This window comes from Homarus americanus, unplaced genomic scaffold (genome assembly GCF_018991925.1).
Source record: "Homarus americanus isolate GMGI-L3 unplaced genomic scaffold, GMGI_Hamer_2.0 scaffold25483, whole genome shotgun sequence".
Classification (NCBI taxonomy): Eukaryota; Metazoa; Arthropoda; class Malacostraca; order Decapoda; family Nephropidae; genus Homarus; species Homarus americanus.
Genome location: NW_024726235.1, coordinates 7,833,696 through 7,895,311, shown reverse-complemented (window position 1 = coordinate 7,895,311; position 61,616 = coordinate 7,833,696). Strand labels below are relative to the sequence as shown.

At 43.9% G+C, this 61,616-nt stretch overlaps 1 protein-coding gene and 2 non-coding genes across 3 annotated transcripts; 1 reads left to right on the top strand and 2 right to left on the bottom strand.

Moving 5' to 3' along the window:
- Positions 1–28,500: 28,500 nt before the first annotated feature.
- LOC121865552 (C protein alpha-antigen-like) lies at positions 28,501–58,578 on the bottom strand. The gene is made up of 3 exons (XM_042365069.1): positions 58,445–58,578; positions 29,599–30,213; positions 28,501–29,554 (listed from the first exon to the last, which is right to left on the bottom strand). The coding sequence occupies exons 1-3, from the start codon at positions 58,576–58,578 to the stop codon at positions 28,501–28,503; spliced, it is 1,803 nt and encodes a 600-aa protein (XP_042221003.1).
- Positions 40,917–40,987, bottom strand: Trnag-gcc. The gene has a single exon. It is a non-coding gene; the product is annotated as a tRNA-Gly (tRNA).
- Trnag-gcc lies at positions 41,250–41,320 on the top strand. The gene has a single exon. It is a non-coding gene; the product is annotated as a tRNA-Gly (tRNA).
- Positions 58,579–61,616: the final 3,038 nt, after the last annotated feature.

Here is a 61,616-nt window from a genome sequence, read left to right as displayed (position 1 = left end):
CATAGCCCGTAAAACATGTGTGACTAGTAACTCTTAAGTCACCCACTAGCGATGCATTTTCTCTCGTAAAGAGGTACCGTCCATTTTTTTATTAATTGAGATGCCATCATATGTAAAATTGAATTTACGATGTAACACGTATGGCCCTTGTGCTTGCTCGCCTCTTTTGCCTTTGCCTCAAAACCCAAATTTTTTCTTCTTCTTTAAAGCATGTCTCGGTTCAGCCCATCCCTAACACGGGTGACCATTCTTATCCCTCTAACTTTTGCTCCAGTGCCCTAACGTATGCTACGTTACGTTGTAGCGTACTGTATGTGGCCAGTTGTCAATTCTCTTTAGTTGTCTATTGTCTCTTTGTATGGGCACACAAACGTACGTACATGTAGATATCTCACACTCAGGAATGAGGTAGAATAGAAACTCACAATGCGTTTTCTGTATATATATATATATATATATATATATATATATATATATATATATATATATATATATATATATATATATATATATACATATTGTTGTACAGTGCAGTGCGAAGGAGTAGCTTGCTCAGAGGTCCTGTAGGGCGAGGAGCTTTCTGAGGGAGCTGGGTGGTGAGGCGCTGTTGAGAGATCTTGCTGGTCCAGTAGGTCAGAGTAGAATGGTCTCCCTGATGATGATGATGATGATGATAGTGGAGATAAAATGGCAATGGTTTGCCATGGGAAGGGAAAGAAGAGGTAAGGTAGAAGGAAAGTTATGAAACGGGAAGTAAAGTAGTAGAAAATAAGAGCAGGTGGGCTCTCCACCTAGCTGAGACGATTTGATTGGTTGTGGTGAAGGCCGCACTAAGAGGTCGCCCGAGCTCAAAGGGGACAGGGGGGGGGGGTGTAAGCTAGCTAGCAAGGAGATGTTTGTTATTGTGTTAGTTGGAGAGGTCTACTAGGTCCTTGTGTAACTAGTAGAATACTCTCATCTTTTATTTTTAATATTATGGTCGAAAATAAGGTGTGACTGGCGTCAAGAAGTTATTTATGGTATAATGGGTCTGGCTCTAGGGTGCTTGTTGGTGTTGGTCAAAGGAGGTGTAGATAAGGATGTGTTATTTGTTTACTCTTTAGTGTACAGTAGTTCTGGCTCTTGGGGGTTATTGAGAAGGCTTTAAGGCCACCAGTTGTGTGATCTCGTGGTGTCCTCTGTTTTTAGTCGATTATATATTTCGTCTTCCATGACTTCTAGTTTGTACATTCTCCCTGTGCTTGTCTGTATGTTCTTAGGTTTAATGGTAAAATTTGGTGTCTTTCGTGAAGCTCTTTAATTTTGGTTGTGTATGGGGGACGTTTCTTGGAGGCTCTGCGGATGGCTTTGTTTTTTGTTGCCTGGAGTTTTAATTGGTTGGTAAGGCTGATCGTGTTTAATGGTATTGGCAGGTATTCAAGATGGGGGCGGACAAGTGCTTTAAATAGGTGAAGTTGTATTTTCTCTTCCATTTTACCGAATCTTCTTAATTTTGTAAGCTGTATTTGGGCTAGTCTATTACGCTCTGTTATGTGTTTATTTATTCCGGTTCTTGTTATTGTTAGCCCCAGTATTTTTCCTTCGTTTGAGTATTGTATTTCTTCGTTGTTTACTGTGATTGGTGCTGGGTTTATCCTTGAAATGTGCATGATTTTTAGTTTCTGTGTATTAGTTTTTATTTTCCATTTCTTCTCGTAATTATTAATTTGCATTATGGCGCGAGCTGTTTTTAATGTTTGGCCTTGCCTGGGTGGCGGATGATCTGGGTGACATCATCAGCATATGCAATGTATTCACCGTGAATTGGTGGCGGCATGTCTGAAGTGAAGATTGTGTAAAGAGTTGGGGATAAGTTACTTCCTTGTGGTACTCCACTATAAAGTCTGAAGCTTGGGCCTGTGTGATAGCCTATTATAATGTGTGCTTCTCTATGGTCTAAGAAATTACACAGTAAAGAGGTGAAGTTGTTAGGGAGTTCTTGATTGGTTATCTTATATTTAAGTCCCAAGTGCCAGACCTTATCGAACGCTTTTGCCACGTCCCTTAAAACTATGTTGCACTGTTCTCTATTATGCATTGCGTTTGCTATACTTTCGTATATAAGGGCTATGGCTGTGTTTGTTCCTCTGTGCTTCCTAAATCCGTGTTGTCTATGGTTGTATTTGTATTCTAGTTCCAGGTGTGTTCTTAATCGGTGGTTAATTATTTTTTCTAAAATTTTTCCCGGAGTTTCTAAGAGAGAGATTGGTCTGTAGTTTGCTACTGCTGTGGGGGCTTTTCCTGGTTTTGGTATCAGTCTGATAATTGCTGTCTTAAATTTCTTTGGGTAGTGGCCTGAAGCTATGGATGCATTGAATATATTTCTTAGTAGAAGTACCATGTTGTTTGGTAGTTGCTGTAAAATGAGTTTATTTATTTTACTGACTCCAGGAGCCTTGTTCTTAAAACTGTTGATTGTTCTTACTATTTCGTCCATTGTGATTGGTTTGATTAGTGGGACATATCATCCAGTGTATTCAGGTCGATCGTGGGGCTCGGTTGTCAGATGTGGGTTATTTGCGACATGTGGTTGGATACTCCCCTCTCTGTGATCATGCAACAGTTTAAGTTTTCTTCATTGGTTATTTGAAAAATCTTACTCCAGAAAGATCTAAATTCCGCTTCTTGTTCGGTTGGATCTGTTAATTTGACTTGATTACTATTTACTATATAGTTTGACTCGTTGCTTGAGGTTCCCATTAAGTGCTTTATTTTCTGCCAGAACTGGTTCGGTTTATGGTAGTTTCCTTCCGTTTCTGAAATCAGCTTCTGCCAGTTCCTGTTGTATGCTTCTTTTGAGATGTTTTTTAGCTGTTCGTGTATTATGTTGTATATCCTTCTGCGTTCTGGTGTCCATCCTTGTTGTGTGATTAGTTTAATTAGGTCGCTAAATTGTGTCTGTATGATTCTTGATTGGTGTGAGTATTGAGGGTGTGGTAATGTTCGGTAAGTAGTCTTGGGTATGTTGTGTTCCATGGCCTGGCTGACGTGCTCGTACCATATATCCAGTGATCGGTCTATTAGAGAAGTGTGCCTGTTGTATAATTGTATGGGTTGCGGGTTGTTTAATTCTTGTTTGAAGTTTTCCCAGTTAGCCCGGTTAAAGTTGAATCTTAGCCTGGCCGGGATCTGTATTGGGACTGTGGAGAGTGTGGCTATGATAAGGAGATGATCACTAGTGGATATTGGGCTGGGTTCGAGTATTGTATTATGTTTAAGTGGTGGTGTTGATTTGTTAACACGATGTCTGGGTATCCTGTGTGGCCTGCTTTAATGTACGTGGGGAATTCCGGTCCGAGGTGTACTACGTTGCCGTGGCTCACAAGTGTGTTCAGCACCTGGCCTACTGCGATGTTGGTGTGGTGTCCAAGTATGCGGTGTCTAGCGTCGAGATCGCCTAGAAAGTATGCAGGTATGTTCCTCCTCATCAATCTGATCATGTACTCTATTGAAAAGATAGGTCTTCTTGGAGGGAGGTAGCAGGTGCCGATTATGATTGGTCCCGTGGTGCTGTAAATTTCAATTGCCAGAAAGTTTTCTTGAAATGTATCATGGATTTTATGTTTTATATTTCTTTTAATTGCTATGGCTATTGCATCCTGTAACGGATTTGGCTGGGTTTTTTTTTTTGGTATACTGTGTAATTGAATATCTTGATTTTATCTGAATTACCCTTGCCGTGAAAATTTAATATGATGACGTCTGGATCCAGGGTACGATATGTGTTGTATAATTCGTGAGCCCTTGGTGTGGTCCAGGTCAGTATATTATGTTGAATTATTTAAAGTCTGTTGATTATAAATGATGTCTCGAGCTTGTTTGCGGTGTTTTAGATGGTTGATGTTCTCCTGAAGACCTCCTGTCAGTCAGCAGCCCAAGGCGGATTTTCTTATATGACTGAGCAAGTCCCTCTATGCTGTTTTGTCTTGTAAGTATTCTTCTTTTCCTAATTAGTGTTTCGATGTGGGTGTCTTCTAGGTGTGTGTCTGTGTATGTGTATTTTATATTTCCTTTTCTTATTTCTGCCAGGAGTCTTTTTGTTGAGACTATGGGGGGAGCTGTAGTGGAGAAAAATTGTAGACCAGTTTCGTCTCCAAGGTCTTCATTCTCCGTGATCTTTCTGGGTGACGGTGGTGGTGCCATAGTTCCTGCTTTAATCATTTCTTGGGGTGTTGAATTTAGCGGCTTGTTCTGCTTTTGTGGCGGATTCGTCTTCATCCTCCATCGTTATCTCCTCACTTTCTGGCTCGGGATGTATGTCGGGGTTAACATTGTTCCTGGGTCGATTTTTCTTGTATTTCGGGGCTCTCTGGTTTGTATTTGATGTTAAAAATTTCGGTAGAAGGCACGTCGTTTGGGAATACCATTATCCGGTAAGTTGTTGGCGACGAACATGTCCCTTGCTGCTTTGGAAAAAGTTCCAGGTCTGGCTATATTCATGATGTGGGCGTGGATTATGGAGGTCATAATTATGATGGAGAGGTTAATTCCGAGCTGAAGCAAAATAGGTTGCTTTGCAGGGCGTGGTGTGGTGACCTTTTCGAGGACCTTCGTCGTTTCTTTGGTTAGTTTCGTCACAGCTGAATATGTCCTATTTTGCTTTTCCCGTGTCCTCTCCCTCTCCTCGTCTTTCATTTGACTAATTATTGCTTTCCGAATGGGGCAGCGGGCTGCCAGTGTTCTGTGTTCTCCACAACAGTTTAAGCATTTGGGAGTACCTTTGTCTTTGCATTCCCTGAAGGTGTGCTCCTTGTTCCCGCATTCAGAACAGTACTTCATGCCTTTATTGGGGCAGTCTGTTGCTGTGTGTGTGTGTACTGATAACAGTTCCAGCATGGAGTAAGGGGAAAGAATTCCTCCTGCTCCACCTGGCTGCTGCTGACATGGTAGTAGGAGAGGCAAAGTCCCTCCTGAATTGCTCTTTGGGCCATGGTTATTTCCGTGAACCTAATTTTGAGCGTAGATGGCAGTCTGGGCAGCTTGACCACTTCCTCCACCTTGGCCCATTGGTTCCTATGTTCTATGTCAGATACCAGTTTCTGTTCGCTTGCTTCTGTGATCGCTTTATCCAATCGTTTTACTACAATCGATTTCCTAGCTCGGAATTGTGGAGGTACTGCGACTTCAAACTTTGCAGACTTGAGATTCTTTGTGCTGTCTCCCGACAGGAGTAAATCAACATCCTTCTGGGTCAGGCACAGGGCGATGAAGGAGTCCTTGGCCGTGATTAGGTTTGAGATTTTGATTAATAGCGTTGCACTCAGGAGTCTTGCCAGTTCTTCCTTCCTTTCGTCAGACACGCCCCCATATAGATCCGAACCCGGTGTGCCCTCATTTCAGAGAGCACGTGGTGGTCAGGCCACCGTTGCGTGGGGTGAAGCAGGAGACCTACCTATTCCGGGAGAGCAACCTAACAAAGGAATTACAACACCCCACTTGTTGGTCGAGTGGTCGTAGAATGGTTCCTATGTCTCTCTCCCGGAAGCCCCGTTAAGAGAGCCTACTTCCCTAGTGTTAATAAGTGCTCACTTATAGACGTAAGCTAGTGTACCTATTCAGGGGGGGGAGATTCAGGAATGCGACCCCCTTCCTAGGTGGACCTGCACTATCACGGTTACCCAGGAAGGCTCGGCGGAAGGATGGATTCTGCTCCTGCCCCTTTTCGTGTTCACAAACTCCTGGGAGGGAGGTGAACAGGTACAGGGGGGACCCAAGGACGAATACACCTCTAGGGTGCAGGTCCCCAGAGCAGAGCGAAAACGAAAGAAGAACAAAGGAAGACTAGCCACTGGTGTAGGTTACACCAGTGGGATCGTGGCCCAAGTCCGCTGCAAGAAGCCGTTACAGAGCACCCAATCTGGGACCGCCTCTGACCAGGAGACACCCCTGATCAGTGAGGAGACATAGAATGTTTGGGTGGTGGTTAGTGGCATCAAGTAATAAGAACATAAGAAAATAAGGAGTCTGCAATAGGCCGGTTGGCCTGTGCATGGCAGCTCCTGTCGAGAGTTACTACCACCTTCTATCATCCATGAATCTATCCAGTCTCCTTTTAAAACTCTCCAGCGTTCCCGCACTTACTACAAAGTTGCTAAGCTTGTTCCACTCATCCACCACCCTATTTGTGAACCAGTTTCTTCCTATCTCCCTCCTAAACCTAAACTTATCCAACTTGAATCAGTTGCTCCGAGTCCTATCCTGCTCGGATATTATAAGAACTTTATCTATATCCCCTTTATTGATTCCTTTCACCCACTTAAATACTTCTATCATATCTCCCCGCACTCTTCGTCTTTCTAGGAATGCAAGTTAAGTTTCTTTAACCTATCCTGATATGGAAGGTTTCTAAGTCCCGGAATCATTTTTGTCATTCTTCGCTGCACCGACTCTAGTGAATTTATATCCATTCTATAATAGGGGCACCAGAACTGAACCGCATAATCGAGGTGCGGCCTGACTAGCGCAAGATATAGTTGCAATAAGACCTCTGCACTCGTGTTACTTACACTTCTAGATATAAAACCCAATACTCTGTTTGCCTTATTTCGAACATTAACGCACTGTTTTCTAGACCGTAGGTCCGGGCTTACAAGTACCCCTAGGTCTTTTTCACAAGTCGACTTCTCTAGGTTGATGTTGTTAAGGCTGTATACATTATAAGTATTTGTTCTTCCAATATTAAGTACGCTGCACTTGCTGGTGTTGAATTTCATTTGCCATTTTTCTGACCACCCCTGCAGTTTATTTAGATCCTCCTGTAATGCATTTGCATCCTGCCCCGAATTAATCTGCCGCCCTATTTTGGTGTCATCCGCAAACTTACTTATATCACTGCTGATCCCAGTATCTAGATCGTTTATGTAGATTATGAACAAGAGTGGGCCTAGTACTGACCCCTGGGAACCCCACTGGTTACACGGCCCCACTCAGATTTAACACCATCTACGCTGACCCTCCGCGTTCTATCGGTGAGCCATGATTTTATCCAATTTAAAACTTCCCCTCGATACCATGAGCCTTAATTTTTCTCAGAAGCCTCTGATGCGGTACTCTGTCAAATGCTGTGCTAAAGTCTAAGTAAATAACATCGTAATTTTCGTCATTATCTACTACCTCGAAGACTTTCCTAAAAAACGTCAGCAGATTTGTTAGACAAGATTTTCCCTTTGTAAACCCATGTTGAGAGTCGTAGATTAATTTGCTTTTCTCTAGATGCGATCAGATGCTATCTGCTATAATTGATTCAAGAAATTTCCCCACTACTGACGTAAACTGATCGGCCGGTAATTTGACGCTGATGCTCTGTCTCCCTTTTTGAATATGGGTACTATATTTGCCTGTTTCCACAAGTCTGGCACAACTCCAGTGTCTAATGACTTTGTAAATAAGTTTACGAGGGGTCCGCAAATCTGTTTCCTACACTCTTTCAAGACTCGAGGGAAAATTTCATCCGGCCCTGGGGATTTTGTTTTCAATAGTTTATTTATCTTCTTAAGAACATCCTCTTTTCTGATAGTGATATTCTTTAATTTCTCTTCTTCCTTTCCCTTAAATATCAGTTTCACCTCTGGAATTTCATCGCAAATTTCTTCTGTGAAAACTGATAAGAAGTAGCTGTTCAATGCTTTGCTTATTTCTTCACTGCCATTTATCACTTTTCCCCTCCCTGACTTTAAAGGCCCAACTTTGTCCTTGACCTTTGTCCTATATACCTGGAAAAATCCCTTGGGATTCGCCTTGGATTCTCTTGCTATTTTGATTTCATAGTCTCTCTTTGCTTTCCTTACATTTTTCTTAACATTCCTAGATAGTTCATTATACCTATTTCTGAGCTGCTCCTCCCCTCCCTTTAATTTCTTGTATATTCCTTTCTTTATTCCTATGTCATGTTTAAGTTTTCTGGTCATCCACCTTGGCTCATTCTTATTTGACCTAATTTTTCTGTATGGTATATTTTGTTCTTGTGCTTTATGTAGTATACTAGTGAATATATTATAGTCATGATCAATTGTTGTGTCATCTATGACCTCACCCCTTCCTACTGGGGACTGACGTGACTGTTCCCAGGTGACCTCACCTAGGTACCTTCTTAACCCCTGATAATCCGCCAACCGAAAGTTTGGGACTCTGACCATATTGTCATTGTTTTTTGTTTCCCAATTTAGGGTGAACCTGATTTCTCTGTGATCACTGTTACCTAGTTCTTCCCCTACTGTGATATCTCTGATAATATTTTCTTTATTTGTTAATACTAGGTCTAATATATTGTCACCTCTAGTAGGTTCTGTAATTAGTTGTTTAAAAAAATTGTCCTGTACTGCGTCTAGGAAGTCTTCAGATTCATAGTCACCTACAATGTTGTCCCAGTCAATATTTCTGAAGTTGAAATCCCCCATAATGCATAGGTTCTTATATTTTGCTGCCCTACTCATTTCCTGCCATATAGGCTGAGCTGCTTCTTTCCCAAGACTTGGGGGCCTGTAAATCACTCCCATAATTAGTTTTTCTCTTTCTTCTGTGATTTCTACCCATACAGACTCGGTTCTGTGGTGTGGTGGATGTAATCCTAGACAAGGTTCTTGAAACTCCAGGGCACGAGCAGTAGGTATATTCAATAAGTGGTACAAGGCTGGGCGTGATAGCCAACCGATACAGGAGCGATTACTAGGGACCCCGGACCGTAGGTAGGCCGAGGCCGATCTGAGGGAAATTAGCTAGCCAGGCAAGGGGAGTTGCTAGACATTCCTAGGACAATAAATGAGGTCTTCTAATTACTCGACTAGCGCGGTACAGACATAGTACATCGGGACATAGTAAATGAACATAGGCATTAGACATAAGCATGGACATCAGACATGCTATAATAATATGTAGTGATACAGACATGCGAATAAATGGTACAACGAATGGTAACAAGAGTCCTGGTGTCAGGCGTGTTCACATATCTTGGTATGTACATATCTATACACCTCCCTCCCCCTTTACGCTCGTAGTGCAATCTCGAGCGGCTACGGACTCTTTTTCCATGAGTCGGGGGGAGCGGCGAGGGACAATGGGAGGATCAACTGACGACCTTCGTTCCTGGTCTGGGCAAGGGGACACAGGGGACGGGGAGGAAGGTTCGTCACTAGAGGTGGCACTGGGCGGAGGTGGCGTCTGTTTCGCCACCACACACGACCACTGGGGAGGCGGACTTGGTACGAACGAGGCTCGCCACGGCCCATGACGACCCCAACCTTGTCCCAGCGGTGTGACGTCGGGTCCTGGATTCGTACTTGCTGGCCGACGGCCAACCTGGGAAGGGGGCGGGCTTGGGCGTCATAGTGGCTTGTCACTTGGGCCATCCGGGCAGCCTCACGGCGGTCACACTCGTCCGCCTTGATCTGCCATTCATCTAAGAAGGACTGGGGGTGGGCAGGCACACAAGTACGAAGGGGGCGGCCATACAACACCTGGGCAGGAGAGCGTCCGGCAGGGGTAGGGGTGTTACGGAGTTCCAGTAGGCCCCTGTCGAACTCCTCGCAGTCCAGGTTCCCCGTCGGTGCTGTCTTGAGGATGAGGTATTTTACGGACTTTACCGCTGCCTCGGCGTGGCCATTCGCCTGCGGGTAATGAGGGGAGGTGACGATGTGGTGGACGCCCCAGCGTTCGGCGAAGCTCTTGAACTCGTGGCTATTGAACGGGGGCCCACCGTCGGTTCGGAGGCGGAGAGGCACTCCGACTTCCCGGAAGAAGCAACAAAACATCCGGATGACCCTGGAAGAGGTGGTGTCCCGACCACAGGGAACTACCACGGGCCATCCAGAGAGCCTGTCGGCGACCACCAGGAAAGACTTTCCGGCCACATTAAAGAAGTCGGCGGACACGGACTCAAAGGGCCGCTTTGGGAGGTCATTGCACAGGTACGGCTCTTGTTGCTGGCTGGGTTGGAGTTGCTGGCAAGGCTCACAGGCCTCAACCGTGCTCTTAATATCGGCGTCAATACCAGGCCAGAAGACGGTCTGACGGGCTCTGCGCCTGGTGGCTTCAACGCCGCGGTGGCTGTCATGGAGGCGGGATAAGGTGCGCCGGCGGAGGGCAGCGGGAACGACGATCCTGGGGCCGTACAACACCAGCTCTCCGTCCGCATAGAGGCTATCCCTTAGCTTCCAGAAGGGGAGGGCGGAGGCGTGAATGTCGTAGCGGTTGGTGGGGAATCCAGCGGAGACGTAGTCGAGGAGTTGGACGTATGCCGGGTCTTGAGCGGCGGCGATGCGAAGCTCCTGGAGAGTCCTATCGTCTTCGATGGAGGGCGTCGTCGTCGTCTTGTCAGCAAGAGAAGTGGCTGTGTGTGTCACTAAAGACCGAACGTGAGCAGCGGCCGTGGTACAGTCGACTTCATCTTCAGGTGTGGGGCGACTAACAGGGGCTCGGGAGAGGGCGTCTGGTATGCACAGAAGCTTCCCGGCGCGCCACACAGCTGTAAAGACGTAAGGGGCGGTCTTCTCTTTGAGACGTTGGAGGCGAGGATTTTCGATGGCGTCCAACGTGTAGTGATTGAGGATGGGTATGAGCGGGCGATGGTCCGTCATGAGGGTGAAATGCCCAAGGCCGAACAGGTAAAGGCGGCACTTGGCCATAGCCCAGGCGACTGCCAGCATCTCTAGTTCAATGGTGGCGTATCTGGTCTCCGTGTCCGTCAAAACCTGGAGCCACACTGAACTAAGCACAGTCTACCCTGGCCGTGGTCTTGAAGGAGGGCATATCCGAGGCCGTATAGACGGGAGGCGTCGGTCTGGAGGACCACTGGTAAGGACGGGTCGAAGGGTGCCAGGACTGGTGGTGACAGCAACGCCTTCTTAACATTCCTGAACGCTAGGTCGTGGTCAGGAGTCCAGAGGAAGGAGCGCTTGGGGCTCATGAGGGGGCGTAGAGGTTGGGCTGATGTGGCGATTTTAGGGGAGAAGTCGGCCAGCTGATTTACCAGGCCCATAAATGAGCGAAGGTCGGTCAGGTTCGCTGGAGTAGGGAAGTCCCTGATGGCCTTGACCTTCTCCTCATCAGCTGAGATCCCCTCTGGCGAGATGTTGTAGCCGCAGTAGTTAACTTGGGGGGCGGCGACCACAAATTTATCTTTGTTCAGGGTGATACCATGGGCACGACATCTTGTGAGCATCAGATGAACTCGGTTCAAGTGGGCCGGGAGATCATCGTCGAAGAGCAGGATGTCATCTACGACCTTCACGCAGTTGGTGACACCCTGCAGAGCCATATCCCCACGGAGGCAGTACGCATCCCCGTTGCTGCGAAGCCCATGGGTCCGCGGCAGTGTTGGAAGCGGCCGTAGGGCGTGATGAATGTAGTGAGGTGGCGATCTTCTTCCGCCAGGTCGACTTGCCAGTACCCATGTAGTGCATCCGCCGTGGTAAAGAACTTTGCAGACGGGGTGACGCTGCGGACTGCTTGGATGGGCGTAGGCGATGGATGGGCGGGACGGGAGACCTGCGAGTTGAGATGGGTGAGGTCCACTGTGATGCGAACACCTACAGGCTTGGGTGCCAAGACCATAGGGTGGCACCACTCGGAGGGCTCCTCACCGGCGTGTCTGATGATCCCCTGCTGCACCAGAGAATCGAGCTCCGCCTTCACCTTGTCCCGTATGGCAAAGGGGATAGGCCTGGGTGTGTGGATGGCGAAAGGCGTCGCGCCAGGCTTGAGGTGGATTCTCATCGGGGGGCCTGTCATCTTCTTGAGCGGCGTCTTCTGGAGGTCGGGCTTGGAGACAAGGACGTCGCTGAACTGACGAAAAAAGAACTCCCGGGCGGCAGCAGGTGTGGTCATGGCTGAAACAGGTATCTCTGCACACCTGTTGAGGTGTGTCACAGCGAGGATGGGCTTTGGGAACTCGGATGAGACGATGGCCAAGTCCTGACAATGGCCACATGACAAGAGAGGGGTTTGGATGCCCTCATGGACGTGGACTGTGGCAAGGCAAGACTTGGGACCGAGCTGTAGTGTTGCCTTGAAGCAACCCAAAGGTGGAGACATCGGGGACCCGTCCGCTGTGAGCACGTCGTTCATGGCTGTGGGTGACAGGCTACTCCTGGGGATGTTGAGGGCGTCCAGGTGTGTTGGTCCAATCACCGTGATGTCCGCGCCCGTGTCAGGTATCATCAGGAGGTTGGAAGAGTTGGTACCGTAGGACAGACGAACATTGACGGGCTTGGGGGACCTGTCACTCGAGGTATCATCCACGCGTCGGCATCCTTTGTTATTCTTGGGAGACGGTGGTGTGGACGTTCTGTCGGGCTGTGAAGAGACGTTTTGACCTGGAGATGGAGGCTTCTTGGTGGACCTGCAACACTTGGCGAAGTGTCCTTGCTTGTTGCAAGCGTTGCATGAGGCCTTGTTGGCAGGACATCGAGGTGTGCGGGGCCAATGGCCTTGAAACCCACAGTTTCGACATGTACTATCAGCCGCAGGGCACTTTCCTGGACCATGCTGGTGCTGACAGTTTCTGCAGGATTCGGGAGAAGAAACTGGTGACTGTGACGGGGGCTGTGGAGAGGACGCCGTCTGCATCTGGCGTTGATTCCTCTTGTAGGTGGAGACGGCGTGGACTTGAGATGGCGATGAGTGTATAGCTGAGGCAGCCTCTCTTGTGGCCTCATACGACCTGCAACAGGTGACGAAGTCGGTGAGGGAAGAGGCGGCGTCGAGGGTGAGGAGTTTCTGAAGCAGGTCCTCGTCACGTACACCCATCAGCAAGATCATTTTGAGCTGGATCTCAGCACAGGTTACAGGATCGCCTGTACATAGGTCCACCTCGGCTGCTAGGTCCTTAAGTCGTGCATAGAAGTCTGAGAATGATTCCCCAGAAGCTTGTTTGCAGGATAGCAGTTCCCTACGACGCAAAGCTTCATTGCGGAGGCCACGGAAATGACTCTGCAAGGCGTTTAAAACCTCTGTCACTGACCTGGGGGAGTCAGGGGGGATGGCTAGCGTGTGCTCTAGGAGGCGTTGAACATCGAGGGAAATGCACGATCTTAATTGGATGAGTTGTTTATGAGGGGGCATTCGGTAGAGGTCAGACATAACAGCAAAGTCTTCGAAACGACGTCGCCATTGACGGTATACTTGATATGTTGCATCAGATTGAAGAGGTGGGGGGCTGGGAACTGAAGACTTGCTGTGCAGGGGTGTACTCGAGACGGCAGGCGGTGGAGGAGGCACGGAGAGGTCGACGAGAGTTGAGACTGGAACGGGTGGTTGAGAAGACACTGAGGCATACCTAGGGGAGATAGGTGACGTGTGAGGAGGCGTTGTCTGAAGGATAGATGAAGAGGCTGAAGCTGGCGAATTGGTTGTGGCAGCTGGTGAAGTCGTCCTCGTTGCCAGCAATTCCAATAGGTCCAGGAATTTGCGGTTATCAGCTTGGTGTTGTTGTTGAAGTTGAAGGCGGTAAGCTGATTCCTCTGACTGTCTTGACAATTCCTCTTGACGTCGTTTTTCCTCCTCTAATTGACGTCTTTGGGCTTCCTTCTCTTGAGAAACTTGTAGGAAGTGGATTAACTGACGTATATCCTGGCTCCCATCCTTTGAATTTGGCGCGCCCGGCGTGTGAGGCGTGAGGGGGGGTGGGAGGGTCTGTGAGGCGTCGTCTTCCTCATAATCCTCATATAAATTTCCCAGCAAATCGTCGTGGTCAGACATCTCGTGCTTGGTATTGTTGCGATGGGAAAGACAAGGAGAATAAGGTGAAGTGCTATATTTTCGCCAATGGATTTGCTTAAGTGCAGGAACTGGCTGGCAAGTAAAAGAGTACTGACTGTAATATTTGTGAAGTGAGAGGAGGCGGCTAGCGGCGGTGTATTCCTCCGCGCGCCCGGGCGAGATGCTGGTGGTAAGGGGACGCGGGCAGTGGCTTGCGAGCCTCCGTGGATGGGGGATGTATGCCGGAAGTGCTGTCTTGGAAACTGGGCTGGAGGCGTGTCTGCTACCTGTAGGGCCGCAGAAACATAGCAAAGAGACATGAAAGGCACTGCACTTCACTTAGGGCACTTCACAAGGTCACAAAGCACTTTAAATCCAGGGGCACTGTGGAGTATATCTTCTGGGCGGGAAACACGAGGCCGGGAAACAGACGGGGCCGGCTCTTGAGGCTTGTAAACTGTCGTGTTGGAGCTACTCAAACTGCGCCATGTGGTGTGGTGGATGTAATCCTAGACAAGGTTCTTGAAACTCCAGGGCACGAGCAGTAGGTATATTCAATAAGTGGTACAAGGCTGGGCGTGATAGCCAACCGATACAGGAGCGGTTACTAGGGACCCCGGACCGTAGGTAGGCCGAGGCCGATCTGAGGGAAATTAGCTAGCCAGGCAAGGGGAGTTGCTAGACATTCCTAGGACAATAAATGAGGTCTTCTAATTACTCGACTAGCGCGGTACAGACATAGTACATCGGGACATAGTAAATGAACATAGGCATTAGACATAAGCATGGACATCAGACATGCTATAATAATATGTAGTAATACAGACATGCGAATAAATGGTACAACGAATGGTAACAAGAGTCCTGGTGTCAGGCGTGTTCACACATCTTGGTATGTACATATCTATACAGGTCCTATTTCACCCTTTATTGAATTATTGACAACATTTTAATGTATCCTTGACGAAGAGTGCGACCCTCCCCCTTCCTACCTTCCCTGTCCTTGTGAAAAAGGTTGTACCCTTCTATGTGGTACTCTGATAAAAAAAAATTTGCTCGCCAGATTCATCCAAGTTTCGGTGATTGCTATGACGTCTACATTCTCGGTACATACAACCGCTCTCAGCAAGTCTATTTTATTTCTAACGCTCCTACTGTTTGTATAGTATACATTTAAACCTACCCTTCCCTGGTCCTGTTTTACCCCTTGTCCTGAGTAACTAATTTTACTTCCCAGGACCTGCTTGTTTTTTGACTCCCACTTTCCCTGACCTCTCTCTACTGGCGAAACCCCCCCTTTGGAGTGACAATTTCACGCTCCAGGGATGCAGACAACTTCTTTACCCTCTAACGAGACAAGTGTACTCCGTCGCGACTGTACAGGTAGTCGTTGCCATAGAATCGTTGCCAGCTATCAATGAATGCCCAACCATTGTTTGCACAATGTTTTTCCAGTCGGCAATTTATTGCAATTGCCCTAGACAGCCATTCACGACCAACCCCTCTTCTAGGCAAGACACGGCATACCTGTACTATCGGGATCCCTCCCCTATCTCTAATCTTCCCCAGCGCCTCCCTATACCTCTTGAAAAGTTCCTCACTCCTAACCTTTCTTATGTCGTTTCCTCCCACACTAAGACACACTACTGGATTGGTACACTCCCCTGACAAAACCCTGTCTAACCTCTCAGCTACATGCCCTATCCCAGCCCCAGGAAAACACACCCTAGTCCTACGTTTCCTATCTCTCGCACAAAAAGTCCTATCTAAAAACCTCACCTGGCTGTCCCCTACTACCACGACCTTACCTCTGGGCAGGGTTTGTACAACTGCCCTTTCCTCTACCTGCTCCACACTTTCCTGCCTCTTCTCTTCCTCGCCAGCTTCCTCCAGCACCTAGTAGGGGTTCCTACATTCCACACCCTGGTCAGCTTTCCTGAGCCTGACCCTAGTCCCCTTGGAGACAACCACTCTCCACGCCTGCTCCTCCTTCGCAGGTGTCCTGCTAGGCAGGACACCTACCTGAAGGAGTTCAGTCCTGAGGGCTTCATTTTCCCCCTTTAGAGTGTCAACCTCACTCCTCAACTGCCCCAGCTGCCTTAGCAGAGTGGCCAGAAGGTCGACTTCCCCACACTACTCTCCTCTTCCCCCAAGACACAACGATCCAAGGCGGCCATTTTCCTTGGTCACTACGGGAGAACTTGGGGGCACGTCCTTCTCCAAGCTGGGTCAGGTAATGGTCGTTTGCATTCCAACGGTCGTCAAGAGTTTAGGATAAAGGTTGGCTGACTGACTGACTTTGGCTGTGAAGGGTCTTGAGAGAGGTCCAATCACGGCGAAGGTTCTATGGCGATACCTGAATATCCCGGTGAGGCAGGTGGGTATTTATGCGATTCTGCCTACTCAAGATTTACAGATTTACACTCTCTAACTTTCTCTCACCATGAACGGTTACGAATTCGACAAGGAGGCGCGGATACGCCCGAATAAGCCGACCTGCCCCAAGAAATGAAACCTTCAAGTTCTCAAGAAGTTCTTTGAAACTAAAGGGATCGTGGGGGTTACCAAGGTGGAACGACTGAAGCTGCATGGAGACATCAAGATCACCTTCGCCGAGTATGGAACGCCCGTACAACTCGCGGAGATCCCCGACATCAACGGATTCCAGATAGAAATGATTGCCCACGATTGGGACAACCTGAAGCTGGGAGAAATCTCCCACGCCGAAATTGCCCACGTGGACCAAAAAGAGCTGAACGAACAACTCAAGGGACAACTCCAATGTGTCAAGAAGCTGTCCAACACCACTGCCCTCGTCGGACACCACGAATCCCTACCCAAGGAGGCTCAACTGGCGTGGATAACTGTGCCAGTCAAGAATTACTGCAAACCCAAACGCTGCTACAAATGCCAGCACTACGGTCACACTGTCAACAAGTGTGAGGCACAGGACACCTGCTCCCTGTGCGGTAGCCCCGGACACTGCTACACCGTCTGCCCTAACACACTGAAAAAATGCGCTGCCTGTGGCGGCCCACATTCCTCCACCGACCGGACCTGCCCCAAATGGAAGGAGGAATGCAGGATAGCCAAGGCTCGCATCGACAAGAAACTGATCTACAAAGAGGCCCTCCTTGCTGTACACGCCCAAGACAAGAAAAAACAAGCTCAAGACAAGAAAAATCAAGAAAAGAAGACCCAAGAAAAGACACACGTCACAAAGAATCAAGAACACCACGAGACCCCAGGGGCAGAAGCCCACGTGACCAAGCTCAACCTCTCCGACTTCATCCACATCTACGAACACCTTGGGCACGATGACGACGAAGAACAGGACCTAAAACATGACTGAATGGACACTCCAAGAGAGCAAGAAGAGGAGGAGAGTAAGAAGAAAATCAACTTCAAGCTAACTAGAATACCAAGAGAGAAGACCAAGACATCTCCTCCAAACAAGAAAACACCACACCATATCAAGCCGACCAAGTACTGAGAAACCATTGCCCAACCCAACACGCACCTGACGCTTGACCTGACGCTCACCTGACTCTGGGTCCTGCCATCTCCTCGCCGCGTCCAGGCGGGTTGCTGCTGCCTCCAACTTAAAACCCAAAATAACGCAAGCAGTGTTTAGCCACTGCACCTGTTCTCTCCTTCTAAAATTCACTTCAATCCTCCCTTTATCCTTCCCCTGAACCTCCTTCCCCCCCTGTCTCTAGCATTTAAGTCAGTTGTGTTCTGACCTCACTAGGAGAAAGGTCACGGCAGGGTTAGCTCCCGAGGGGTAATTATCAGATATGGCCAGTGCTATGTGCGGTCTTGGGTATGTGAGTTTGTTGACCAAACTGGAGTGGTCCATGGAAGAATTGGCGAGGGTCAAGGAAGAAATTGAGAGGACCACGTTGGAGAACCTGAAATTAAAGGAAGAGCCGGCGAAATTAAAAGGGGAGCCAGTGTCTGACGAAAACTCAAGCGAGTGGAAGGTGGTGAGTAGTGGGAAGACGAAGCTCGTGGTGAAGAAGTACACCAAGGATACGACAACAACGACAACAACAGCTAAGTGTACCAACTCGTTCAGTCCCTTGATAGACGAATTGGACGTTAGTACAGTCAGGGACAGGGATGACAAGGAAGGTATAAAAACTTTAATTGTTGGTGACTCACAGGTAAGGTACATGGACAGGGCCTTTTGTGGTAAAAACAAAAATAGGATGAGGGTGTGTTTGCCAGGAGCTGGGGTGGGGGATATAATTGACAGGATGGACAATATCTTGTCTGGTAATGGGAACAAACCCATTATCTGCCTCAGTGCAGGAGGCAATGATATTGGCCGGTGTAGGAGCGAGGAGCTTCTTGATAAGTTCAAGGCAGCTATAGATCGTATTAGGACTAAGGGAGGGATCCCTATTATAATATTATATGCGGTGTCCTGCCTAGAAGGAGAGTTGGCAGTGAATGGTTGTCAAGGGCAGTTGGTGTCAACGACCGTCTTGGCAGATATTGCAAGTCAATATCAGTCCCATTCATTGATAACTGGGACAACTTCTATGGCAGAAGGGACCTTTATGCTAGGGATGGAGTAGCAACCCTGGCTGGAGCTCTAGAGGGGGCAGTTCAAAAGATATCGAAGTCTTTAAACTGCTAGGAGAACATATGAGCACGGGGGTGGAGGAGACTGCAGTGGGAGCTGGTAAACAAAGTGAAAGATTACAGGGAAATAGTGTTAGGAATGATGACAAAACTAAATTAGACAGGGAGTTTAAAACTAAACGCGGTAAAGGGAGGACTCAAAACACGACTAACTCAAATATATAGTACGCGAACAGTAGAAGTATGAGAAACAAAATAGATGATATTAGGGCCTTGGTATGTACCGAAAAAATCGATATAATAGCATTCACTGAAACATGGATCAACCTAGACACACGTGACTTACCAGTCGAATACCAAATTGCGGGTTACAAACTGTTCCATACCGATAGGCAGACCAGGAAAGGAGGCGGAGTAGCAATCTATGTTAGGGATAATCTGAAGTGTGAAATAAATAAGGAAATAAAAACAGAGGAATACAGAAACAATTTGGATAGAATTAATCGACGGTAGGGAAAAATTAATCACAGGAGTAATATATAGACCTCCCAATCTTGATAGAGTCAATGAGCGACTTATCTGGGATGAAATGTGCAGGGCTTCCATACACAACAAAGTCTGTGTAGTAGGCGACTTTAACCTTGGCCAAATAGATTGGACTGACCTTACAGGTAACTCAGAATCAGAGGATTTTCTCGAGACGATCCAGGACTGTTTTCTAAGTCAACATATAACCGAACCCACACGGGGTAATAATATACTGGATTTAATTCTGTCAAACAGAGAAAACCTCATTAGCAGTGTCGAGGTAGGGAACGAACTTGCAAACAGCGATCACAAAGAAATTAGATTCCAGTTAGATTCTCTGGGCAGACGTAAGGAAAATTCTACTTAAGTACCAGATTTCAGAAGGGCGAACTTTGACAGTTTAAAGAGGCAGCTGAGAGAGGGGGTGTCGCTCTTGGCCATGAACCTGACAGATGACACAGACTTGATAACGAGATCTGAGATTGCCGAGTTCCACGACAATTTAAATAGTGAGTTACTTAATGCACAAAGGCAGAACATACCATACAAAAAACTCAGATCAGACAACAATGACCCTAAATGGATAAATAATTATTTAAAGAACATCATTGGCCAAAGGAAGGCTATAGGTAGAAGGATAAATCGTGGCGAAATTCACCTCCGGGACTATTATAGGGTATTGGCGAGTAGGGTTAAAACCGAGATAAGGAAAGCAAAGAGGAATAATGAGGTAAGGATAGCAAGGGAGGCGAAGACAAACCCCAAAGGATTCGACCAAATGTATCAAACTAAAACACGAGAAAAGATTGGACCAATACGGTCAGACACCGGCGAGCTCACTGTCACTATGTTGAAATGAACTGTAGTTTGAGCTTTTCCCCATCTAGTTATTATATGTCTTATTTGTGTCACTTATGTTACTTGTATATTATTTGTAATTCGAAACCCATTCCCCAAATATGTAACTGTATATTTTCAGCCTTCTGGCTGCCAAGCTCTTTCAATAAACCGTTAATTATTATTATTATTATTATTATTATTATTATTATTATAACGACAGAGAAATGAGCAATAATTTGAATAAATATTTTTCAACAGTTTTCACCACCGAAAATTTAAACATGATACCCGAGGCACCGACTCTATTCAGAGATAGTGAAGAAAACAAATTAAGCGAGATAGTAGTGACTAGTAACGATGTTAGTAAGCAAATAGACAAACTAAAGCCTAATAAGTCACCTGGTCCTGATGAGATATTTGCCAGAGTATTAAAGGAATGTAAGGAAGAGCTTAGTATGCCCTTAGCAAAGTTGTTTAACATGTCCTTAAAAACAGGTGTAGTACCAGAATCCTGGAGGATAGCGAATGTAATACCGATTTTCAAGAAGGGGGATAGATCACTATCCTCTAACTATCGCCCAATCAGTCTAACATCAATAGTAGGCAAATTACTGGAAGCAATCATTTCAAACTCTATTCGAAATCACCTGGAGAAGCACCGATTGATCAATGATTCCCAGCATGGCTTCACAAGCGGACGTTCTTGTCTAACTAATCTATTAACATTCTTTTCATCAGTTTTCGAATCGGTGGACGAGGGGCACAATTATGATGTGGTATATCTCGACTTTAGCAAAGCCTTCGACAGAGTCCCCCACGAAAGACTAATTAGAAAGGTAGAAGCTCATGGCATCAAAGGTAACATCCTTAAATGGATTAGGGCGTGGTTACAGGACAGGAAACAGCCAGTGAGCATTAACCGCACTAAGTCCCATTGGAGCAACGTCACAAGTGGAGTTCCCCAAGGCTCAGTACTTGGACCATTATTATTTATTATATACATAAACGACATAGATATCGGCATAGACAGCAACATTAGTAAATTTGCTGATGACACTAAAATAGGACGTGTTATTAAATCTGACGAGGACTCAGCAAAACTACAGGAAGATCTAAACAAATTTTTCGAATGGTCTGAAAAATGGCAGATGAAATTCAATGTGGACAAATGTAAAGTACTCAGTATAGGATATGTAAACAGGGAAACCAGATACCAGATGAACAACGATGCCATAGAGAAATTCGACTGCAAGAGAGATTTAGGAGTAATGATAAGTAGGAACCTTGAGCCAAGTAAACAATGTGTTTTTGCTCGTAACAAGGCTAATAAAGTACTTGGGTTCATACAAAGGAGTGTTAGTTACAAGACTAGCGAGGTCATCCTAAAACTGTATCTTGCTCTTGTGAGACCACACCTGGATTATGCAGTTCAGTTCTGGTCACCATATTACAGAATGGATATAGAATCTTTGGAAAGAATTCAGAGGAGAATGACAAGACTAATCCCGGGCATTAGGAACCTTGAGTATAGAGACAGGTTAAAGCATCTTAATTTGCACTCCCTCGAGAGACGTAGAGCGAGGGGCGACCTGATAGAGGTGAATAAGTGGAAGGCAGGGCTAAACAAAGGGGACATTACAAAGGTACTCAAACTATCCAACCAGGAGCGAACTCGTAACAATGGTTTTAAATTAGACAAATTTAGATTTAGGCGGGAAATAGGTAAACACTGGTTTGGAAACAGAGTAGTGGGTGAATGGAACAAGTTACCAAATATCATCATTAACTCCAATATGCTGAATAGCTTCAAACGTAGGTTGGATGCTTATATGAGCAATAGGGGTTGGGTGTAAACGGGACTGCCCAGTATGGGCCAATAGGCCCGCTGCAGTTTCCTCCATTCTTATGCTCATATGTTCTTAATCCCCTGTAAGGCAAATGTTGCCATCCCCCCTGCTGCCGTTTATCACACCTAAGGCGATTGTTGCCATTTTTCGTTTTCGCCCCACTGTTTGTCTATATATGTATGCTCATTAATGAGTGTGTCTGTGTGGATGTATGTATGTGCATAAATGTGTGTGTGTGTGTGTGTGTGTGTGTATGGGCTGAAACTATGGGCAAGTATCTTGACGACATTTGCCTCTGTCTACCCAGCAGTAATTGGGAACCTGGATGTTAATCGATTTGTGGATCGTATTCCGGGGTAATGGTTAGCCAGTGCAGTTAGCGAGCTGTCCGGTCTTCTCGGACTATTTCGTGACACTGGGTCATGCAGCTCGTTAACTGAGAGTGTGGTTGTTGTGTTGGCGACAGCTTCTACACCTTAACAAATTCACGCCTAGGAGGCCCTTGGGCCGGCCATCTTCGATTTCGAGGGGCTTCCATTATTTATGAGCATTAATGTGTATGTGTATTAATGTGTAGGCCTGTGTATGTATATGCATGAATTTGTGTGTGTGTGTGTGCGTGTCTGTGTCAGTACCACTAAAAACATTCAAAATGGCGTCACAAACACACTAAAACACTCCATGAACTATCCACAATCCCTCACCAACATTTTAAAACGTCACAACATAAACAAATATACATACACAAATATACATATGATGTAAGTATGAACAGTGAGTCAGTATTATCTAGCTCTGAGGGTCTGTCTTTCCCACCAAAAAAACAAATGACGATTGTTTGTAAACATTTACCACGTGGTTCTAAGGTGTGTCTTTCCCGCCCGCCCCCCCCCCCAAAAAAAATAGCTGACATAAGAACATAAGAACAAAAGAATGGAGGAAACTGCAACGGGCCTAGTGACCCATACTGGGCAGTCTCATTTACACCTAACCCCTATGGCCCATATATCCATCCAACCTATGTTTAAAGCTATCCAACGTATGCGAGTTAATGATGTTGTTTGGTAACTTGTTCCATTCACCCACTACTCTATTTCCAAACCAGTGTTTACCTATTTCGCTTAAATCTAAATTTGTCTAATTTGAAACCATTGTTACGAGTTTGTGGGGTATGGGTTGTTTGGTTCACACTCAGGATGGGTTGGAGAAAGGAAACTCACAATGTGCTCTCTATATACATGTTGTATTGGATGTACAATGCAGCTTGGTGCTGGGAAGGCAGCATGGTTACAAGCGTGATGTAGAGAGAGCTGGTTGGTGAGGACCCTCAGAGAAGGACAGCTTGTGGGTCGCCATGCTCGCCAGCGGGAGAGAGGACCGCCAGGCAGGCGGAGGAGCGAGGGAAGGCCACCAGGCAGCGGCGGAGGAGGAGGTGTTGCTGGCTGCGGCTGTAGGTAGAAAGAGACAGGTCACCACGAGGTCAGGTCTTAAATAGCGGGGGTAGGCGTGGCTTAGCAGTTGACCCCCGCTCCGTTCTGTATGGCGGCGCTGGTTGACCTACACCACGAGGCATACACTGGGGAATTGGTGGGGTCGGCTAGGCAGCGACAAACAGCGTTTGTAGGGGAGAATTCCACTACAATACTCCCCCTTCCCTCCAGGCAGTGTAGGAGACTTGTTGTCTGCAGAGTTGCTTAGCACATGTGAGGCAGAACGGGCGGTGCATGCCTCATGTGAGACAACGGCGATGGCGTGGATGAGCTGGTTGCTGGATACAACTGTCTATATACACACTATCTGTGGGAGAAGAGAGGGAGAAAAAGGGTGTGTGGAGGCGATGAATGTTGTGCTTCCCTCACGGCAGGAACAGAGTCGTCAGATGCGCCTGCTGGGGTGTGTGGGCCTGGGTCAGGAGCAGGGGCTGCGTCAGCAGAAGCGGATGAGGGCTCGTGACAGCAGCTGGGTCCACGACAGCAGCAGGGTGCAGGACATTAGCAGGGAGTACCTGAGGGAGAAAAGAGGGGTGTGTGGGTCCGCACTCAGGAACAGAGGCCGCATCAGGGGCGGCAGGGGTTACTGCTGGGCCGGGGTCGGCGTCTGAGGCAGGACGGGTGTGCTGGGGTCGTAAGTGGAGCGACTGTCTGCTTAGAGTAGCAGAGCTGCTCTAGGGTGTCTGACCTGCGGTGTAGAGACAGTAGCTGTAGAGCCGATGAGAGCTGCTTCTGGGTGGATAAGCCAGTCTTCCATGTTGCTTGAAGACCGGGAGCGTGATCAGTTTCTCCTCCATCCTGTGTGAGTGCGAATCTCCGGGAGTCACCATTTGTGGGGTATGAGATGTTTGGTTCACACTCAGGATGGAATGGAGAAAGGAAACTCACGATGTGCTCTCTATATACATGTTGTATTGGATGTACAATGCAGCTTGGTGCTGGGAAGGCAGCATGGTTACAAGCGTGATGTAGAGAGAGCTGGTTGGTGAGGACGCTCAGAGAAGGACAGCTTGTGGGTCGCCATCTCGCCGGCGGGAGCGAGGACCGCCAGGCAGGCGGAGGAGGAGCGAGGGCCGCCAGGCAGCGGCGGAGGAGGAGGTGTTGCTGGCTGCGGCTGTAGGTAGAAAGAGAGAGATCACCACAAGGTCAGGTCTTAAATAGCGGGGGTCGGCGTGGCTTAGCAGTTGACCCCCGCTCCGTGATGTATGGCGGCGCTGGTTGACCTAGACCACGAGGCATACACTGGGGAATTGGTGGGGTCGGCTAGGCAGCGACAAACAGCGTTTGTAGGGGAGAATTCCACTACAAGTTCGCCATTGTTTGTAAACATTGGCCACTTGAGTTAGGACGGAGAGAGGGTATTGTAAGCGTTATCTGTTATTGTAAACACGAGAAGTGATTAATCCTGGGTTTTTGAGTACGTCTACTGGAAGATAAAATATACTAGGACTCTGGCATTGATTACAGACATAGAGAGTACATATACTGTCACTCACACATATATTGAGTACATGTACCGTCACTCATACACATACCGAGTACCTCTGTTGATGATGAACAAGTAATAGGACTTTCCCATTGAGTACAGACATAGAGAGAACATATACCATCACTCACACAAATAGAAATTACATACACCGTCACTCACACACACATATTGAGTATATCTATGCAGAGTAACGCGTATACAGAGTCTAAATTTTGGCTATGTAAAACAAACAAAAAAGTTTTCACATAGACTCTAAATACAAAACAGTATTTTCCACACGGTTACAGCATCATGTTTATATATGTAATATTTAGATTTAAATATGCATGCGTATTTTATAGGAATACGTAACTATACATGTATTTTGGCAGGTTATACATACTGGTGCAAAATAGTTCAGTTAATGCTGGAATTTCATGCGTGAAATCCGCCCCAGAAAAGTGATTCGTTTAATAAAGTGTTATCCCTAATTTTATATATATATATATATATATATATATATATATATATATATATATATATATATATATATATATATATATATATATATATATATATATATTTTGTCATGATCGTGATAATGGCTAACCTGAAAACCTTAAGGATTCATAATACGCTCAAACGTCCACAAAACCTTCCGAGTCCCCCAGTGGAAACGTCCCCCGTTTTCTCTGTTTCCCAGCCTCTGTCTTAAGGGAACTTTGAATATAATCCGCGGATTTCGTAGCAGACGCTGTATATTGGGACCTGTTGCCAGCCAACCCTTTGTAATCAATTTAATTTTGCTTTTGATAGCTGAGTCAGAGCATTGTTAGTGAGGATAATAGTAGGGAATGAAACTGAGTTCATAGTCTCAGTTTCAACGTCAGAGTGTACAGTCAACTAATTCATCAAAATAGAAGTAGGTGGACTCCCTGGTCTATTTTGAGTGAAGGTGCCGCGGGCATTTCTACCGTTAGTAAGTGCCCGTCCCTTCATTCATACAGGTATGCCATTCCACTCTGTGTTTTAATTCGCCCTTCTTTAAGTGATTTGACCCAATTAATAGTTGATGGTGCAAGTGTTACAGTAACGTGGTTGGTATGCTCTGAGTGAAGTAATATTTACGTCTTTAACGTCCCCTGAAATGTGATGTCGTTGTCACTGTTAGTAAGTGCTCGCCCTTCACCCATACAGGTCCCTAACGCAGCCTAGGCCGTGTCTGTAGCGTGGATGTTGTATCCACTATGTCTGGGGAGATGTCCGAGGTCCAGTAGGATCAGTTACCTTCGTGAGACCCGACCGTCAGACACTTCAGACTACCTATGGCCCCCATAGCTGGCTCGTCTGGCCCTAACGCTCGGCCTGCGAGGTGACCCCGGATCACCAAGCTACACACCACTACCAGCCCCCATCATTGGTGGATGAGTGTCTAACTCAGTAGGGCTATTTGTGTGGTGGGGTTAATCCACTGGGATCTTCAGAGTTCGTCGGAAAGTACCCCATGGTGGCTGGACCCCATGGCTGTTGCTTGAGTATCACTCCTGACGACTGAGTGTTGTAGTGGCAGTTGCCCTGGTCTTTATGGTGCTAAGTGACTATAAGAGTTATGTGTTATTGAGTATGTCCACCCAGTAGGGTTGGGAGTGTTATTGAGTATGTCCACCCAGTAGGGTTGGGAGTGTTATTGAGTATGTCCACCCAGTAGGGTTGGGAGTGTTATTGAGTATGTCCACCCAATAGTGGTGTGAGTATGGTGAGCCTGAGGGCATAGTACCAGATTTCGTCTGTTGGTACATATAAATTCTTTCTCCTAATTTCATATCAATGTTTAAATAAATTTTGTATTTGTATATTGTCTATTATTTACCTACAGTATTTACCGTTATTTCTTCCCTATTACTTGATACTATAATTACACTTACCCACGAGCCTCCTCTCGTCACGCTACCAATGGTAATAAGTATGAGAGTAAAAGGAATTGTTACTGACACACAGGCCCTTATAAAATGGTGGCAGCTCAGGCCCTCATAATATATATATATATATATATATATATATATATATATATATATATATATATATATATATATATATATATATATATATATATATATATATATTTACATATATATATTATATATATATATATTATATATATTATATATATATATTATATATTATATATAATATATATTATATATATAATATATATTATATATATATTATATATACATATATATTATATATACATATATATTTTTTGAATAATACATCAAAATACATTAGATAGATTAAAAAATTCATTAACATATCTAAATCGCTCATAGGATTGTGGTACAAGGGTGTGAAAATTGAGATAGAAGTGACATGTTTCAAAGAGAAAAGGAAACTCTTGAAGATTCGTTTTCTCTAATGCCCCCCCATGGCAAAAGGAAATAGGGTAAGACTCAAGTAAACTGAAATCCCTGTGTATTCTGTCGCATCTCAGGTAATTAGTTGTATTTTAGTACTTAATTGGTTATTATAGTTACATTATATTGTTCTACCGTCATTGTTGGAGTTATTTAATGTGTATTTAATTATAATTTGGTTTAGTTTTCCCTTAGTGGTTTGATTTTATGGTTTAATTAGGTTAGTTTGGTTAGGTTATCATAGGCATGTGCAGTAAATCAATGACCTGATCTAACCTAACCTAACCAAACCAGAGCAAACCAGAACAGAGCAAACCAGAGCAGAGCCAACCAAACCAAACCTAAGCAACCCAACCCAACCCAAACCAAACTAACCCCACCCCACCACACCTAACCTAACTCACAATTCAGTATCGCCTCCCATTGCTGATAAAATTTTACAATTAAATTTGGTTAGAAAAGACATAACTTTCACCTAACAGCTGTACAAATATACAGTGGTCTGTGTTTAGTGTTCCTCGATCGTGTTAAAGTGTCGACACAGATCGCTGCACCAGAGAGACAGACAGACACTCGCTTCATGGTGTGTTGGTGACTCAGCCTTGAGTTAGACTTGAATGGAGGATGAGGTTGACCTTGAAAGTTGTAGCCTTGAATGTGTGATGATTTTAGTGTTGTTCATGATGATGATAATGATGATGGTACTATTATTTTACTGCTGCTGTTGATGATTTTAGTGATGATGATGATGACAATTATGATGTTGACGACAATGATGATGATGCTGTACCGAGAACTGCTTACCTTTTGTATGTTTGTTATTGATTGCTGATGATGATGTTAGATTTACCCCTCGTTCACTATACTCGTGTGACCCTCTATGTGCTGTTCTGGCTCTATATTCCTTCCCAAATCACCCATGTTTCTCTCCTTCCCTCACTTCTCTCTCTCTCCTCCTCTCACGCGATCACTGCTCTCTCCTCTCTAACGACCTTCCTATCCTCCTGCTCTCTCACGACCCCCACCCCAACCTCTCTCTCTCTCTCTCTCTCTCTCTCTCTCTCCCCTCTCCCCAAACCTGCTTGTTAGGTTAGTTTAGGTTAGGTTAAAGTTAGGTTACGTATGGCTTGGTTAGGTTAGATTAGGTTAGGTTAAGTCACGTAAGTCAGGTCCACCGTTCGTGCCTGAGATGTTTGTCTGTCAAATTAACTCAGTTGAGTTTATTCCCCGCCTCAAGAAGCTAAGCCCTGGGTCTGAAAAGTGATTATGTCTGTCTGTCTGTTTGTTTGGTATACTTGAGTTTGTTTGTTTGTTTTATTGTGTGTTTGTCAGTCTCTCTGTTTGTGTGGTATACTTAAGTCTATTTGTTTGTTTTGGTTTGTGTGTGTGTTTGTTTGTCTCTGGTATATTTTAGTGGGGAGTGTATATGCTTGTTTTTGTCTGTGTGTGTATGTGTGTACTGTTAACCAAGCAGTCAACAGAAAGAGAGAGAGACTGAGGGGGTGTTTTTGGTGTGTGTGTGTGTGTTATTCCCAGGACACTCTGGGACCCCCTGGGACACTCTGGGACACTCTAAGACTCCCTGGGAGACTCTAAGACTCCCTGGGAGACTCTGGTTCTCCCTGGGAGACACTGGTACTCCCTGGGAGACACTGGTACTCCCTGGAAGACACTGGTACTCCCTGGGAGACACTGGTACTCCCTGGAAGACACTGCTCCCTGGGAGACACTGGTACTCCCTGGGAGACACTGGTACTCCTGGGAGACACTGGTACTCCCTGGGAGACTCTGGTACTCCCTGGGAGACACTGGTACTCCCTGGGAGACACTGGTACTCCCTGGGAGACACTGGTACTCCTGGGAGACACTGGTACTCCCTGGGAGACTCTGGTACTCCCTGGGAGACACTGGTACTCCCTGGGAGACACTGGTACTCCCTGGAAGACACTGGTACTCCCTGGGAGACACTGGTACTCCCTGGAAGACACTGGTACTCCCTGGGACACTCTGGTACTCCCTGGGGAGACACTGGTACTCTCCCTGGGAGACTCTGGTACATTCTGGTACTCCCTGGGAGACACACTGGACTCCCTGGGAGACTCTGGTACTCCCTGGGAGACACTGGACTCCCTGGGAGACACTGGTACTCCCTGGGACACTCCGGTACTCCCTGGGAGACACTGGTACTCCCTGGGAGACACTGGTACTCCCTGGGACACTCTGGTACTCCCTGGGGACACTGGTTCTCCTGGGACCTCTGGTACTCCCTGGGAGACACTGGCTACTCCCTGGGAGAGACTGGTACTCCCTGGGGAGACACTGGTACTCCCTGGGACACACTGGTACTCCCTGGGGAGACACTGGTACTCCTGGGAGACTCTGGTACTCCTGGGAGACACTGAGTACTCCTGGGAGACCACTGCACTCCCTGGGAGACACTGGCTACTCCCTGGAGACACTTGGTACTCCTGGGACACTCTGGTACTCCCTGGGAGACTCTGGTACTCCCTGGGACACTCTGGTATTCCTGGGAGACACTGGTACTCCCTGGGAACACTGGTACTCCCTGGGACACTCTGGTACTCCCTGGGAGACACTGGGGCTCTCCTGGGACACTCTGTGCTCCCTGGGAGACACTGGTACTCCCTGGGAGAGACTGGTACTCCCTGGGACACTCTGGCACTTCACACTCTGGTACTCCCTGGGGACACTGGTACTCCCTGGGACTCTGGTACTCCCTGGGAGACACTGGCACTCCTGGGGACACTGGTACTCCTGGGACACTCTGGTACTCCCTGGGAGACACTGGTTCTCCTGGGACACTCTTGGTACTCCCTGGGAGCACTGGTACTCCCTGGGAGACACTGGTACTCCCTGGGAGACACTGGTACTCCCTGGGAGACACTGGTACTCCCTGGGAGACACTGGTACTCCCTGGGAGACTCGTTGCTCCTGGGAGACACTGGTACTCCTGGGAACACTGGTACTCCCTGGGAGACACTGGTACTCCCCTGGGAGACTCTGGTACTCCCTGGGACACTCCTGTGGTACTCCCTGGGAGACTCTGGTACTCCCTGGGACACTCTGGTATTCCTGGGAGACACTGGTACTCCCTGGGAAACACTGGTACTCCCTGGGACACTCTGGTACTCCTGGGAGACTGGTTCTCCCTGGGACACTCTGGTACTCCTGGGAGACACTGGTACTCCCTGGGAGAGACTGGTACTCCCTGGGACACTCTGGTACTTCCTGGGACACTCTGGTACTCCTGGGTACTGGTACTCCCTGGGACACTCTGGTACTCCCTGGGTGACACTGGTACTCCCTGGGACACTCTGGTACTCCCTGCTACACTGTGGTACTCCCTGGGACACTCTGGTACTCCCTGGGAGACTCTGGTACTCCCTGGGAGACACTGGTACTCCTGGGACACTCTGGTACTCCCTGCTACACTGTGGTACTCCTGGGACACTCTGGGACCCCCTGGGACACTCTGGGACACTCTAAGACTCCCTGGGAGACTCTGCGACTCCCTGGGAGACTCTGGTTCTCCCTGGGAGACACTGGTACTCCCTGGGAGACACTGGTACTCCCTGGAAGACACTGGTACTCCCTGGGACACTCTGGTACTCCCTGGGACACTCTGGTACTCCCTGGGACACTCTGGTACTCCCTGGGAGACTCTGGTACTCCCTGGGAGACACTGGTACTCCCTGGGACACTCTGGTACTCCCTGGGAGACACTGGTACTCCCTGGGACACTCTGTTAGTCCTTTTGTAGGTTACTGGGCCCTGGGATAGACCTTGGCCGACCACATGGCCAAGGTAGGTAGGTTACTGGGCCATGGCAGAAGCTGGATTTGGCCAAGTTGACCCCGAGCCGAATACCACCAGCCGCTCACAGGCTCAATAGCCGTTCAAGGTTGACCTCTCAACCATACTAGACAGATATATAGTCAAGTTATACCAAGTAAAAAAAAAATCCTTTACAGCACTTATTTAACTCACGCAAATATACTCAAGTTAATTGGTAACAGCAGCTGAAGATTTATTCCTTAGGTCACGTTGCACTGTCTTGGCTGGGGTCATGACTTGAACTGACCTCTTGCCTTAACTTATCTGAGGATTTCTGGCCATTTCACCTTTCTCATATTTAGACCAGAGCTGTTGAAGTCTTTTCATTCACGGCTCAGGGGTGCTGGTGGTAGAGTGGTACCACTCTTGCCTTCGCCAGCGAGATATCACGGGTTCGATTCCTGGGCCGGTCGAAGTTGTTTGGACACACTTCCTAGCCCCCATTAGTCCCTGTTCACCTAGCAGTAAAGTAGGTACCTGGTGTAAATCGAAAGTTGCGAATTCGTATTCAGGGACAAGTTGTTGGAGCTTCCAATAACTTGATGACACAAACTATTGACTCTTCAGGCTTCTATGCCCTTGACTCTTCAGGCTTCTATGCCCTTGACTCTTCAGGCTTCTACTCCCTTAACTCATGAGATATAAAGGCAAGCATGAACTTAGCATGCTTCCCCGTAGGGCACTGTAAACGCTTCTGCGCTTCACCTTACACAAGGATGTAGGGGAGTGCCCAATAAAAAATAAAAAAATCACGGCTCAGATATCCTCATACTCGGCTCAGATATCCTCATACTCGGCTCAGATCTCCTTATACTCCTCTCAGTTCTCATACTTGGCTCAGATCTCCTTATACTCCTCTCAGTTCTCATACTTGGCTCAGATCTCTTCATAATCGGCTCAGATCTCTTCATATTTGGCTCATATCTCCTTATACTCGGCTCAGATCTTCTCATACTCGGCTCATATCTCACTATGAGTCTGGAGGGCCAACAGTAAGTGGTCCTCCTCAGAGCACCAACAACGACTTCCCACCTCAGAGCTCAGATGTAGACTGACCTCCTGCCACAGCCCTCACAGCCAGGGTTGCCATCTCGGATTTTCAAATGTCGCTAGGCTGGTACCTAAAAGTAGCTAAATGTCGCTAAATCTTCCATGGAAAGTCGCTAGCTATTATTCCCCCCCTTCAGTAATTTGATGCAAATAATATTTTCATAATGCCGACTATAATGGACGGAGTATAAATAAAATGCATTATGTAAAAATAAAAATATTATTTTTTTAAAGTTTAATGTGCACACTTACCTATTATTCAATAGTAATTGCATCCCAGTCCTCTTCGTAGTGTGAACAACTGTAGAGCTGGAAGCATGTGAAGTGCTTGGTTCAGGTTCTCTTGTAACTGTATGCCTCCACAGTCCCTATCTTTCTTAAAATATCACTAGGAAGTTCATAACTTGCACAACAGGTGTTCTGTCTTTTTAACCCATACTTTATTGTAAGAATTGCCTTTAATGTCGATAGTTTCATTTTGTTGCGCAATTTTGATTTCACAAAGTTCATATTACTAAATGTGCGCTCTACATCTGCGTTTGAATGCGGAAGAGATAAGGCAGCGAGTGCAATTTCAGCCAGATCATGGTAAGGGTTTTCACCTGTCGCATCTCTGTAATTTGCCACTTCTGACCACAATTTTAGGGTGTTAGATGTTTCTGTCCAGATTGTGTGATGCAGTTTTTTCCACTGGAAATCAATCTTGGTAAGGGTGCTGGAATCTTCTGTAAATAAGTGTGCCAAACCAAGTATATCTGATTTAATAGGCTTCAAGCATTCATCGGCACTCAGAAAAGAAATAGACTGCAGCACACGAATGTTGTCAGGTAAGCGTTGACCAAGTTGTTTTATGAGTTCAACCCGTTCAAATGCATTGTCCCTGTAACCCCGTTGCTATATATTATGGCTCGAAATTAGGAAAACTGAGTTTTCATGGACAGTCCAAAAGTATCCAGAAAGTCGCTAGATTTCTGTGGATATCTCTAGATTTGCGACAAGTCGCAAATCGCTCTAAAATGTCGCTAGAAAAAAACAAAAAGCTCTAGATCTAGCTACAAAGTCGCTAAGTTGGCAACTCTGGTTGCCAACTCGGATTTTCAAATGTCGCTAGGCTGGTACCTAAAAGTAGCTAAATGTCGCTAAATCTTCCATGGAAAGTCGCTAGCTATTATTCCCCCCCTTCAGTAATTTGATGCAAATAATATTTTCATAATGCCGACTATAATGGACGGAGTATAAATAAAATGCATTATGTAAAAATATCATTTTTCAGATTTTCTGTGAAATGTGGCGCAAGAATATTGCATATTATCCCAGAACACTTTGATCTTTTTAACTTGAGTTCACTGCCTGCCTTGCTGTCACTAAAACATACTTTACACACTTCACTTAAGTGTTCTACCACACGAATAGAACAATGTTCAGCTACAAACATGGCCAGAGTTCCCTCCACTTTTTTTGCTTCACCAAGTTTCTTGAATGGTAAAATTGTCTGTCTTTCTGCACTAAACGGCTCTTCTGCTTTCTTGTGTTTTTTAGTGTTTTTGTGTTTTTCAATGTCGCACAACTTAGCAGACAAAGTACACTTGCAAAATTTACAAAATCCTTTTTTATTATCTCCTGGCACCTCCAGAAGCCAATTTTTGTATCTGTCATCTCTGAGCCATTCCTTCCTAAATCGCTGCGAATACTGTGGCTTACCCATTTTCTATTGGGACTATGAAGGGTTCAAATTAATAAACAGCATGCAAACAAGCGGAAACTTTCCTTGATGGTTTTTGGCAAAGCGGGTGAACAGTGTCCGGGGCAACTGTATGGAGTCTATGGGTCACCCATGGTGGACGCGTATGAGAAGTTTGGAACCACGCAGGCTTGATAGAATTAATTCTATAAGATGTTTTGCTAATATTCTTTAAAATTTAGCGTATTAATGAAATTCATATTGCATATCTGACAAAGAGGTAAGTTACCCAGGTGCTACAAAGGCGAAGGTAATAGACAAATAAATGACGACACGGCAACATTAGCCATGGACGGGCTGACATCAAGTGATCAGGAAATAGACGTGTCCCTCCTTCTGTACCACGACCCGTTCAAATGTATTAAACTTTTCTTATTATTTATTGTCCCTGTAACCCCGTTGCTATATATTATGGCTCGAAATTAGGAAAACTGTTTTCATGGACAGTCCAAAAGTATCCAGAAAGTCGCTAGATTTCTGTGGATATCTCTAGATTTGCAACAAGTCGCAAATCGCTCTAAAATGTCGCTAGAAAAAAACAAAAAGCTCTAGATCTAGCTACAAAGTCGCTAAGTTGGCAACTCTGCTCACAGCATTTAAAGACCACGGGGGAAGGGGGAGCTGTGAATTTGTCAGGAATATGTTAATTAGATCAACTACCGCATCACCGTCCAAGTGTTTACCGTATCACCCTCCAAATGTTTAAACCCTTTCATTTTATATAATTTTTAGATATAAAATTCACAATCTCTTTTCTGTTGACAATTTTACTATTTTTCTAATTTAATTTTAAATTTTCACTATAGTGGTTAAATAACTTTTTTTTTTTTTTTTACCGGGAGTTTAACAGGTGTAACAGCCATTAGGTGCAAGGCTCGCGCGGTGTGTCTGTCCGTCTGTAGAATATACTGTACATATTTATATGTAGGAAAATATTACAATTCGTTATACTAAATCTATCAAAACTTCAAAAACCAGATCATAATTGACTTATTTTTTATAGATTACGAATATTAATAATTCTCCGTATTGGAACTTCGTGTAAATTTGTCACTTGTTTCACACAAATACACAACAGAATCTCTAGGAAATATTTACTCATATTAAACTCATTTTAACATTAACTAATTATCACAGACTCTATTAAATATTAGATGGTCATAGATTATTATTTAAAATACTTTATATATAAAACTTTAAAAAAAATAAGGAAGTGAGCGCCATCTATGAGTTAAAAACATAACTAAAAATCTTCATTGGGGTACAATGGAGTGTTTCCCGTCTGAGTATTATGGAACCACGTCACCAGCCAGCTGCCACAGTGACCTCACCAACACAAGACTGTTGACGAAGACGAAGGAAGCTGCGTCTGTATCGACCCTCCCAGCCCTGGAAAATAATCCCCTTAAGGCGTCGGTAAGAAGATCATTATTACTATTATTAGATCATAAATATAACCTTAAGGATAGTTAGTAGTTGTTGTTGTATTTTTATTATGAGACAGTATTTAAGCGTTAATTAAGGTCATTGTGTTGGGTCGTCTGGGAGTAGCTGGTAAATTGTCACTTAGTTGTCATGAAATTTAAGTTGAAATTATGGTTTTTTTGGCGTGTTTTTTTTTTTTTATGAACAAATGCGGGTTAATTTAGGTTAGGTTATGTTAGGTATTAGTTAGGTGACGCTAGGTTACGTTTAGGTTACGTTAGGTTTCGGTTAGGTTAGGTTTTGGTTAGGTTCGGGTAGGTTAGGACAGGTTTTTGTGTGCCCATCCCAAAGGCTTAGGTTGGCAAGTACTGGTGCTATGTTACACACTGTTGACAAGTCCTGGGCATGCACTGATACTGATACACACTGTTGGCAAATACTGGGCATGTACTGGCTCTGTTACACGCTGTTGACAAGTATTGGGCGTGTACTGGCTCTCTGTCACACACACTGTTGGCAAGTTCTGGCTCTCTGTTACACAGTGTTGACAAGTACACGGCAAGTACTGGCTCTCTATTAAACACTGTTGGAAAATACGAGGTATGTACTGGCTCTCCGTTACACGCTGTTGACAAGTACTGGGGATGTACTGGCTCTGTTACACACTGTTGGCAAGTACTGGGCATATACTGGTTCCCTGTTACTTACTGTTGACAAGTACTGGGCGTGTACTGGCTCTGTTATACATTGTTGGCAAGTACCTGGCATGTACTGACCCTGTTACACACTATTGGCAAGTACTGGACATGTACTGGCTCCCTGTTACTTACTGTTGACAAGTACTGGGCGTGTACTGGCTCTCTGTTATACATTGTTGGCAAGTACTAGCTCTGTTACACACTGTTAGGAAATACTCGGCATGTACTGGCTCTCAGTAAGGTGATTGTTGCCATTTTTCGGTTTCGCCCTTCTGCTGCCGTCCAGTGCATATCTAAGGTCTTTATGAAGTACTGGTCCTTATATTATTTATAACTGATGGACACAACGTGCCTGGTGACTCCTCAAACAGTATTAACAATTACATTATCTGCATGCCCACTCAGCACTACGACCTGTCAAGTGGAGAAGACTACTCAAAAACCAGGATAAGACCAAGAACTTTGCACACGTGTCATATGGTACAATGCAGGTACTCTTTTTAAGTTAATTGATTCAAATGTGTATTTTTTTTCGAGGTGTAAGTAGTTACATTCATTTGAAATCGACCAAGAATAACTCGATAAATCCTTAGTTAGCTTACTGTACATTATCAGGGTCTTTTGGGGGGGGGGGGAGTAACTTGAAACAATTAATCTAGAATAATTGGCATATGAATTGGTGACTAGAATGTCATGCTTATTCCTAGAATTATTGACCATTAAGGTACGTGACTGGATTTGTTCTCGGAAATATTAGCTTTTAGAGATGACAAAAACACCGACTGAATTGAATTGTAACAGTTTATTTAGCCAGAAAAATACAGATAATAATAACAATATTAACACCGCTGAGCCAGTTGAGAACCTGAGCTCTCTTTGAGGCACCTGATATATACTATACATTTATCTCAAGGAAGTATTATGTAACATTTAGTATCATCTGGAATAGTACAATAGCATGGTAGTAATAAGAACATCTCATAATGTTACCACGGTTATCACTTCAATATTTATTTATTTTATTATTTATTATTTTTATTTTTTTTTATTTGTACATACATATACACATACCTATACATATACACACACACACACACACACATATATATATATATATATATATATATATATATATATATATATATATATATATATATATATATATATATATATATATATATATATATATATTTCATGTAGATCCACAATGAAAACGTGGATAAGATAAATCTTGATAAAATCACACGGCAAAAGGGAAACAACGGAGCACCTTAGCTTTCGTCTTTATTCAAGACATCTTCAGAGGCAACTGAGATGCCTCTGAAGATGTCTTGAATAAAGACGAAAGCTAAGGTGTCCATTCCGTATATATATATATATATATATATATATATATATATATATATATATATATATATATATATATATATATATACATCCATACATACTGTACACATATACTGTACATATAAATTAGAGTGGAATTTAAAAACATAAGTATAATGGGGGAGCAGTACAACCTGGGTTGTACAGTATTAAGGTTGAACAAGAGGACAGAGCTTTCAGGATTATGTCTAGTTGGCAAATATTGTTATTTCAATGGTAATTTCTTATCTATTTACATGACATTTTCCGATAAAACGGTTTTGATGGTGCAATAAAAGCAGGTACTGTAAATATAGTAAGTGTTACAAGAAATATTAATACTTCGACAATAGATATTTTTGTTAGAGATGATTTAAAGGAAGGGAGCGTAGTCTTTGCTCGGATGGGTGGGGTAAGTTGTTCCATACCTTCACACCATGATATTTTATGGAGGTCTGGGACTGAGAGGAGCGCATGGGGGGTGGTCTTAGTAGCTCTGGGTGCCTTAAGTTGTATCTCTGGTTATTCTGGAACTGGAAGTAATTATTGTCAAGCAAGTGATTGATAGATTTGTAAACAAAAAGGGCACAGCAGTAAGTGTTAATATCTTCGAATTTTAAGAATTTCAATATAGCAAATTTTTCGTTTGTGTGATCTGTTTTTTCAAGTAGGTCATTGTCCGTACAACTCTCTTTTGTGCAGTAACCAGAGATTGTGTTTTTGAAGAGCCAGAGGCCCCCCATAGTGTGTGACAGTGTATCAGGTGTTGCTAAACAAGATCATGATAGATTTTTCATTGCTGTGAGAGTGAGTGACTGTCGAGTGTGATACATGATACCGCACTATTTATTGATTTTACTGTGAATGGCTTGTATGTGGTTTCTCCAGTTAAGTTTCTCATCAACAATAACTCCGAGGAATTTAGTATTTTGTTCGCGTTTGAGGACTATATTACCAAGGTACAGGGGGTTCAAGTCTGGAGGTAAGTTTTTTCTTCTGTGAAAGATCGTGTAGTGGGTTTTCTCAAGGTTTAAGGTCAGTTTATTACGGATTACCCAGGTCCCGACTTTAGTTAATTCAGTGTTCATAGTTCTCATCAAGGAATGGAGGTCTGAGTTGCTGGCATAAAGATTACTATCGTCTGCAAATAAGTTGTATTTTATGAGTGGGCTGGCGTGGACTATGTCGTTTATGTGCAACAAAAACGGTACTGGACCGAGAATTGAACCTTGCGGGACTCCATACAAGATAGGCGAGGAGTCAGATTGGTGGTTATTATAACAGACATACTGCATCCTGTTGGACAGATATGAGGTAAACCAATTGTGGGACAGGCCCCTAACGCCGTAATGTTCAAGCTTTGAAAGGAGGATGGTATGGTCGACAGTATCGAAGGCTTTGATGAGGTCCACGAATATACCGACTGTGAACTGACTGTCATCAAAGGAATTTAAGATGTCATTAGTAAAGGATAGCAGAGCACTCTCAGTCGACCTTCTAGCTCTAAATCCAAATTGGGAGTCTGTAAAGATGTCATTGGCATTGCAGAAGGAATTTAGTCTATTACTTGCTAGCTTTTCCAGTATCTTACTCAAGGCTGGGAGGACTGATATGGGGCAGTAATTCTTGAAGAGACCTTTGTCCCCAGATTTTTTATATGCCGGGTGGACTTTAGCAATTTTCAGTTTATCAGGAAAGACACCACTAGTGAAGGAGGAGTTACAAATGTGGAGGAGAACAGGTAGTAATAAGTGGGCCACTTTTTTAATGATGCTCTTTGGTATATTGTCTTCGCCTGCTGCTGCATCTTTGGACATTTTTATGATGGCCAGCAGTAATTCATCTGCTGTGACAGGGGGTAAGAATAATTCATTTTGCTGTCTGTTTTGCAGGTAGGCTCTAAATTCCTCATGGTGATCAGGGATGCTCTGCAAGATTTTTCCCAACATTAATAAAATATTCATTGAAGTGGTTGGCAATGAGGGAGGGTTCCGTTATAACTGAATCGTTTATCATAAAAGCTGATATGAGGGCCTGAGCTGCCTCCATTTTATAAGGGCCTGTGTGTCAGTAACAATTCCTTTTACTCTCATACTTATTACCATTGGTAACGTGACGAGAGGAGGCTCGTGGGTGTATGTAATGATAATATCAAGTAATAGGGAAGAAATAACGGTAAATACTGTAGGTAAATAATAGACAATATACAAATACAAAATTTATTTAAACATTAATATGGAAGTGGGAGAAAGAATATATGTGTACCAACAGACGAAATCTGGTACTATGCCCTCAGGCTCACCATACTCACACCACTACTGGGTGGACATACTCAATAACACTCCCAACCCTACTGGGTGGACATACTCAATAACACTCCCAACCCTACTGGGTGGACATACTCAATAACACTCCCAACCCTACTGGGTGGACATACTCAATAACACATAACTCTTATAGTCACTTAGCACCATAAAGACCAGGGGCAACTGCCACTACAACACTCGGTCGTCAGGAGTGATACTCAAGCAACCGCCATGGGGTCCTGCCACCATGGGGTACTTTCCGACGAACTCTGAAGATCCCAGTGGATTAACCCCACCACACAAATAGCCCTACTGAGTTAGACACTCATCCACCAATGATGGGGGCTGGTAGTGGTGTGTGGCTTGGTGATCCGGGGTCACCTCGCAGGCCGAGCGTTAGGGCCAGACGAGCCAGCTATGGGGGCCATAGGTAGTCTGAAGTGTCTGACGGTCGGGTCTCACGAAGGTAACTGATCCTACTGGACCTCGGACATCTCCCCAGACATAGTGGATACAACATCCACGCTACAGACACGGCCTAGGCTGCGTTAGGGACCTGTATGGGTGAAGGGCGAGCACTTACTAACAGTGACAACGACATCACATTTCAGGGGACGTTAAAGACGTAAATATGACTTCACTCAGAGCATATCAACTACGTTACTGTAACACTTGCACAATCAACTATTAATTGGGTCAAATCACTTAAAGAAGGGCGAATTACAACACAGAGTGGAATGGCCTACCTGTATGGGTGAAGGGCGAGCACTTACTAACCGTTGAAATGCCCGCGGCACCCTCACTCAAAATAGGCCAGGGAGTCCACCTACTTCTATTTCGATGAATTAATTTACTGTACACTCTGACGTTGAAACTGAGACTATGAACTCAGTTTCATTCCCTACTATTATCCTCACTAACAATGCTCTGACTGAGCTATCAAAAGCAAAATTAAATTGATTACAAAGGGTTGGATGGCAACAGGTCCCAACATACAGCGTCTTGCTACAAAATCCGCGGATTATATTCAAAGTTCCCTTTAGACAAAGACTGCCTATCGATGACGTCATCAAGGAAACAGAGAAAACAGGGGACGTTTCCACTGGGGGACTCGGAAGGTTTTGTGGACGTTTGAGCGTAATATGAATCCTTAAGGTTTTCAGGTTAGCCATTATCACGATTATGACACTGAGTGGGGGGCCGAAGGCTGAGTGTTCCTGTTCTGAATAGAATTTATGACTGTTGTGGTGTGTGTCTGTTGCTCATTTGAATCTGAAAAATTACTCCAAATTATTTCTCACGTTAAAGTAATTACTAAAGGAAAATACTTTACGGCAGATAACGAGGATTTTTTTTCATAATTAATTAGTGATAATAAGTAAATGATTGACTATGTGTGGAGGTAAGATTGTTGCATATTTACTCAGGAGGTAGTTGCCTAATGGCCGTTGTGTCATTATGATGCCTGTACTGCATCTGTTGTGGCAAAGTTGCATGTTCTATACTAGTACGTTTATGTTATCAAGATTCTCCCTTGTCAATTTCTCATCGTTTAAGAAAAAAAAAGTTGCATCGGCCGGGAATCGAACCCGGGCCTCCCGCGTGGCAGGCGAGAATTCTACCACTGAACCACCGATGCTTGAATTAAGAGTAAAAACATTTACAATAAATATTTAGTAAAGAATATATATATATATATATATATATATATATATATATATATATATATATATATATATATATATATATATTGCTATACCTGGATCACGCGCACTTAGTGATTTACTTGCATATATATATATATATATATATATATATATATATATATATATATATATATATATATATATATATATATTCGTTACTAAATATTTATTGTAATTGTTTGACCGTCATTTCAAGCATCGGTGGTTCAGTGGTAGAATTCTCGCCTGCCACGCGGGAGGCCCGGGTTCGATTCCCGGCCGATGCAACTTTTTTTTCTTAAACGATGAGAAATTAACAAGGGAGAATCTTGATAACATAAAAATTGTGGCGGCACCGAGTGGCTCTTTCAAGACCAGCTTGACCAACACTGGAACGGGTTCAGATACATTCAGGAGCCGGTGCATGCCCAGTACTTGCCAACAGTGCGTAACAGAGACGTGACCTATCGCCCAAGCGGCTAACGAGCCGATCATTGGTGAAGAGAATAAAAGTAAAAAATAGGTAAATAGATAGATAGTGTAGTGGATTTCTCCCCTACAAACGCTGTTTGTCGCTGAGTAGCCGACCCCACGAATTGTCCAGTGTATGCCTCGTGGTCTAGGTCAACCAGCGCCGCCTTACATGACGGAGGTCAACTACTAAGCCACGCCTACCTCCGCTATTTAAGACCTGACCTCGTGGTGATCTCTCTCTTTCTACCTACACCAACCAGCCAGCAACACCTCCTCCTCCTCCGCCTGCCTGGCGGCCCTCGCTCCCGCCGGCGAGCATGGCGACCCACAAGCTGTCCTTCTCTGAGCGTCCTCACCAACCAGCTCTCTCTACATCACGCTTGTAACCACGCTGCCTTCCCAGTACCAAGCTGCATTGTACATCCAATACAACATGTATACAGAGAGCACAGTGTGAGTTTCCTTTCTCCATCCCATCCTGAGTGTGAACCCAAATGTCACGAACCCCACAAATGGTGACCCCCGGAGATTCGCACTCACACAGGATGGAGGAGAAACAGATCACTCTCCCAGTCTTCAAGCAACATGGAAGACTGGCTTATCCACCCAGAAGCAGCTCTCATCGGCTCTACGGCTACTGTCTCTACACCGCAGGTTAGACACCCTAGAGCAGCTCTGCTACTCTAAGCAGACAGCCGCTCCTCTTCCTGCCCCATACACCACGCCCTACCGACCCCAGCACACCCGTCCTGCCTCAGACGCCGCCCCCGGCCCAGCAGTACCCCCTGCCGCTCCTCCTGATGCAGCCCCTGCTCCCGACGCGGCCCATGCGCCTGAGTGTGGACCCACACACCCCTCTTTTCTCCCTCAAGTACTCCCTGCTACTGTCCTGCACCCTGCTGCTGTCGTGGACCCAGCTGCTGTCACGAGCCCTCATCTGCTTCTGCTGACGCAGCCCCTGCTCCTGACCCAGGCCCACACCCCAGCAGGCGCATCTGACGACTCTGTACCTGCCGTGAGGGAAGCACAACATTCATCGCCTCCACACACCCTTTTTCTCCCTCTCTACTCCCACAGATATTGTGTATCTAGACAGTTGTCTCTAGCGGCCGGCTCATCCACGCCCTCGCCGTTGTCTCACATGAGGCATGTACCGCCCGTTCTGCCTCACATGTGCCATGCACCGCCCGTTCTGCCTCACATGTGCCATGCAACCCTGCAGACAACAAGTCTCCTACACCGCCTGGAGGGAAGGAGGGAGTATTGTAGTGGATTTCTCCCCTACAAACGCTGTTTGTCGCTGAGTAGCCGACCCCACGAATACTCAAGTGTATGCCTCGTGGTCTAGGTCAACCAGCGCCGCCTTACATGACGGAGGTCAACTACTAAGCCACGCCTACCTCCGCTATTTAAGACCTGACCTCGTGGTGATCTCTCTTCTTCTACCTACAGCCGCAGCAAGCAACACCTCCACCTCCGCCGCTGCCTGGCGGTCCTCGCTCCCGCCGGCGAGCATGGCGACCCACAAGCTGTCCTCCTCTGAGCATCCTCACCAACCAGCTCTCTCTACATTACGCTTGTAACCACGCTGCCACTTCCCAGCACCAAGCTGCATTGTACATCCAATACAACATGCAAACGTACCCGCATAGATCACGGAAAAGCAGTAGTTATTGCTCCATAGAATTAATTTTCATACAGATTATTTAGCGGTAACTCTGAAATATAAAATTACGTACAGTAAGAAATTCTTTCATGGGACTGCTAGTAAGTAATAATAGGCAGCTATCAAACGGAGGTACTACCGCCTGGGAAGATATTGGAAGCATAATGTGTTGTCTAATGGTAGACCCTGCTGCCTTTGGCATCACGAAAATTGTGACCAAGTCCCCTGTTGCTGATCTGACTTCTGAGAGAGTCGCGGAACCACTCTACGACCACACAACCAACAAGTGGCGGTGAGGGGTGTTGTAATTCCCGTGACAAGCTTCTCTCCTGGAATAGGTAGGTCTCCAGTTTCACTCCACGCAACGGTGGCCTGTCCACAACGTTCCTCAGTGCAACCCTTCTCATCAAAATATCTAACCTCATCACAACCAAGGACTCCTTCATCGCTCTGTGCCTGGCTGAGAAAGGTGTAGATTTAATCCTATCGAGCGAGAGTATAAGAAAACTCAAGTCTGAAAAGTTTGAAGTTGCACTCCTTCCACAACTCCGAGCAAGGAAGTCAATTGTAGTCAAGCGACTAGAAAAGCGATCGCCAAGGAAGCAAGTGAACAGCAATTGGTATCTGACATAGAACATAGAAACCAATGGGCCAAGGTGGAGGAAGTGGTCAGCAGCAGCCAGGTGGAGAAGGCGGAATTCTTCTCCCATACTCCATGCTGGAACTGCTACCAATACATAAACACAACGCTACAGACTGCCCTAACAAGGACACCGAGCACTGCTCAGAATGCGGGAACAAGGGGCACACCTTTAGGGAGTGTAAAAACAAAGATCCCCCAATGCTTAAACTGTGAAGATCACAGAACACTGGCTACTCGCTGCCCCATACGAAAAGCAATAGTTAACCAAAAGGAGGAGAAGGAGAGAAGAGGTTACGGGAACAGCAAAACGGCACATATTCAGCTAAGACAAAATTAATGAAAGAAACGACAAAGGTCCTTGAAAAAATCGCCACAACCCCCCGCAAAAAAAAAAAACTAATTTGCTTCAACTTGGAAATAATCTTTTCTTAAAAATAATGACCTCCATAATCCACTCCCACACCATGAATATAGCCAGACCTGGAACTTTTGCCAAGGCAGCAAGGGACATGTTCGCCGCCAACAACCCGCCAGACACGGAATTCCCAAACGACGTGCCCTCTACCGGAATTTTCAACATAATATACAATAAGAGAGCACTGCAAATCAAGAACCATCGACTCGAGAACAGGCTATCTCCGACATACAACCTGAGCCAACAAGCGAGGCGGAAACGAAGATGAAACCACCACCACAACAGAACAAGCCGCCAGATTCAGCACCCCCAGAAAAGAATCAAGCATGAACTATGGCACCACCACCTTCACCCAGAAAGATCACGGAGAACGAAGACCTTGGATATGAAACTGGTTTACGATTTTTATCCACTACAGCTTCCCCCATAGTCTCAACAGAAAGACTTGGCAGAAATAAGGCAAGATAAAATACACATACTCGGACATAAACCTCTCAGAATAGAGAGAGTTGATTAGTCAACATATGGAAAGATCCGCCTGGGCCTGACCGGTATTGGCGCAAACCAGCTCTAGGCACCAGCCTTCATAATAAACAAACTTAAAATAATCCAACACATTGTTTTAGCATGGTTCCCACAGAGAGCAAGCGAACTATATAACACATACCAGATATTATCCTCATAAATTCGCACGGTAAGAAAAACTCAGAAAAATTAAAATATTTATCTACACAGTCTACCAAAAAAAAGTTAAGACCTACAACATGATGGAATTGTCATAGCCATCAAACGAAACCATCAACACAAGATACACGACTGATTTCAAGAAAACTTTCTGTCGGTCGAAATTAACTGTCCAACAGGACCTATTAAATTCGGCACCTGTCCTGTTACCTCCCTCCCGAGAAGACCCATATTCCCACTAGCAGACATGCTCAAACTGATGAGAAGAAATATACCAGCTTATTTTCTGGGTGACCTAAATGCACGACACCGCGTCTTGGGGCACCAGGATAACAACGCCGTAGGGCAGATTTTAAACACATTATTGAGTCACGGCAACACAATACACCTTGGCCCGGAATTCCCCACATACATCAGAGCAGGTCACACCGGACATCCAGACATAATACTAACAAACCAGCATCACCATCTTAACCTGCAGATGGAACCCGGCCCAATAACCACCAGTGACCATCTCCGTATAGTAGCCATACTCTCCACGTCGCCAACACATATCCCTAAATTTAAGGTGTGCAGAAAGCTTACACAGGTAGACAGTTTCATGCATTTTTTAACGAGTCACCATGAGTCTACCAAAATGTCATTTTTTCTGCTCTGTTTTTGAGATTTTTGCGTATTTGTGACGCTGAATTTATTGATGAAGAACTGCAACACATTCAGTCCATTGCACAAAAACTTGGGTAACCTTCATTGTTTGTTGATCATTGTTTTGAAAGGGCTAAAAAATCCTTTCATTCTACTCAAACCAGACAAATTCCTACATTTAAGAATATTTTGACTGCCTTATCGCAATGAATTTGTCCCGTTAGTTCAATCCCTTAAATTATTAAATATTAATGTTGTTTTTAAGTATGACTCAACTATTACTAATATATTAATCAAGAATAGTCCGACCTTGAATGTAAATGGAATTGCTTACTGCATTCCATGTAGCAACGGTAATGGAAATTATGTAGGACACACTGGGAAAGCATTGCAACTCATAATTAAACAGCACAAGTACAATATCAGAACAGCATCTGAAAGCAGTGCCTTGTTCGTTCATGTTAGGAATAATAATCATCCCATGGATTGGGAAAACAGCTTAGAAGTGTATAAATCATCATGTGTCACAGAAAGACTTCTGGTTGAAGCTAGTTTGATTAGGGAATTGAATTCTGTAAACCTTAGTGATGATCAGTACAAAACTGATATGTTACACAAATTTATTTGTCAGTGGCCCAAGGTTAAAAATGTTTTTAAAGCATTGGAGTTAGATGTAGGATAGATGATTAGTGGGTCCCATATATTTTACCTGACTTAACTTGACTAGTCACGTCGCCCTTTCTCTTAAGGCCCGTCCACACGATCGAGCAGTGCCCGGCGGGCACGCGCTAAATGCCCGTTTTCGGGCAAAATTGGGGGGCAAACCAGCGGAGTGCCCGTGCCCGTCGTTGAGCGAAATCATGGTCCGCCTGCCTGGTGGTTTGCTGCCGGATATGGAGCGACGACTCTGTGTGTTCTTCGTTCCTGCCACTCTCCTCACTCTAGTCCCATTGCTTCCTGTCTATGCATATCATAATTTTAATATTATTCAATGAATTTTTATGTACTACAAATCTCACCCGCAAGTAATCTTCCTTGAGTACTTCATACATGGCTTGACAAGTTGCAGGCATTATGCGAGACAAACTTTGTTTTGATATCCTCGTTCTATACTGTAGTGACGTGTAGGTGTACCCCGTTGAAAGATATATGAGCGTTTCCTCTAGACGAGCCTCTGCAGATATACTCTCCATCATATTGGTATCCTGTTTTTTTATATATGGTTCCACTTTCGCTAGAAGTTTGTAAAAGGTGTTGGGGTCCATTCTCGTGTAATTGGTGAAGTCTTGCTCATGTCCATCTTGCAGTTCACGTAAAACCGTGGCATGACTTCCCAATACTTTTCTTCGACCTAACCACTCTTTGCACCATTCCATTTTCTGCATTTGGTTCTTCTTTTTGCACATAGCAGCAATTATTATAGTACACAACGCTATGCTCTTCGCTTTAACTGTCTGGCGATTATTCCTGCGACACACCATGGTAATCGTACCGCACCCGCCACTGCCAACCACCTACTAGCTACCGGCACCCGACTATGACTGCCGCCAACCACCTCCGTGTGTACAACAACACACAGGCTTTGCTCGGTAAACGGGCAAAGCCCGCCGGGCACTGCTCGATCGTGTGGACGGGGCTTTAAGCTCATTTGCGTGTGTGGTGGTGTTGGTGTGCGGATTAGTGATGTCATGCTTATGACCTGACCTCATGTTTAGTAAGGTCACCCTGTGTACTTAAGCCTCTCTCGATCCATGTAATTCAGTTGCCTCTGAAGATGTCTTGAATAAAGACGAAAGCTAAGGCGCTCCATTGTTTCCCTTTTCCCTGTGTGATTTTATAAAAAAAAATATATATGAAATATATATATATATAATATATATATATATATATATATATATAATATATATATATATATATATATATATATATATATATATTGTAGTTATCAGCATATACCTGGATCACGCGCACCTACAGTGATTTATTTGCATATATATATATATATATATATATATATATATATATATATATATATATATATATATATATATATATATATGTATGCTGATAACCACAAGGAAAAAGAAAACACGAAGTTCCCAAGCTCTTTCGTGTAATTCACATCTTCAGGGGTGAGTACAGACTAAAATAGGAGTGCAGAACAAGTTATATATATATACAGAGGAGGGTTAGAACAAGTCCACAGAGGTCAAGTATAGGTAATGACCCTACTAATCTTTACAAAAGCACCGCAGTGGTCGGTAGTCAGGTCAGAGGGAAAACTGACCCAACCTTCTCACCTGGTTACAAATCTTCTTAATTACAAAATTGTCCAATTTGTACATACCATTACTCAAATTCATGTTAACGGATTCGGTATGTTTAATGAGACTAGATTCTATAATGTTCCTACTGTCAATTGAATTACAAGGTAATATTGAGGAGGCATTATCCCAGTCAATGCAATGTTTATTATCCCTCAAATGAACGAACGTTAGGACAGGCCAGGAATCCAATGCTGGGTTTATTATGTATTGTTTAATTCCTACTACTGTGTGGTACCAATATGTGAATATGACAACAGGTGATGCTTGTTTTGTAAGTATAATGTATAATAACTAGTTATGTCTGATCTAGGTCCCAGCCTTTTCCTTCTCGGGTGATATCTAGAGTAAATAAACAAGAGAAAACTACAAGTGTGTGTCCTATCCCTGAATTGGGAGTTCCCTGCTTTGTGCTTTGCTACATATATACTGCCAGACTGGGGTCACTAATCCTAAGGGGAATACTTAAATCTAATCTTAATTTCTAAGGGTCGCTGCCACCAGACCCCCTCTGGACAGCATGTAGCTCGTTAGGTTGCGTGCAGAGTGGACTAGGCATTGGGTTAGGTTTTTCATTGACCAGATCGATAAGGGGAAAGAAGGGTGAAACCACAACCTGTCTTAGTCCTTTCAAATGTTCCTTCTACACACTTCGGTTCATTTTTGGTACTACCTAACCACAGTTCTTCTTGGTAGCATGTCGATGGTCTAGGCACATGGGTAGTGTAATTCTGATATCAGGGTCACTTTGACGGAAATAAAGGTTACTACTGTGGGAGAAATGAATGCTCCTAAAATTCTCAAAGAACAAGTTTATTAATATAAAATCAAAGGGGAAAATAGATGTTATTAACATATAACTACCAGGCTCAACTCCTGGGCCTATTGCAGACTCTGTATTCCTTATTTACTTATGTTCTTATTTACTCAACAGCAATTACTCAGATATTACACTCTTACCGTGCACCCTCTTACTGGTGTCACATTACATTACATAGCAGGACCAGTTCCTTGTCCTTACTCACAATACACTAATACTGATACAAACACCGACATGGGTCCACCACCCAACATGGGGTAATTATTAACAAACACATACAACCACACTGTGGACCATAACTCCAAGGCCTGTCCCAGGGTATAGCACTGGCGCCTCTAACAACTGCTGTTGTGGTCGGTTACACTCCGACACGAGGTGGGTCTGGGGTCCTCGGCCCACGAGGTAGAGTGGAGCTGATAAATCATGCCGAATCAGCACCATCACTCCTATATTGACCACTGCTGGGTATCCACCGGCTCCGAGCGACCGGTGGGTTTCAATTAAGCCCACCCTCGATCTGGGAACGAAGGTGAAAGATGATATGGGAGGTTTATTCCTCCCGCCTCGCACTGGTTTATATACCCCTGAGTTGCCAGCGATCGCTACTCACGCAATGACAGAAATTACAAACAATCTAAGTGCTACTCATTCAAGGATGACCCTCACTTGACAAAGGTCTGGCGAATACTAAAGTTGATTTACACAGACTAATTCAAGGTTGCGTTTGCCAGTAGAGAGTGCAATAAACGTAGTGTCAACTGTGTTCGAAGGCGGGACTTACTGGGAGTGATCCTGAGGGTAAAACAGATGGGAAAAACACGTCTCCTGAGGTTCTACAAGCGCGGTGGATTTGAATGTTATGTAGCGTAATATGAATTAAAATGGGTTTTTAGGAATGACAATGATGTGCGCAGTACACACACACACACACACACATATATATATATATATATATATATATATATATATATATATATATATATATATATATATATATATATATATATATATATATATTATATGCTGATAACCGCTGATGAAAATATAGTAGGAATATAAATATCAAAACAAATAAACGTGGATGGGAAATGTATGAAAATTGAGTTAACGAGTAGGACATTTATTGAAAGTCCGTTGGTTCTATCAGTATTTGTTTTTCCTTTTCCCCAGGACGAATCAAAGTGGCACAGAAACTTCAAATAATGAAGAGCAATTCTAGAAGAGTTGAAAATAAGCATCGGGTGGCTTTGTTGGCTATCCTTGCATATGTTGAACCAATATGAATGTGTACGACTAATTTACTGACTATCTCTCTCTCTCTATATATACTGGAAATCAATTAAAGATGACAGTTTTACGTCATAATCGGTGGAATATAAAGTAACAGTTTTACAATCTCGGAGAAAACAAACTGTACACCTCGCCCACATCCTTAATGAAGACATTAATTTTTGTGTGATCTTTGTTTCTGCCGGTTTCAATATTGGTAATAGCCAAGTGTGGAAGATCTTCAATCAGCCATTTTGACCCTGAATATTCCCATAGAAAAAACAAACAAAAAATAATCAGTAACTACATCATCCCTCTCCTATTTGGAACCTAACCTAACCCAACATAACCTACCTAGAAACGAACAGATCAAGTCATATAAAACAATAGAAAACATACGGGTACGATTAATTAACGGAAGACTATGAGTGATATTAATTCAAGTCATTAGCGAGATTAATTACCGGAATTATAATATTTTGTCTAGGGGAACATTGTCTCTCGATGAAATTTTGAACGATATCATTTTATTAAAAACATATTCCATTTTGATAATAAGGTTGGTTATTTTTAGATCGAATACAGGAGTTGGGATTAAAATACTTAACTGGCTCATAATTTTTAGCCATGAGGTAATTAATAGGTAAAAATATATAAATAACTATCAAGTGTCGTTATCAAGATTAATTTTTGGAATTATAACTGTTTTAGCGACCTCTGATGCAGTGATACTTAATTAGTGTGTTGAACGAGATTGCATGTGTTAGAGCAGTGGTTCTCAACCTTGTTTATGCACCCCTTTCTATATGTCAGAGATATCATTCCCCCTCCTTTCAAGATTGTCTGCCTTAAAAAGTGCATTCCAAAATAATATGCATATAATACTGAAAATCCTTTATTTTTTCCATATTAGTACACTTCCCCGAAACCTGAATTCCCCTCCCCTGGAAATTCCCCCAGGTTCGAGAACCCCTGTGTTAGAGATTAAGTTTGTTTGTGGAGATTGCCAGTGTGCTGACCACGGTCGTACGTGTTAGTTTACGTAAAATCAGACGATTCATATTACGCCCAATAGTCCATAAAACGTGTACCTATAACTTCTTTTTTAGTCCTACATCTGAGACGTTCGTTTTCTCACCGATTCAGTACGCCTGAGACCTCCGTTTTCTCTCATGTACCTCAGAAACTCTAATATTGCATATGATGTTCGGAGATTTGAAATTGAAAGTGAATGCATTTGTTTTACATTAAGTTAGATGTGTCTACTTGCAGATAAAATATTCAAGATCCCTTGTGAGTGATGTTGAAAGCTTCAGCTGTATTTACTTTTTTGTTAAATTGTCAAATAAGTTCTTGTTTTAGAGTTTGCAATAGAGTACGCCCTAAGTTTCCAATTGCTACTGAAGTTAGATCGTTTTGATTCCCAATCATCAGAGAATCAGATGTTTGTATTGAAATTATTGGCAGTTTTGTTTTTAAGAAAGTAACATCTCCTAAAAGAACCGTAAGATCTAACGACAAAATCTCAGTACTCCCTTGTCCCTACTTAGCTGACTTCGTAAGAATGAAGTTAACAGGGGGTTTTTAAGGTTCTTTTCAGTAAATTGTGTTAACTAGAGACCATTTTAGGTTGATCACACGTTACAGGAAGGGGGAGGGAGAAGCGCACCACCCCCCCCCCCCACAAAAAATCCAAACATGTAGCACTCGAACAATATCTAACTGATATGAAATAGTTTTAGTTAATGAGTTTTATCTTTTTCACCACTGATCGGCTCGTTAGCCGCTTGGGCGATCGGTCACGTCTCTGTTACGCACTGTTGGCAAGTACTGGCTCCTGAATGTATCTGAACCTATTCCAGTGCTTGTCAAGTCTGGTCTTGAAAGAGCTCACACTCGGTGCTGTCACAACTCTCTGGCAGATTGTTCCAAGAGTTCACAACTCTCACTCCAAGAAAGTTACCCCTCACAGTTTTTGGGCTTGCGGCTTCTCACTCTTGAAGAGCGTTACGAGGGACGGACCGTCTAGATATCTGAACGACCTTCTTATAAGACCTAATAATTTAGTTGCCTGATTCACCTTCTCACAACGGCCCGAGAACTTCAGTTCGTTCTCAACATACACACCCAGGTCCTTTTCACATTCGGTCTTTATTTTTTAATGCAGATTATTCTTCCCGTTGGGACATATAGTACGACTCCTTGCCGTTGGTACTTCTACTATTACTGTAAGAGGGGAAACAGTAATTTTTTCTCTATTTCTTTAACTGCTTAATAAATATGTGCAAGAGGAGATTTTTTCTTTTATAGATATAATTTCTATGTCTACATCTCTTTTCTGTTATTATATATTTATATCTTCTATATCACTTTCTTTACTTTCTTTGTTTATATTTTCTAAGTTAATGAATATTTTCCTATGTTATTTCTGTCTTATATAACATTTAATTTTCTTAGGTATGTTATTTTATTTTCTATATCGTTCTAAGTCTTTATTCAGTCCTCTTATTACTTTATTTTCTATATTTTACTTTTCTTACTTATTGTTTATTTCTTTCAGTTTCAGTATTTGTTTCTTATATTTTCCCTGGTAGCCGTGGGTATTCAGCTACAACACACCGTGCCTGAGATACGATGAGAGAGAGCATCACAAAAGTGTTTTAAAAGTCTTAACTCAATTACACACAATCACACATCTGACAACGACACAGACAATATTTATGTTGCGTTAATTCTTACTTGGCACATGAGAATTTTACTATATTAAAACATGAACACTGATATTCACAAAATTCGACTGAGTTAAATTTACTTAATATGTCGGGCATGAGGCAATAGTTACATATTTGAGATTCGATGGGAGAAGAAGCATCACAAGTGTCGCTCTCCCTGCTGAACACATTTATATACGCTTCATTTAAATCAGTCGCTGTACATTTGGCTATGAAAATCAGTGTCATGCGTCAGATCAATTTCCTACATCTATTATTACAATCTAATCAGAGTTTGAACTTGGTAGGCAATATTGAAAGAGACGTCAATTGCACAAGTTAATAACGTCTTTCTTACGACCTCGTCAAAAATACAGACAAGGGCCTACTGAGAGTTTGCCGTTAGATCTTGGAGATAAGAAGACAGACATATTCTTTTCAGGATATTAACTACTTTCTAAAATATAAAACTTGCAATAATTTCAATACAAACATCTGATTCTCTGATGATTGGGAATCAAAATGATCTAACTTCAGTATCAGTTGGAAACTCAGGGTATCCCTAAGGACGATGTTAGGGATTCGTCACTTCTACTGGCAGACTACTCAAACTTATTTGACAATTTTACTAACAGTAAATACAGTTGAAGCTTTCAACATCACTCACAAGGGATCTTGAATGTTTTATCTGTAATCAGACATATTTAATACAATGTAAAATAACTTTGTTATCTCTTAATTTCAAATCTGAACACGATATGAGGTAGTAAGAAATATCAGAGTCTCTGAGGTACCTGAGAGAAAACGGAGGATTTAGCTATACTAAAACGGGGAGAAAATGGATGTCAACTGGGGGAGTCAATAAAGAAGTTCTAGCTATATGTTTTATGGGCTATTGATCGTAATATGAATCGTCTGATTTTACGTTAACTAACATGTACGACCGTGGTCAGTACACTGTCACCCACCTGGTCACCGAGATATGCTAGGGACTGTCAGTTGATTGAAAATATCCAAAGGAGGGCCACCAGACTGGTGCCTGCACTACGGCACCTCAGCTACCGTGAGAGATTAGAGCGCCTGAATTTGCCTAGCTTATACTACAGACGTGCAAGGGGTGACCTAATTGAGGTGTATAAACATCTCAAAGGGCACTACTCAGTCGAGTGCCCTTACCTGAAGCTGGCGGACGCTTGCCCCACAAGGGGTCACAGCTCACGGTTGAAGAAGCCGCAAGCTCAGAAAACTGTGTCGGGTAACTTTTTTCTGAGTGAGAGTTGTGAACTCTTGGAACAATTTGCCAGAGAGTGTTGTGACAGCACCGAGTGTGAGCTCTTTCAAGACCAGACTTGACCAACACTGGAGCAGGTTTAGGTACATTCAGGAGCCGGTGCATGCCCAGTACTTGCCAACAGCGCGTAACAGAGACGTGACCGATCGCCCAAGCGGCTAACGAGCCGATCATTGGTGAAGAGAATAAATGTAAAAGTAAATACACCACAGCGAACGTGACAAGAAAGAAAGAAAGAAAGAACCTGCCCAGTTACTATATCTTCCCAGTCATAGCTAGCTATCCTCTTCCCCAGCACCATGTCTTCCCAACCCCACCCAGCCATCTTATCTCCCCATGTCCATCAGTCCTCGTAATGTAACACTGGACAAACTTACAGAACGGCTAGTAAGCTGATAAGTGGCGGGAATACATTTGTGGATTAAAAAACACGTAAATATTTCACTCTTAAAAGGATAACACGCGGAAATTGTCTTCCGGGTTCGCCTCTGAAAGCTCGGGTGTACTAAAGTATAATAAAGCTAAAATTAAAGAAGTTAAACAGGGACATATTCAGAAGCTATATTTTAGGATAACATAGTTGATGTTTAGATGACGTAGCTAAATAAAATGATCAGTTTAATGGTAAAGTTTCAGTATATATCAAAGTAAATATCAATGAAAACTGAGATATAAATAAAATGTCAAATAACTCACTTTGAAATATAAAAAATGACCAAGTGATAGAGGTAAATGGAATAATATAATACGTTAAGAATTAGACCTACAAATAGAATAAGACTTAAATATTAGAGCTAGTGTCTTGGGTCGTGCTCGTGGTAGACCAGCAGGCAGGAGAAGTGTCACATGACCCGACCTGACCACCAAACAACGTTAACTGAGGTCAAATGTGAAAAGGACATAAAAGTGTATATTAACAACGAACTAAAAATTCTAAGACCATTGTAAGTATTAACTATTATGATTTATACAAAGTAGGCAGCTATCAAACAGGGAGGTACTACTGCCTGGGAAGATATTGGAAGTATAATGTGTCGTCTAATGGTAGACCCTGCTGCCATATGGCATCACGAAAATTGTGACCAAGTCCCAGGTTGCTGATCTGACTTTCTGCCTCATTTACACACAATTGCAGGGTCTCAATAGTTTCTCTTACATTGACAACACAACATATATACTGTACTGTTCGTCGTCTCTCACTCTTCATTTATTTGTTCGGTTTTGTATTTATTTATGGTTATAATTGTTATTAATAGTATTTTTATTATATTATTATTTTATTTATATTTTTTATTTTTATTTATTTTTAATAATAGTAATAATAGTGATGATATGATGATGATGATGATGATGATGATGATAATGATAATAATAATAATAATAATAATAATATTGCTATTACTGTTGTTATTATTATTTTTTTTATTATTGGTACATGTATTAATATTATTGTTATTATTAGTATTGTTATTATTATTATTATTATTATTATTATTATTATTATTATTATTATTATTATTATTAATATTATTGTTGGAATCAGGTATCATGACCGTGCTGATAGACTGGCCAATGAGGCATGTAAGATAGAAAATGTTGACCGTGACCTTGGTCTGTCCAATGCTGTAATTAAAAACATTCAAGTCAGAATCATGAACTCTGATCTAGAAGAAGTGAGAAATGCAGAGACCTGACAGTTGTAGCATTAGTAAATATGACAAATTTTGTGACAAGAGGTACCGGTATGGCCAGCATAAGGACAGAACCAGACAATGTGATGTAGTCGTGGCCAGAATTAGGCTAGGATACAGACACATCTGGCAGGTTAGTAACGCTGTACCCATACCGGAACACTCAGCAGGTAAACTTTGTGATAAACCTTTAAAGCATACACTCGAACACTATATTATTGAATGTGACACTGTCAAAGACTTCAGGCCACCTGGCTTATTGTATCTTGAACTATATAATTACTTCATTGAATCAGGTGTGCTTGAGGACATTCTTGCTGTTTATCTCAAATTTGCTAGCCCACACTGACTAGTCTTCAATTAGAATATGACTCCAATGTATGTGATCCACTGACCTATATATACTGCTAATGAATATGATGTATTTCCTTCTTTGTGTACGAACCTCTGTCCTGCATGGCAGTGAACAGTGGCATTACCCACATGAATCTGACCTATATATAGTGTCAATGAATATGATGCATTCTTTGTGTACGAACCTCTGTCCTGCATGGCAGTGAACAGTGGCATTACCCACATGAATCTGACCTATATATAGTGTCAATGAATATGATGCATTCTTTGTGTACGAACCTCTGTCCTGCATGGCAGTGAACAGTGGCATTACCCACATGAATCTGACCTATATATAGTGTCAATGAATATGATGCATTCTTTGTGTACGAACCTCTGTCCTGTATGGCAGTGAAGAGTGACATTACCCACATGAATCTGACCGACGTATATGTATGTATGTATATGTGTATATATGTACATGTATATGTGTGTGTATATATGTATATGTATGTATATGTGTATGTGTGTGTGTACATATATGTATATGTACTGTCAATGAATATGATGCATCTCTTTGTGTACGAACCTCTGTCCTGCATGGCAGTGAACAGTGACATTACCCATATGAATCTGACCTCTATACATTTATAGCTGTTAATGAATATGATGTATTTCTTTGTGTATGAACCTCTGTCCTGCGTGGCAGTGAGAAGTGATACCACCCTCAGTGTCAAGACCTGACTGAATTACTCAGAATAGGCAAACTGTACTACAAGCTTTGTCAATAAATTTGTTAAACTAAAAGCCCCCCCAGGCCCTGATGTGGGTCAGTGACCTGTGCCCCGGTGGGTTAATCCCCGTAAAAAGAGAGAGAGAGAGAGAGAGAGAGAGAGAGAGAGAGAGAAATCATAACTAAGTTTCCCCCTTTGGGAAATTCTGGAGTTTAGTGGAAAGAAAGATTCAAAAGTTTATTTAGATATGACAATGAATTAGTGGGTAGAGGAGGGGAAGTCTGTCTGCCATTCCATATATGTATGATAGCCTCTGTCGGTCTGTCTGTCTGTATGTATTTGTCTGTGTATCCATATGTGTCTGTCTGCCTATATCTGTGTGTCTGTCTGTCTGCCTGTCTGTCTGCCTGTCTGTCTGTGTTTATATCTGTATCCGCCTATATTTGTCTGTCTGCTTAAATCTGCTTGTTTGTCTGCTTGTCTGTTTATCTGTCCGTCCAAATGTATATGTTTATCGTCTCGCATTTTTTACAACTTATAATAGTTGTTATAATACTGGTGATGTTTTCCTCCTATGCCGTCCCTATATAACAATTACTTTCTCCATAACAACGATATGTATGAAAAAAAAAATAACGCCGTCATAACACCTACCAGACAACCCCTCCCGCAACACCACCAAGGCGTCAGCTGATCAATGAACTACTCGCAAAAAATATTATACACAAGAGCAGGGGGTCCAAAGTGAGCAATGGGAGGTCCCTCGCTAATGTGTTGTGTGAAACGTGAAAGTGTAAGAGTTCCGAGTTTGTTTGTGGGAGATGTGCGAATTCATATGATTTTGATAAAGTTGTCCATTAAAAAATCCCGTTTTCTTTTTCCTATCTTGTTCCAAGGCAGCTCACGCGCTGATTGGCTGAAATTTCTTACGGTGCCAAAAGGCAATAGACTTCGGGAATATGCGTCCCAGGTGTCAGTTTTCCTGGCAAGACAGTGAATGTATCTTCTAAGTATCTTAAAAGGAAAAGCTTACCATAAGAGAACCTCAGAATCGTTTTGTTCTGTTGTGTTACTTACGAGGAAATCTTCCAAGTCGGGCTTAAATGCCAAGATGCGATAAATAAGATTGTAATAATAATTAAGTAAAAAACAGAACCAGAATCCCCGGGATACATGACGTTAATGCTCCGTCCGTCGAAGGAGGTTTAAGCTTGTAACTAGTGGTAGTTCGCAACCTAAGACAGAGTTCAATTTACAATTGTTTCGTGGTTATGGTTCAGATGGTTCTACAGTACTAGTTGACTGTGTAGTTTATGCCAGTGCCGTCTTTCCTGGCCTGACTGACGAAGATTCTTCGTCACTGAGTGATGAAACATTTCTCGTCCAAGACCCTTGTTTTACCCTTCTGACCTCCGTGACCCTCCAGGTGCAGGTGGTTATATAGAACAAAATTTCCCCAGGCGTAAGGTAACTTTACTGTGACGACAGCTGTCATAACCCATACCCATTCTCTATCCTCAATTTTCCTGTTTTAGTGATGATTGTGGTGATTTTCTGCTGTGGTGTTTTTCCGACAGTACGTCTTCTACGCTCACCAAATGTGTTTCATAAACATTGTAATACACGATGTTAACAGCATATAATATTATCAGGTAGTGTCTTGCTATACAGTCGTCAAACTAAAGAAACTGCACTTTAATTTTTGACGTACAAAATTGGAGCAGTCAGAGAGCGACTTCTGTTCTGCTTGTAGCCTGAAGTTTTCAACTGTTCAACCTGTTGATTGCAGGGAGCTTTCTTCCGGGCCGTGTGGTCAGCGCAGCCATTTGACAGATTGTTGGTCATCCTTGTGAAATATTCTTTGATCCACGAGGACTGCCGCAGTGTGCGCAACAGAACACTGTACTGTCAGTTTCAGAAGGTTAGTTTACTGTTAAACAACTTAATGATGACCTGAACAACGAGTGCTGGTTTGTAGCCTATATATTCATTACATTGTTTACGTCCATAAGTATCACTTGTCCTTCTGCTACAGTTTCTTCCTTGGAACCAACAGCACTTATTACAACGATCCACGTCCACATATACCAAAGTTCGTACGATAACTTTTCTCCATAACAAGAGATGAGAAAATATATTGTCGATGCCACTGAAATATAGCCTGTTTATTAATATACCCTCTCCATTGCTGTAAGTCTTCGCGTCTACTGATGTACTTTTCTATACGAGGCTAAAATACAGGGAGGAATTTGGTGTTCCCCGCCATAACAGAATGTTCTCAGGCGCCCATACTGTGGAGACCAGTCAGTAGTCCTAAAATCAAATTACGGAGTTTTCTTATGGCTAATATAAAATCCAGACAATGCAGTTTTGGTCGACTAGAAGCCAGAAATATGTATCTTATTATTTTTAATTGCTGATTACTGGTATATTTGCTAACCTACCTGTAGAATGCACGCTTATTTGTTGAGGATACTCCGGCTACACCAACGCTCTCTCCACCCTGGAAATGCCATCTCTCAGTGACCTCCACCACCAAGCACTGGTAAGGTTTGGCAGTGGACTTCTGCACCACCCTCGCCACCTCCTGCAGCCCCCCACCCAACTCGCGCAGTCCGCCACTACAACAAAATACAGCCATAAGAGCCCGCACCGATAGATATAAGAACCGCACCATCCCATCTATTGTTAAAGTAATAAACAACTCCTGATTTATGGACTGTACAGCCCTGTAAATGTATTCAATGCATATTATATCATTATGTCTAAATCAAATGTAAGTCTGTATATTTTCAGCCACCGGCTGCAACTCTATTAATAAACCGTTTATTATTATTATTTATTATTATTAGGATCAGTAAAAAGTTATAACAAACTGTGTCAGGAATCAATGTGCTTTATACTACACAACTTTAAACGTACAGTACAACAGTACATACACATCAACGGGTAACTGTCCAAACGTATAAAGGTAACATTTAAAGGTGGAATAAGACATCTACCTGACTTTTGGCACTACATAACTTGTGGCACTAGAAGACGTGGTACTATGAGGCTTGTGGCACTATAAGACTCGTGGCACCATGAGACTTGTGGCACTATGAGGCTTGTGGCACTATAAGACTCGTGGCACCATGAGACGTGTGGCACTATAAGATTCATGGCACCACGAGGCTTGTGGCACTATAAGACTCGTGGCACCATGAGACGTGTGGCACTATAAGACTTGTGGCACTATGAGGCTTGTATAATGAGAGACCATGGCACCATGCACCATAAGACCTGTGGCACCATGAGACGTGTGGCACATAAGATCTTTGTGGCACTATGAGGCTTGTGGCACTATAAGACTCGTGGCACCATGAGACGTGTGGCACTATAAGACTCGTGGCACCATGAGACTTGTGGCACTATAAGAGTTGTGGCACTATGAGGCTTGTGGCACTATGAGGCTTGTAGCACCATGAGACGTGGCACTATAAGACTTGTGGCACTATGAGGCTTGTGGCACTATAAGACTCATGGCACCACGAGGCTTGTGGCACTATAAGACTCGTGGCACCATGAGACGTGTGGCACTATAAGACTTGTGGCACTATGAGGCTTGTGGCACTATAAGGCTCGTGGCACCATGAGGCTTGCGGCACTATAAGACTCGTGGCACCATGAGACTTGTGGCATTATAAGACTCTGTGGCACAATGAGACTTGTGGCACTGATACTTGTGGCACTGTGAGGCTTGTGGCAATTATAAGACCTGTGGCACCATGAGACTCCCAGGCACTATAAGACCCGTGGCACTATGAGGCTTGTGGCACTGAGAAGACTCGTGGCACCATGAGACTCTAGGCACTATAAGGCTTGTGGCACTATACACCTTGGCAACATGAGACTCTGTGGCACCATGAGACTTGTGGCACTAAGGAGGCTTGTGGCACCATAAGACCTGTGGCACCATGAGACTTGTGGTACCATAAGACCTGTGCACCATGAGACTTGTGGCACCAGTAAGAGACTGTGGCACCATGAGACTTGTGGTGGACTATAAGACGTAATTAAGGAGGCTTGTGGCACGGAGACTTGTACTATAAGACTCTGTGGCACTATGAGACTTGGTGGTACTATAAGACCTGTGGCACCATGAGACTTGTGGCACCTGCGGGACTCGTGGCACCATGAGTATCTCCCCAGGCACTATAAGACGTGGCACTATGAGGCTCAGGCACCATGAGAATTGTGGCACTATAAGACTCTGTGGCACCATGAGACTTGTGGCACTATAAGACGTGGCACTATGAGGCTTGTGGCACCATGAGACTTGTGGCAATTATAAGACTCGTGGCACCATGAGGCTTGTGGCACCACAAGCACGTGACACCATGAGACTTTGTGGCAGGCACTCAGGTGCTTTCTAGGCACTAGACTTGTGGCACTGCGCAGACTCTGGTGGGCAAATTTTATAAGACTTCTGTGGGTATTATGAGGCATGTGGCACTATGAGGCTTGTGGCACTATAAGACTTGTGGCACTATGAGGCTTGTGGCACTATAAGACTTGTGGCACTATAAGACTTGTGGCATTATGAGGCTTGTGGCACTATGAGGCTTGTGGCACTATAAGACTTGTGGCACTATGAGGCTTGTGGCACTATAAGACTTGTGGCACTATAAGACTTGTGGCATTATGAGGCTTGTGGCACTATGAGGCTTGTGGCACTATAAGACTTGTGGCACTATGAGGCTTGTGGCACTATAAGACTTGTGGCACTATAAGACTTGTGGCATTATGAGGCTTGTGGCACTATGAGGGTTGTGGTATAACTACTAATACTTCCATCACCCATCCGCAGACCTCTTACCATCATCACCACTATTCCCACCAAC

Excerpts from the sequence above, each read along its gene's own strand:
- LOC121865552 (XM_042365069.1), bottom strand. The coding sequence starts at position 58,578 with ATGACCAACAATCTGTCAAATGGCTGCGCTGACCACACGGCCCGGAAG. Across the intron at positions 30,214-58,444 it reads TCTCTGACTGCTCCAATTTT|GGAGTACCAGAGTGTCCCAG; the intron begins GTACGTCAAAAA and ends AGTGTCACCCAG. Across the intron at positions 29,555-29,598 it reads TGTCCCCAGGGAGTACCAGA|GGAGTACCAGTGTCTCCCAG; the intron begins GTGTGAAGTGCC and ends AGTCTCTCCCAG.